The sequence below is a fragment of the Odocoileus virginianus genome, chromosome 10 (assembly GCF_023699985.2).
Source record: "Odocoileus virginianus isolate 20LAN1187 ecotype Illinois chromosome 10, Ovbor_1.2, whole genome shotgun sequence".
NCBI classification, from domain to species: domain Eukaryota; kingdom Metazoa; phylum Chordata; class Mammalia; order Artiodactyla; family Cervidae; genus Odocoileus; species Odocoileus virginianus.
Window position 1 is genome coordinate 31,725,420 of NC_069683.1, and position 72,089 is coordinate 31,797,508.

General features: G+C 38.1%; 5 protein-coding genes across 5 annotated transcripts; 3 read left to right on the forward strand and 2 right to left on the reverse strand.

Moving 5' to 3' along the window:
- Positions 1-548: 548 nt before the first annotated feature.
- Positions 549-1,493, forward strand: LOC110139288 (olfactory receptor 5P4). Its single transcript, XM_020896947.2, has one exon. The coding sequence runs from the start codon at positions 555-557 to the stop codon at positions 1,491-1,493; it is 939 nt and encodes a 312-aa protein (XP_020752606.2). The 5' UTR covers positions 549-554.
- A 14,708-nt stretch (positions 1,494-16,201) lies between these two features.
- LOC139037015 (olfactory receptor 10K1-like) lies at positions 16,202-17,137 on the reverse strand. Its single transcript, XM_070472859.1, has one exon. The coding sequence runs from the start codon at positions 17,135-17,137 to the stop codon at positions 16,202-16,204; it is 936 nt and encodes a 311-aa protein (XP_070328960.1).
- Positions 17,138-29,741: 12,604 nt separating this feature from the next.
- Positions 29,742-30,686, forward strand: LOC110124608 (olfactory receptor 5P76-like). The gene has a single exon (XM_020873219.2). The coding sequence runs from the start codon at positions 29,742-29,744 to the stop codon at positions 30,684-30,686; it is 945 nt and encodes a 314-aa protein (XP_020728878.2).
- A 26,926-nt stretch (positions 30,687-57,612) lies between these two features.
- Positions 57,613-59,858, forward strand: LOC110121722 (olfactory receptor 5P6-like). Its single transcript, XM_070472860.1, has 2 exons — positions 57,613-57,623; positions 58,937-59,858. The coding sequence occupies exons 1-2, from the start codon at positions 57,613-57,615 to the stop codon at positions 59,856-59,858; spliced, it is 933 nt and encodes a 310-aa protein (XP_070328961.1).
- A 6,419-nt stretch (positions 59,859-66,277) lies between these two features.
- LOC110121724 (olfactory receptor 5P1-like) lies at positions 66,278-67,210 on the reverse strand. The gene has a single exon (XM_020868969.2). The coding sequence runs from the start codon at positions 67,208-67,210 to the stop codon at positions 66,278-66,280; it is 933 nt and encodes a 310-aa protein (XP_020724628.2).
- Between the last annotated feature and the right edge of the window lie 4,879 nt (positions 67,211-72,089).

Consider the following 72,089-nt stretch of genomic DNA (forward strand, 5'->3'; position numbering starts at 1 on the left):
TGAACATGGACAACTTTTAGCTCTTGCTATCAGATATTTTTTTTTTTTATTCCAGGAAAAAGATCAAGGAAGAAAGAGATGTCAAAGTTAACATCACATTTTTTGGCCTGATCAGTTGGATAAATGGAGATAGCATTTACTACGACAGAGATTACTGACTAGAGGCATATTTAGGATGGGGCTGGAATATCAAGAGCTGCTCTTTCTATGAACATTCATGTTATTTACAGTTCATGTTATTGCAATCAATATTGCCATAAACATTCCTTTGCATATCTCCCTTGCACACAGGTAAGACTTATTCCTTGGTATACACATAGGAATAAAATAGCTGACTCCTAAGGTAACTGAGGCTTCAATTTTAATATTTTCATGGAAACTGAAAAGAAAGCTTATGTGCACAAAATATTCTGTAAATAAGGCAAATTTACCTTTTGAAATATGTATAAGATTATATTTAGGTTATGCTTAGGTATGCATATAAAATGTGGGGTCATTCCAGTCAATTTAATCTCCTCTGGTTCTGATTTCAATAGGCACTGTTAAATGAATAGATGGAGGCTGCAAACCGTACAACAGTGACAGAGTTCATTATTTTGGGATTAACGGATAATGTGACACTACGTGCCATCTTCTTTGTGATTTTTCTAGGAGTTTACGTAGTTACCATAGTGGGAAACATCAGCATAATCATCCTAATCCGAAGTAGCCCACAGCTTCACACGCCTATGTACCTTTTCCTTAGCCATTTGGCCTTTGTGGACATTGGGTATTCCACATCAGTTACACCAATCATGCTGATGAGTTTCTTAAAAGAGAGAACTACCATCCCAATCACTGGCTGTATAGTCCAGCTTGCCTCTGATGTTGCCTTTGGGACTACAGAGTGCTTCTTGCTGGCCACCATGGCCTATGATCGCTATGTGGCCATTTGTTCTCCCCTGATCTACTCCACCCAGATGTCCCCAGTGGTCTGCTTCCTCCTGTTGGGGGCCTCCTACTTGGGTGGTTGCATGAATGCTTCATCATTTACCGGCTGTTTGATGAATCTCTCCTTCTGTGGACCAAATAAAATCAATCATTTTTTCTGTGACCTCTTCCCACTCTTGAAGCTTTCTTGTGGCCATGTTTATATTGCTGAGATATCCCCAGCCATCTCCTCAGCATCAGTCCTCATAAGCACACTGTTTACCATAATTGTGTCCTACAGCTACATCCTCCACTCAATCCTGAAGATGCGCTCCACTGAGGGGAGGAAGAAGGCCTTTTCGACCTGCACCTCCCACCTCACTGCAGTCACTTTGTTTTATGGGACAGTTTTATTTGTTTATGTTATGCCCAAGTCGAGCTACTCAGCTGATCAGGTCAAAGTGGCATCTGTAATCTACACGGTGGTGGTCCCCATGTTGAACCCACTCATCTACAGTCTGAGGAACAAGGAGGTGAAAGAGGCTATGAGAAAACTAGTGGCTAGAATACACTGGTTTTTCTGAATTAAATCAGATATAAATCTATAGATAACAAACTATTCATTTGGGGGATTTTTTGCTGGATATTTTGATTGATATTTCTCACGACTGAGTGACTAACATACATACACATACATACATCACTAACTTTTTTGCTTTTATAGTGATAAGCTTCTGTAAATATAAAAGACCAATGTTTCCATGTATAAAGTTAAGTGTATCACTAAAATGGGTGTCTGCTTGGTTAAAACTAAATACGGATTCTTCAAGTTGAGAACACCTTTGAAAATAATTTTTTTTTGAAAAATAATTTCTATTTAAAATCCCACTTGCCAATTATAGAATCCTATTTAAATTGAGAGAGGCCTCAATGATCAAATTTAATTGTATACCATCTTGTAAGATAACATTCGGGAAAGAAACTTCTCATCAACACCATGTAATAGGCTATAGTGTTGACAAGTCAGCAGTTGAGGGTACACCCTTAAAGGTACTGCTCTACCTCGGTAAAGGAATAATTCAACTTTTGGAATATTGATGATAGTGTCTCAGAAAAGCTTTTTTTAATTTTTACTTTACTTGAGCCAGAGCAAAGATCATGAATCCTCTGTTTGACAATTAAGAAAACTAACCCGGATAGCACAGAAGAAACTCTGTATAAATTTCAGCTGGCTCCTCTCACAGCTCGTCTTAGCAGATGGCTACTAGAGTAAGATTTTGGACACTGTCATTTCTTTTCTTTTTTTTTTTTTTTTAAGTTAATGGTCTTTTTATTGGAAAAAAAAAAAAGACTAGCATTTACAACTTGGAATGGACGTAAATTGTAAATTTCTTGAACAGCAATGTTGATGGTTGTGCTGAAGTCCACAGCCACAGCCTACTCTGCCGGCTCCAAGTCATGGTTCAGAAGGTTTTAAAAACAGAGAGTCCAAAGATGCTCCCTTGGTAAAAGTTTCTTTTTAAAAATTTGTATGAATGGTGATAGCCTGACACCCATTCCGCTCTAGCACAATGCAGACAACGCCAGACACACACAGGCGTGCCACCAGGGTGTGTCACGGTCACCAGGGGACGACGAGGCCCATCCTGCGGCAGTGTGGACACTGTCATTTCTATGGAGTGGGAGACTGGGTTTTTGGGACTTTCTTTTAACAACAGTTGATAGCTCAGTTCAGTTCAGTTCAGTCGCTCAGTTGTGTCCGACACTTTGCGACCCCATGAATCGCAACACACCAGGCCTCCCTGTCCATCAGAAACTCCCGGACTTTATTCAAACTCATACCCATTGAGTTGGTGATGTCATCCAGCCATTTCATCCTCTGTCGTCCCCTTCTCCTCCTGCCCCCAATCCCTCCCAGCATTAGGGTCTTTTCCAATGAGTCAACTCTTCACATGAGGTGGCCTAGGAGATATGAAATCATGGTTTAGGCAAAGAATATCTGCCACCTATTTTGTACCATTACTTAAGGAGTTGTCCATTGTCACTACTTCCATTGCCTTTTTCAAAGGTGCTTATGATCTAGTTTGGTTATGGCAGCTGCCTCTGAACCAATGCCCTTCCTCCTATACTCCTTTCACGATGACTTATGATTAATATTTTAGCTAATATATTTTATTTATAGCATAATAATAATGTCAGACAAATTCTGTGTGACAGTATCCCTATCTCCAAATACAACCTTCCTTGGAGGATCAATGAACTTCTTCACTGGCCTATTCTCCAAGACTCTCAAACTCAGTGTTCCCTCACTGACTTCTTCCCAAAACTGTTTCTTCTCCTCTGTTCCTTCCTCAATAAATGACAAATCTTTCTGAAGTTTAGTACTCCAACAAATTTGGGGTGATCCTCACTGCATACCCATCAAAATGGTCAGCTCCCGCTCCATCTCTTCCCTTCTATGCATCACACATTGACCTCTTCCTATCTAAGTCTCTTTGGGTAGACCCTTAAACACTCCCTGATAGATTATGATAAATCCATGCAGAGATTGCTTCCTTCATTTTTCCACTCCAAGGGAATTCAAACACTGCAGTCATCCAGATGTAGGGAGTGAGGTGTGGCACTGCTCCAGTCTTTATTGGGGAGGATATACATTGATTCTCATCTTCTCATCCTAAATTCTAAATCAACTAAGGAAATGACAAAAAGAGAAGATATATGGGGGAGCAAAATATTACCTGTATGGATGAAAGAGTTATATTAGAGAATGGGGTACGTGTGTGTGAACACATATATTTTTGGGTCCTGATTCCCAGAATTTGACCCTCTTTCCTTCTCTGTCACTGGAAGTAATGGAAACAGATCTCCCCAATGAGTTAGGCCTTTACCCATCAGCTTATGGCGTGACCAGGAGTAGCCAAGAACACTGAAGCCAGGCTCAGTCGCAAGAGAAAGGGTGAAGATGGAGGGCTAAGATGGTTATGGGTCGAACTGTGTCCCTCCAAAATTCATATGTTGAATTCTAGCCACCAGTACCTCAGACTGGGAACAGGGTTCTTTCAGACGTAATTAAGATGAAGTCATATTGGAGCAGGCTGGGCTTCTAATCCAATATGATTGTTATCCTTCTTTTTAAAAGAACAATTTGGACACAGACAACAGACAGCAAGAACATCATGTGGAGATAAAGGAAGAAATATGGGTATGCTTCTACAAGTTAAGAAAATTCAGAGATTGCCAGCAAACCACCAGAAGCTAAACATGAAGCATAGAGCAGATCCCCCAGTGTTTGGAAGAAATAAACTCTGCTGGCATAGTCATCTTTGACTTCTAGCTTCCAGAATTGTGAGACAATATGTTTCTGTTGCTTAGTCAGTTCAGTCGCTCAGTCGTGTCCGACTCTTTGTGACCCCATGGACTGCAACGCCAGGTCTCCCTGTCCATCACCAACTCCCGGAGCTTGCTCAAACTCATGTCCATCGAGTTGGTGATGCCATCCAGCCATCTCATCCTCTGTTGTTCCCTTCTCCTGCCTTCAATCTTTCCCAGCATTCTTGTCTTTTCCAATGAGTCTTAATTCTGTTCAGAATTAAACCTTAATTATGTTGCTTAAGATAGCTCATTTGTGGTATTTTGGTACCACTGCCCTCACAAATAAATACAATCGCATATCCAGTTTTCTCTTCAAAATTTACCATCAGCTAATTTATTCCTAGAGGAAGAAGAAGCAAAGGCATAGATAGTAGTGTTACGCTAGTGATGCCTCTCCAAAAGTGGGGGAAATTATATCAGGAATGGTAAAGTGTCTTTCCTAAACTGTATGCCCAAAACTAAGGATCAAGGACACCCCTGTGGGAACAATAAAAAAATCCTCTGCATGATTTTTTGGGGGAAGTTTCCTACTTATTATGGGTTGTAGATTGTTACATGTTAATAAAAGGCAGGATTTGAACTTGGGGAAACTGTAAAAGATCCTGAATTGTTCTGATATTTAAAGACACTTAATCTATTTAAATTTCAGGAAGATGTTCATCTGAAGTGGGTTAGAACTTATGAAATTACTGACATTTCCAAGATTCCATAAGACAGTTATCTGTAGTGGAGTGTTGGAGAAGACTGGAAGCAAAGGGGCAAGAGAGAATTCCTCAGGGGTGAGGAAATCATTGTATACTGTGACTGGGTTGGTGGTTTCAAAAGTGTATACATCTGCCAAAAGTCATCAACCAGTATATCTAAATTGTGCATATGTAAATTATACTTCAACAAAGTTGCTATTTTATGTTCTACAAGAGGGTATTCTTTCTTTTTTCTGTTTTAATCTGAGGCCATAGAAGTGGTAAGACAGTATCATCATCTACCTACAAAGCTATTCCCTCACCTAGGGTACCTCCTCTAGGTTCCTATATATTTATTCTTTTTGGTGTCCTTCACTCCTTTCTTTAAACCTTGCATTAGTTTTACTACTGCTTTAAAAAAAACATTTTTTTCACTTCAAGGCAAGTTTACTGGTGATGAATTTTAGTAGACTTTTTAAATCATAAAATAATCTTTATGATACCCTCATTTTTGAGAGAGATTTCTATTTTAGGTAGAATTCTAGGTCAGTTCAATTCAGTTGCCCAGTCGTGTCCAACTCTTTGTGACCCCATGGGCTGCAACTCACCATGTTTCACTGTCCATCACCAACTTCCAGAGTTTACTCAAACTCATGTCCATCGAGTCAGTGATGCCATCCAACCTTCTCTTCCCACCTTCAATCTTTCCCAGCATCAGGGTCTTTTCTAATGAATCAGTTCTTTGCTTCAGGTGGCCAAAGGATTGGAGTTTCAGCTTCAGCATCAGTCCTTCCAATGAATATTCAGGAATGATTTCCTTTAGGATGGACTGGTTGGATCTCCTTGCTGTCCAAGGGACTCTCAAGAGTCTTCTCCAACACCACAGTTCAAAAGCATCAATTCTTCAGTGCACAGTTTTCTTCATAGTCCAACTCTCACATCCATACATGACCACTGGAAAAACCATAGCTTTGACTAGATGGACATTTGTTGGCAAAGTAATGTCTCTACTTTTTAATGTGCTGTCTATGTTGGTCATAACTTTTCTTCCAAGGAGCAGGCATCTTTCAATTTCATGGCTGCAGTCACCATCTGCAGTGATTTTGGAGCCCCCCAAAATAAACTATCTTACTGTTTCCACTGTTCCTCATCTATTTGGCATGAATTTATGGGAACAGATGCTATGATCTTAGTTTTCTATGTTGAGTTGTAAGCCAACTTTTTCACTCTGCTCTTTCACTTTCATCAAGATGCTCTTTATTTTATTTTATTTTTTTATATCATATCATTTACTTTTAAAATATTGCAGTGTTCAAAAATATAGGTTAAATTATTTTAATAAGTCCATGTTTTTCATCACTAAAGGTTTCCAGATATAAATAATACAGGTAATGGCACCATTTACCACCCAGATGTTAAGAATAACTTTTGATATGTTTTTACTAATATATCATGTATTTCATGGGGTTTCCCAGGTGAGTCAGTGGTAAAGAATCTGCCCGCCAGTGCAGGAGATGCAGGTTGGGTCGGGAAGATCCCCTGGAGGAGGAAATGGCAACCCACTCCAGCATTCTTGCCTGGGAAATCCCATGGACAGAGGAGACTTGAGGGCTACAGTCCATGAAGTCACAAAGAGTTGGACACGACTGATATAAGCATGCACAAGATGCTCTTTAGTTCTTCACTTTCTGCCATAAGGGTGATGTCATCTGCATAACTGAGGTTATTGATATTTCTCCCAGCAATCTTGATTCCAGCTTGTGTTTCATCCAGCTCAGCATTTCTCATGATGTACTCTGCATATAAGTTAAATAAGCAGGGTGACAACATACAGCCTTGACATACTCCTTTCCCGACTTGGAACAAGTCTGTTGGTCCATGTCCAGTTCTAATTGTTGCTTCCTGACCTGCACACAGATTTCTCAGGAGCCATTTCTCAAGGTGGTCTGGTATTTCCATCTCTTTAAGAATTTTCCAGAGTTTGTTGTGATCTACACAGTCAAAGGCTTTGGCATAGTCAATAAAGCAGAAATAGATGTTTTTCTGGAACTCTTGCTTTTTCGATGATCCAATAGATGTTGGCAATTTGATCTCTGGTTCTCTGCCTTTTCTAAATCCAGCTTGAACATCTAGAAGTTCATGGTTCATGTACTGTTGAAGCCTGGCTTGGAGAATTTTGAGGATTACTTTACTAGTGTGTGAGATGAGTGCAATTGTGTGGTAGTTTGAACATTCTTTGGCCTTTCCTTTCTTAGGGATTGGAATGAAAACTGATCTTTCCTGGTCCTTGTGGCCACTGCTGAGTTCTCCAAATTTGCTGGCATATTGAGTGCAGTACTTTCACAGCATCATCTTTTAGGATTTGAAATAGCTGAACTGGAATTCCATCGCCTCCGCTAGCTTTGTTTGTAGTGATGCTTCCTAAGGCCCACTTGACTTTGTGTTCCAGGATGTCTGGCTCTAGGTGAGTGATCACACCATCATGCTTATCTGAGTCATGAAGATCTTTTTTGTATAGTTCTTCTGTGTATTCTTGCCACCTCTTCTTAATATCTTCTGCTTCTGTTAGGTCCATACTATTTCTTTCCTTCATCGAGCCCATCTTTGCATGAAATGTTCCCTTGGTATCTCTAATTTTCTTGAAGAGATCTCTAGTCTTTCCCATTCTATTGTTTTCCTCTATTTCTTTGCACTGATCACTGAGGAAGGCTTTATTATCTCTCCTTGCTATTCTTTGGAACTCTGCATTCAAATGGGTGATTCAAATGGGTGTATCTTTTCTTTTCTCCTTTGCATTTTGGTTCTCTTCATTTCACAGCTATTTGTAAGGCCTCCTCAGACAGCCATTTTGTTTTTTTGCATTTCTTTTTCTTGGGGATGGTCTTGATCCCTGTCTCCTGTACAATGTCATGAACCTCCATCCACAGTTCATCAGGCACTCTACCAGATCTAGTCCCTTAAATCTATTTCTCACTTCTACTGTATAACTGTAAGGGATTTGATATAGGTCATACCTGAATGGTCTAGTGGTTTTCCCAACTTTCTTCAATTTAAGTCTGAATTTGGCAATAAGGAGCTCATTATCTGAGCCACAGTCAGCTCCCAGTCTTGTTTTTGCTGACTGTATAGAGCTTTCCTGTCTTTGGCTGCAAAGAATATAATCAATCTGATTTTGGTATTGACCATCTGGTAATGTCTATGTGTAGAGTCATAGCTTGTGTTGTTGGAAGTGGGTGTTTGCTATGGTCCGTCCGTTCTCTTGGCAAAACCCTATTGGTCTTTGCCCTGCTTCATTCTGTACTCCAAGGCCAAATTTGCCTGTTACTCCAGGTGTTTCTTGACTTCTACTTTTGCATTGCAGTCCCGTATAATGACAAGGACATCTTTTTTGGGTGTTAGTTCTAGAAGGTCTTATAGGTCTTCATAGAACCATTCAACTTCAGCTTCTTCAGCACTACTGGTTGGATTACCGTGATGTTGAATTGTTTGCCTTGGAAATGAACAGAGATCATTCTGTGATTTTTGAGATTGCATCCAAGTACTGCATTTCAGACTCTCTTGTTGACTATGATGGCTACTCCATTTCTTCTAAGGAACTGCAGTTCTTCTCAGAAGAACTCCATTTCTACTTAACACCATATACAAAGATAAACCCTAAATGGATTAAAGATCTAAATCTAAGATGAAAAATTATAAAACTCTTAAAGAAAAACATAGGCAGAACAGTCTATGACATAAATCACAGAAGATTCTCTATGACTTATCTAGAAAGATGGTACTGATAAGATGGTACTGATGAACCTACTTACAGGGCAATAATGGACACACAGACATAGAGAACAGATTTATGGGCATGGTGGAGGAGGGAGGAAGGAGAGGGTGGGATGTATGGTGAGAGTAACATGTAAATGTATACATAGCCATACGTAAAAATAGATAGCCAATGGGAATTTGTTGTATGTCTCAGAGAACTCAGACTGAGGCTCTGTAACAACCTAGAGGGTTAGGATGGGGAGGGAGATGGGGGGTAGGTTCAAAAGGGAGAGAACATAGGTACACCTATGGCTGATTCATGCTGATGTTTTGAAGAAACCAACACAATATTGTAAAGCAATTATCCTTCAATTAAAAATAGATAAGTTTTTTTTCACTGTTGCTAAATTATACTTTAATTTAATTTTTTTTCATTTATTTTTATTAGTTGGAAGCTAATTACTTCACAACATTGCAGTGCATTTTGTCATACATTGGCATGAATCAGCCATGGAGTTACATGTATTCCCCATAAAAATAGATAAGTTTTTTTAAAAAGAAAAAAAAAACACTTTAGAGGTTCTAGATGAGCTAATCTTCTTCCATAATGTATTCAATTTTATTCTAGCAGGAAAATAAAGCACTAGCTTGATCCCTTTCAGGAAATGAAAAAATAATGCCCAACAGGGTCATTCAAATAAATAAAGGACTGATGTCTCCATGTACAGTATAATTCCTAAAGGTGCATCCTAATAGAAACTGGTGGTGTTTCCAATGTAGGTTGGGTGTTGTGCTTTGCCGGGGATGATCTAACTCTGGCTTGACCTTGTTCCTAGGATGTAGCAATTACTCCTAAGGTGTAATATTTCAGGACTCCCAAAATTATACGGTGCTATGGGGAACAACAAACTGGTTCCAAATAGGAAAAGGAATATGTCAAGGCTGTATATTGTCACCCTGCTTATTTAATATATATGCAGAGTACATCATGAGAAATGCTGGGCTGGAAGAAGCACAAGCTGGAATCAAGATTGCTGAGAGAAATATCAATAACCTCAGATATGCAGATGACACCACCCTTATGGCAGAAAGTGAAGATGAACTAAAGCCTCCTGATGAAATTGAAAGAGGAGAGTGAAAAAGTTGGCTTAAAGCTTAACATTCAGAAAACTAAGATCATGGCATCTGGTCCCATCACTTCATGGTAAATAGATGGGGAGACAGTGGAAACAGTGACAGACTTTAATTTGGGGGGCTCCAAAATAACTGCAGATTGTGATTGCAACCATGAAATTAAAAGACACTTACTCCTTGAAAGGAAAGTTGTGACCAACCTAGATAACATATTAAAAAGCAGAGACATCACTTTGCCAACAAAGATCCATCTGGTCAAGGCTATGGTTTTTCCAGTGGTCATGTATGGATGTGAGAGTTGGACTGTGAAGAAAGCTGAGTGCCGAAGAATTGATGCTTTTGAACTATGGTGTTGGAGAAGACTCTTGAGGGTCCCTTGGACTGCAAGGAGATCCGACCAGTCCATCCTAAAGGAGATAAGTCCTGGGTGTTCATTGGAAGGACTGATGCTGAAGCTGAAACTCCAGTACTTTGGCCATCTCATGAGAAGAGTTGACTCATTGGAAAAGACCCTGATGCTGGGACGGATTGGGGGCAGGAGGAGAAGGGGATGACAGAGGATGAGATGGTTGGATGGCATCACTGACTCAATGGACATGGGTTTGAGTAAACTCCAGGAGTTGGTGATGGACAGGGAGGCCTGGCTTGCTGCAATTCATGGGGTCTCGAAGAGTCAGACAAGACTGAGCAACTGAACTAAACTGATGGGTCCCCTCTACCTTAAAAAGCCTATCTACCAAACTCTATCAAACCAACGCTGCAAAATTCCCAAATCTCTGCTAAGATCTTCAAGTTCTCATAAGCTGACTTCCACTTGGTGTTTGATATCTCACCAACCCACGTGTAACTTTTAAGTAGTCAAATTCCATAATGAGAAATTTTACATAGGATATCAGGCTCACTGCCCTATAGTTTTTGTTTTTCTTTGTCCTCTCCAGTATCTTGGCCTCACAAGTATCAGGCATCTTTGACCTCAAAGTTCTATGTACACCCTACCTCACTACCAAAAGCTCCAGGTTGTATCTTTTTGCTCTGTCTCTACTTTACTTAACATCATTTGGCAAATCCATTTATTTGTGAGGCTCAAGAAAAGCTTTACTGGGGAAATGACATTTAAACTGAGATATGAAGGGAAAAAGGAATTAACTGGTCACTGAGAGTTGGAAATGTAGTTGCAGAAACTTTGGTGGGTGGGTAAAAGTAGTAATGTGGGAGGTTGAACTAATTATCCTTAACTCAAAGTACAGTGTCTGGTACAGAGCAAGCATTCAACAAGTATCTGCTGGTTAAACATTAATTCTAATCAATGAATTATTTATTTAGTGTTTCCTTTATTCCTAGCACTAGCTTATGAACTGAGGAAACAAAAGTTGAATATGTTATGTATTTTTCACAACAATCAAAGAAATGTTTCATAAAAACACAATGGTTTCCATTCAAGTGGTATGATATAAAGTGCTAGTTGCCATGTTCTTTTTAGCCTCTAAAACAATTTTAAGACTTTTAAAATAAAAATTGTATGTGTTTAAAGTGTTCAGCCTGATGTCTCGACATACATATACATAGTGAATTGATAAATACAACTAAGCTAACAACTCGATGGACATGAGTTTGAGTAAACTCTGGGAGTTGGTGATGGACAAGGAAGCCAGGCATGCTATGATCTATAGGATTGCAAAGTTGGACACAACTGAGCGACTGAACTGAACTGAACATATTCTTCTCCTCACATCTCCTTATCTTTTTTAGGTGTGATAAGAGTAAACTGACTCTTGGAAAATTTCCAGTATAAAATAGAGTGTTGTGAACTATAGTTGTAATACTGTACATTCAATCTCTAGAATTTATTCATGTTCCATGACTGTAACTTTGTACCCTTTGACCAACATCTTCCCATTCCCCCTACCACACCAACCCTGGGAGGGTATTCTATTCTATTCTCTACTACTATGTATTTAACTTCCTTTGTCTCCAGATACATCCATGTTGTCACAAATGGCAACATTTTCTTAATTTTTTAATGACTGAATAACATTTCATTGTGTGTATATGCCATATCTATTGATCTGATCTTGCGGTTTTAGCTTTCATTCTGTTTCTGTGATATATTATGTTGATTTTTCATATGTTAAACCAAACTTGCACCCCAGGGGTAAATTCAATTTGGTCAAAATTTGGGGACTTAAAATAATTAATGAAATAAAAAGTTTAGATAATTATATGAGGAGTTAGAGATTTTTCACACTAGCAGGGAGATTTGTGAAAATGGAATGATGAAGTTTGTGAAATGGCTGGACAGAGAACCTCTAGCCAAACTTTAATTCAATGTTGAGCAAAGAATGAGAACCACAGACCCAATAGTCTCTGACACTACCTACAATCAATGAAACTGTGATGTGAATCCCAATTGCAAGCCTTTTGGGAGCTCTTTTCACCAGAACTCATTCATACACAACTCCTGCTTTGTCTCTTCAAAATTCTCTTTCCTTGCTAAGCTTTCTCCTATAAATTTAACTTTGATTCTGAAATCTTCTTTCTATTCCACCTATCAACTTCTCACAAAGTACATGATCTACCTCTTCATCTAAACCAAACCTAGCTATCCAAGGAGGGGACTTCTCAGCTCTACTGAAGAGAAGTTGCTCACTTCCCAGTTCTACAGCACCCAGACACCTGCACACAATGTTGACATTCTCCTAGCCCCTCACCACATTGCTAAATCATTTACCAGCAATCTTCATGACATAATATTTCACTTATTGACACCAATACTATCCAGCAATGAAACAATATACCAATTTTTCCTCAGAGTCCTTTATTAACCACCCAGTTTCTTCTTATTTATTAAGGACTTTGCCACCAGCCCCTTGATTCTGTCTCCCATTTCAGTCCCTCAGTCCAGCTACAACATTGGGAATGTACTCAGCATATGGATGTGCTATTAGACAGTGTGGCCTCAGATGCCTAGCCCTCCCCACAGCCTCTCCCTTATTACAAGTGGCCTCAGATTCAGCTATTTACAGCACCTTCCACCTCTGTGGTTTGCATAAATTCAAAGCTATTTATCTTTGTCTATGCTCTAACTCAGCATTTCAATTATTTGCTTTTTGAGGACTTGTGGAAGTCCATTATGGAATCATCTAGCATACTTCTTTGCTGGGGCTGAAAAGAATAGCTCTTTGACAGGTATCTGTATTATTCCTGGAATTTGACATACTAAAAGTGCATATTAGTTTTGAAGTAACTTTCATCACTTTATTTTTTTCAGAAATTCATTCATTCCCACTTAGTTTCCTTATTTCTTTGAATAGAGTTAAACAAATATTTTATTTTTTTCCTTTCACTTTTTAGTTTTTTAAAATTAATTTTCTCTGGGCATATACCCAGAGAAAATCATTATTTTTAATAATTAAATTATTAATTAATATTATAGTTAATATTATAATATTAAGTATAAATGTATTTATATTTATTCTATTCATTTATATTATTTATTTTAATTTTTTAAAATTTATTTTTATTAGTTGGAGGCTAATTACTTTACAATATTGTAGTGGGTTTTGTCATACATTGACATGAATCAGCCATGGATTTACATGTATTCCCCATCCCGATCCCCCCTCCCACCTCCCTCTCTACCCGATCCCTCTGGGTCTTCCCAGTGCACCAGGCCCGAGCACTTGTCTCATGAACCCAACCTGGGCTGGTGATCTGTTTTACTCTAGATAATATACATGTTTTGATGCTATTTATTTTATTTTTAAATTTTATTTTATTATTTTATTTATTTTAAAATTTATTTTTTAATTTATTTAAAAATTTATTTTAAATATTAAATATTGAATATTATAAATATATAAAATATTATAAATATATAAAATGTTTATAATGTAATATTAAATATTATATTTAATATTAATTAAATAATTAAACCATAATTCAAAAGGACACATGCACCCGATGTTCATTACAGCATGATTTACAGTAGCCAAGACATGGAAGCAAACTGAATATCCAACAACAGAGAAATAAAGAAAGAAGATGTGGTATACATACATAATAGAATATTAGCTATAAAAAGGAACAAAATTGGGTCATTGGTAAGGACATGGATAGACCTAGAGACTGTCATACAGAGTTGAAGTAAGTCAGAAAAAGAAAAGCAAATATCGTACATTAACACATATATGTAGAATCTGGAAAAAAAATGGTATACACAATCTTATCTACAAAACAGAAATAGAGAGACAGACAGAGAGACAAATGTATGGATACCAAGGAGGAAAAGGTGATGGGTGAATTGGGAGACTGGGACTGACATATATATACTACTGATGCATAGAAAATAGGTAACCAATGAGAACCTACTGTACTCGGTGCTCTGTGGTGACCTAAATGGGAAAGAAATCTAAAAGAAAGGGAGATATATGTACAGCTGTTTTACTTTGCTGTACAGTGGAAACTAACAACATTGTGAAGCGACTATACTCCAAACTTTTCATTTTTATTGAAGTACAGTTGTTTTACAAATTTGTGTTAGTTTCTACTGTACAGGTAATGAATCAGCCTATATATACATATATCTTCTCCCTTTTGGGGTATTAAAGTGTTTTAAAATTTCTCTGTACTGTGGTCTTTCACTCATTTCAACACTAAATTTTTGTGCTTGTGCTTTCTCCTTTTTTGATTATGTAAATTACTGATCTTCCTTTCCTCTCTTTCTCTCTTGCTCTCTCTCTCCCCCTCTTTCATTCTCTCTTATCCTTTTTAATATAATTTTCTTCCTTCTCCAAAGGAACCAAAATTATGAAAAATATAGTATTCCCAAATCATCTATACCTAAATAAAAAAAGAAAATAAAATATTCTAAAACATTTTGATACACTTACTACATTCATATATGTTTGTGTATATGCATATAACTGGGCTTCTGTGATGGCTCAGATGATAAAGACTTCACCTGCATTGCAGAAGATCTGGGTTTGACCCCTGGGCCAGGAAGATACCTTGGAGAATGGAATGACTACCCACTCCATTATTCTTGCCTAGAGAATCCCATGGACAGAGAAGCCTGGTGGGCTACAGTCCATGGTTTTGTAAAGAGTTGAGAGGGTAACAGGCAGGAAGGCCAGGGGTCTCCAAATGGAGGAAATAGGCTGCAAGTGTCAGACATTTTTCTCTCTTAAGGGGCAGGAGGAAACAAACTAGCTATATTTTTTTCCTTCTCTATACAAATTTAAAAGGAGATTTCTCTTAAAATACTGTGTTGCCATAATGACACCTGGTTTCACCTGAAGTTAAATATTCTCAAATCTTGAGTTAACCAATGCATTTTTCCTATGGAAATGTTTGTCTTAAGATATGTTAATATACTATACATTTACCCCAGACTCTGTCTTCAAGTCGTTTCCGCCTAATGGCTCAGAACCTACTTGACAAACCAGTATGTTATACTCAGATATTGTTTCCCTAATCTATGTAAATGAAACTATTTGTATGGTACTCTGCCCTTCTACAAGATTCAGTCAATCATTTTATGGTCCGAGATGAATCATCTGGTGCCAAGATTATCCCAAAATGCATCTTATTGATGAGGGGCCTGGTGCCATTCTGAGTTTTAAGACATTCCTTTCTTTCATTAACAGACTGCTAGTGACTATATAACACCCAGCTGAAGACTAGCAGGAAGTTACTCTTTCTGCCCCCTTCTGATGCTTATGTCAGAAGCTTTCTCTATCTCCTTTATACTTTAGTAAAACTTTATTACACAAAAGCTCTGAGCAATCAAGCCTCGTCTCTGGCCCTGGATTGAATTCTTCTCCTCCGGAGGCCAAGAATCCCAGCGTCTTTTCATTCAGCAACAACCTTTCAGAGTCAGACCAACTGAGTGACTAAGCACACATGCACACACGTGCAGATATATGTATGTATACCTATGTATGTAATAAAAATTTTAAATATTTTGTTTAAAAATATTTTAAAACTACGTCTAGTTTTATGGCAGAAAAGGAGTAAGACCAGAGCATATTAGTCATTAGAACACATTTTAATTGCTCTGTATAACAAAGTGGTGATTTGCATTGGAAATACTCCAATTGAAGGTGAAAGGAGAAGAGGGTGGCAGAGAATGAGATGGTTAGACAGCATCATCGACTCAATAGACATGAATTTGAACCAACTCTGGGAGACAGTGAGGACAGAGGATCCTGGTGTGCCACAGTCCATGGAGTCGCAAAGAATTAGACACAACTTATCGACTGAACAAAAAGAACTTCACTTTCTCTACTTTTATTTATCAATGCTTGCACTATACAAATTTTAGAAGTGTTCAGGGCTCTTTTATTTACTATCTAAGGGGGAAACCTACATATATTGTCTAGTACTTTCTTTAGGGCTGTTTGCATTGCTTTGTTTTTTAGACTGTAAACAATGGGATTAAGCAGAGGTGTCAGCACTGTATATGTCACAGCCATCAGCATATCTTCACGGAATGAGTCACTGTTCTTGGGCCTCAAATAGACAAAGCCAGCAAAACCATAGTGTATGCACACCACAATGAGGTGGGAGGAGCAAGTTGAGAAGGCCTTATACCTCCCCTTAGCAGAATTCATCTTCATAACTATGGACCCAATGAATACATAGGAAATCATAATTAAAATAAAGCTGCCCACCAACACAAAGACAGTGAAGGCAAGAAGAACCATTTTCTGAAAAATGGTGTAATCACAGGCAAGGGAGACTACAGGTGTAATGTCACAAAAAAAATGTTGGATGATGCTAGAGTCACAAAAAGACAAGTTGAATACTATGAGGACAATGCACAGTGACACCACAACCCCAGTAATGCAAGAAGCCATCATCATCTGAAAGCAGATCTTAGGGGTCATAAGGATGGAGTAGTGCAGTGGGTTGTGAATAGCAGTGTAACGGTCATAGGACATGGCGGCCAAGATGAAGCAGTTGTTGGTTCCTAAGCCAAAGAAGAAAAACATCTGTGTGGCACACTCAGGAATAGAAATGGACTTACTGTCTGATAGCAAGTCCACCAACATGCGAGGGATGACTACCACAGTGGTACAGGTTTCCGAAAAGGAGAGGCCACAGAGGAAAAAGTACATGGGGATGTGAAGGCCGTGATTGAGCTTGACGGCCACCATTACGGCTGTGTTTGCAGCTAGAATGGTCACATGGGAGAAGAAAACCATCACAAAAAGGAGATCCTGCAGGTCTGAGAAACTGGAAAACCCCCACAGAAGGAATGCGCTCACTGTAGTATGATTGCCCATTCTCTCGGTGTATGTAGCAACTCTCCTCCAAAGGTATAGAGGTTCTTGGGGCTGAGACTCTGATAAGTCTGCTGAAAGTACTGATGTACTGATGCCTTTAATCATAGACACTGACAAGACAACTCTTAACAAAAAAGCCTGAGAAATGGAAGTTAAATGTAGTTGGCTTAATTCTACATCAGGACTCAGAGTGATGACAAAAAGATTCTCATAGGGGAGTATATATAAATTCCATAGAGTAGGCACAAATACATATTCTAGGAGCTCCCTAATTTCTCACCCCTTTCCAGCTTCTACAATCAGAATCTTCAAGAATGAGAGAAATATGGAAAATGTTTATTTTCTCACTTACAAGAGTATGAGGAGTAAAGGATATAAAATGTTTTATGTGTGGTCTAATCATAACTTGGCATAGAGAAGTACTTAACAATGTTGACTGAATCAATATTAAAGAGATGTAAGGAAAAACTTTTGAATAGCTTCCAAACACTCTTGGAAAACAATTCTATCCTTAGAGGTGCTCTGCAGGAGGCAGTGGCTGCTTGGCTGACAATTATGTCAGTGAATGGACTTAAGAATGAGTGGATTTCAGGCTTAACACCAGTTTGAAATGTATACTAATTTTCTGTACATAACTATGAGCTGAAGCAGAAGTGTTCAATAATGATCTGTCATTCAGGCAGATCATGGAGGCAAAATGGTTATGGAGACTATTCTAATCCTGGATGGCTCATCTGGTTCATGATGTTCTGATCAATTCTTGAGCTTTCAGGAAAACTTCCAGCATAAAGCTAACTGGTATACCGGTGGACAGGGCTTCTTTGCAGCATAGCTCTTGTAAGAGCTCAACTACCTCAGGTTGTCTCCAGTTGTTAAAATATCTACTCTGTGTTTGAGATGACAGCATGAAAGTAACATACAGATGTTCCAAATAATACGGAGCTTGGTTTCAGGCATTGTTGTTAGGGAATGAAAGAAAAACAGTGAGAAGACATTGGTGTGGAGTTGTAGATTGGAGACAGACTGGTAGAAACACACTGGAAAGTATTTTTGCAGGATCCACAAAGCTTGAAGAAAACAGAAAATATACCATTATCTGCAAAGTTTGTGCATTGTTTAAGTACTGAATTACTGGGCAAAAAATATACAAGGCAATGATGTAGGTAACCAGTATTTACTCATAATTTCAAATACACTGGACAAAATTCTGTGTGTTTTTCTCACTAGATTTCTCCCGACAATTATGTGTGGCAGTATTTCAGTCCTGATGTTACAAAAATTGAAACCAAGGTATGGGTTGCTTAATTGACTATCTAAAGTTCAACATACTGATTCCAAAAATATTTAGTTACCGTATACAATGTATTAGTCAATTCTTTGTATGGGAAATATAGGATAAGACACATATGACCTTTCCTATCTCAGAAAGAGAAAAATGCCATGAAGAGAATTAAAGGAAAGTGATATGGAAGTGAGGGACTGGGTGGCTACATTGGACTATAGAGTCAGGAAAGCCCTTTCTGTGGAACTGACATTTTGCTAATTAGAATGTGGTAAGCATGCTCCATATAAGATCTAGGGGTAAAACATGATACAGGCAGGAAACAGCTACTGCGAGGATCCCATGGTGAGAATGAGCTTGACATGCTTAAAAAATATCTAGATAGCCAATGTATCCAGAGGGGTTTTCCTGGTGGCTCAGACGGTAAAGAAACTGCCTGCAGTGCAGGAAACCTGGGTTCAGCCCCGAGGTCTGGAAGATCCCCTGGAGAAGGGAATAGCAACCCACTCCAGTATTCCTGTCTGGAGAATTACATGGACAGAGGAGACTGGAGGGCTAGAGTCCACGGGGTTGCAAAGAGCGACTGAGCGACTAACACACCCACACCCACCCCGGTACGCCTGGAGAATTCCAGGCAGGCTACAGTCCATGGGGTCACGAAGAGTCAGGCATGATTGAGTGACTAACACTTTCTAATGTACCCAGAACACCTCTCTCACATAGCCTCTTAAATACCTCACAGGATAAAAAGTAGTATTGTGTCCATGCTTGAGATAAGGAAACTATAGTCTAGAGGGTTAATTGTGAAGGTGATAAAGTTTGCTAAAGGAGGAGTTGGCATTTATACCCAGACAGTTACTCGGGTGTAGATCTTCTTAACTAGTAGGTTAAAAATTGTTCTGCAAATGCCAATGCCCTCGCATGGCATTCAAGGTTTACCTGTCCATCTCATCTTCTGCCACTAAATTCCTCTATGTGATAAGCATCCCACTGTCCCCCAAGCATGGAGTGCCCCTTGGTGGCTCTCCTACTGTATACACAGATACACGTTGTTGCTCTAATTGCAATGTTCTCCCTCTGCGCTTCTTAAACCACAGCCTTTGTTCCAAACCAGCTTAAACGTCACCTCCTTAAATGTAAATTGGTGCAACCATGTGGAAAACAGTATAGAAGTTTCTCAAAAAACTAAAAATAGAACTGCCATATGACCCAACAACTCCACTCCTAGGTATATACTCCAAAAAAACAAAAATGCTAATTTGAAAAGACATATGCACCCCAGTGTTCATAGCAGCACCATTTACAATAGCCAAGATATGGGAGCAACCTAAATGTCCATCAACAGATGAATGGATACAGAAGATGTGCTATGTGTGTATACACACACACACACACACACACACACACACACAATGGAATACTATTCAGTCATAAAAAAGAATGAAATAATGTCATTCACAGCAACGTGGATGGACCTTCAGAATATTATGTGCTAAGTGAAGTAAGTGAGAAAGAGAAAGATAAAGGACCTCCTTGATGCAATGAATAAGAATCGCCTGCCAATATAGGAAGCATGGGTTTGATCCCTGGGCAGGGAAGATTCCACGTGCCTCAGAGCAACTAAGCCCATGTGCCACAACTACTGAGCCTGTGCTCTAGAGCTTGTGCACTGCAACTGCTGAGCCCATGTACCACGACTGCTTAAGCCTGCACACACTAGGGCCTGTGAACCACAACTCATGAGCCCCTGGGCCACAGCTACGGAAGCCATGCACCCTGGAGCCAGCAATCACAACTACGGAGCCCTGTGCTCTACAAGAGAAGCCACTGCATTGAGAAACCGCAACTAGAGAGTAGCTCCTCTCTCCACAACTAGAGAAATCCTGCATACAGCAACAAAGACCCAGTGCAGCCATAAGTAAAGCATGTCCCAAAAAAGAGATGATATCATATGGTACCACTTACAGGTAGAATATTTTAAAAGATACAGATGAACTATTTACAAAAAAGAAATAGACTCACAGATATAGGCACAGAAAACAAACTTACGGTAACCAAAAAGGGAGGCATAAATTAGGAGTTTGGGATTAACAAATACATACTATTATAAATAGATAAACACAAAGACCTACTGTATAGCACAGAGAATTATATTCAATATCTTGCAGTAACCCATAATGGGAAAGAATCTGAAGCTGTATGCCTCAAACTAACTCAATATTTTAAATAAGCTATAGTTTAATTTTTAAAAAGACAAGCAAAATAATAGGGAACTAGAAATGAAATTAGTTAAAATAAATAAATGCAAGACTCAGCAAATTAAAAAAAGTGCATACAAAACTATTTAATATATGCCTGTTTAATGAATAAAGTGTACTTCATATTCTACCCAGGCCTCATTCCCCCAAAATCCCTCTAAATTCTAGGAATGGTTTGCTTGGAACAAAGCAAAAAGTATTATTGCTTTCTGACCTGGACAATATACTTCACTTTCTGTGGCATCAAATAAGACACAGTTGCCATAACTGCTCCTGGTGGCATGAGTGGTAAAGAACCCACCTGCCAATGCAGGAGACATAGAGTAGCAGGTTTGATTCCTGGGTCGGGAAGATCCCCTGGAGGAGGGCATGGCAACCCACTCCAGTGTTCTTGCCTGGAGAATCCCATGGACAGAGGAGCCTGGTGGGCTACAGTCCACTGGGTCGCAAAGAGTCTGACACAACTGAAGCAACTTAGCACACACACGCATGCTCCTATTGTAGGGAGCGTATCAAAATCACTAAAGGAGCCTTCTTGAAAGTTATATGACCTCACTCACGTCCATCCCAAGTTTCTGTTAGGTCTTTCCAAGAAGAGAAAAAAAAAAAAACCAAACTAGAAAAAAGTTGGCATGTCTAGGATTTCATAAACTACCACTGTGACTCTGTTACTTCCTTTTCCCATTTATACTCATAAAACCTATTTTTCTCATAACACTCAAGGGAGCTAGTGATTGAAAACATGTCAATATGACAATATTCCCATTACTTCTGGTCACTCTCCAAGGGACAGAATTTGAGGGAGTTCTTTTCTGGCCCAGCATTTTGTGATAAATTCATCCTCCTTGGGCTAGACCACTTCTATAGACTAAAAGGGACATAATCGATTTATTTACCTGAAAAACCAATTTCCCAGTTTGGCCATTACCCATCCTTGCAGAGAGATCTAGCAGATTTAGTAAGCCTAATTTCTTTGAGATGGCAGTGAGACTTGCAGAAATTTTAAGGTTCTTTCTTAAGTCACCTTTCAGACTCTCTTGTTTCCTCACCATATCAAAATCCTGGACAACGGACCCTGTAAACCAATATAAATCTCAAGAGGTACATCAAAACCATGGCCAGCCTAGGGGCTACTGGAACCACTATGTCACTCATCATTCCCTTCCAGGCTGAACAAGAGGAATTTTCTGGCAGTTCCACTTAATTTCTGTTCATGGGGTAGCATTTAAAGCTGGAGAAACAGTAAATATTTACCACCAAGTCTTTAAAAAAAATGCATTTAACTTTCTTCCAACTCAACTAAAATGAAAATCAACTTTGAGTCAGTTTTCCTGTATTTTTTAGGAAAGATACCAATATTTTAAATGAGAAGATCAAGGAGTATGCTTTACTGAGTAATAGATATGAATTTTGATAGAAAATTTAACAAAATTTACACAATTCAAGTTTCACGATGCTTATGCTTCTTCTAGTTAAAAATGACTTTTGTAGATGGATGAAAATTTATTTCCTTACTTCTTTCAATGAGCCTATATATTAGACCCACCAAAGGAATGCTTGTTGTGTTACATAAATCACAACTACTTAATTATGAAACCAAATGGCCACACTGAATAGTCAAAGGAAAAATGGAGATGGGGGAGGAAAACGCAAAAAATTCAATTGCCAATTGTTTACTTACAGTAAAATTTACAATTAAATAATGGAAATGACATAGGAATTTTATACATGTTTTTCTTTACTCTTTCCTGTTTAACTGTATCTATTAGAATGAAGTCACGTAATTAGCCTTGAGATTAGATCTAGGATTATACAGGAGTGTATTTTTGTAATTGGATAGTTGATAGAGGAGAGTTAGAAAGGCCTGTGATCAAATTCAACCTCTGCTTCTATTACTTACAAAAGTGCATAGTTCAAAATCCCTGATGAGCATTTCTCTCCTCTGTAAATGTCCTTAAACATACCTCCTTGCATAGTGACAATGTTGTGCATATAGACCGATCAGATGACAAGTACCCAGTTCCTGCTAGTTCATTTATTAAAACATCACAAACAGGTCAGCAATACTGACCTGTTCACACACAGCCTTGTAACGTGGTACCTACTCTTCTGCTGAGTTAGCTTTGTGAAGTCAGTCTTTCTCCACACACTTCACTTTGGTCTGAAGTTTGTAAGCTGTTCTCAGTTTGCAGCTTTCTAAACTTCTCTCATTGCTGTTGTCCATGTGGAATAGCAGAACAACAGTATTTATCTCCAGTCCAATTTGACTCTTATTATTTTCAGTATCTTCTATTAACACATACATCTATTTGTTTATTATTAGTGGACTGAGCACAATGTTTATGGAAAATAAAAATATAAAATAAAATCCTATCTCAATGCCAAAGAGGAATCACTGCCAATCTGTTAAAAAGAAGAAAACATTAACTTGAATGAGGAAGTCACGGCTCATTCACATTTGTCTACAGTTTTTTTTTCTAACGTCACTTGGTGTAAATTTTTAGGCCACTTTGCCCTTTGAATGTCTGTGATGCATTAACTCTATACCTGAAATTACAAAGTGTCTTATAATAATACTGTAGAGTCTTCTCTATTCCTCATGGCTGGAGCTAAGTTTCACGCACATTTTAATAAGAATTTTATGGTCACCTGAGACCATTGCCCCTAGACACTACTTGGGAGTTTCTTCCTTTCCATTAAATACCAGGAAGATTGTTCTCTGTGGACCCAGAACTCACTGTGACATTCACAAAACATTGTTTTTATTCTGAGGTAGCATCTTGACTATTCAATAAAGTTTGTTCTTATTTGTTTGAAAAAAAATCAAGTAATTGAAATTCAACTTCTTCAAATATATTTTGGAATGTGGATGATTGTATATTTTTTTAAAAAGTCCTACTTAATACCAAGTCCCACAGGTATTCTGTCCTATACACAAGGCTAGGGAGAGGCCAGTCATACAGGGTATTGCCTAGGGAATCAGTCAGAAGAAAGATGGAAAAGAAAAAGAACACATAGAATGATTCTGATGACAGCATTCTCATGAAGTAAATATTCTACAGAAGACCTTGCTGAAGAGGAAAATCCATTGTAATTGAAATCTCCATTTGCTGCAGTGCCGCTCAAAATTTTTTCCAGTACTTCATGAAATTTTGAAGACATAAAGTCATTCTGAAGCAATTATACCATTAGTATCTGCATACACACTACCTAGAGAGTTTGTAGTATCTACTGTTGTATAAGAAAATGTTGCAGGGAAGAGCCAATTCTGACCCCATGATGGGTCTGTTTCACTGACTTTAACCTTTGTTTTTTGCTGGTTTTGTTACTATAATCATACATAACGGTCTACTTCAGGGAATACTGCACTTCTACCTGATTGATTTTTAATTATAATTTTAAAAATTTTTAATTGGAGGAAAATTTCTTTAAAGTGTTGTGATGGTTTCTGCCATACAACAATGCAAATTAGCCATAATTATTTCCCTCTTGAGCCTCTTTCCCCTCTTGCTACTCCACTCCTCTAAGTCATAATAGAGCGCCTGACCGGACTCCCCGTGTTATACAGTAACATATCACCAGCTATCTATTTTACACATGTAGTATATATATATGTTTATGCTACTTTCTCCATTCATCCCATTCTCTCCTCCCCCCCACTGGGTCCATAAGACTGTTCTCTATAGTTGCCTCTCCATTCCTTCCCAGCAAATAGGCTCATCAGTTCTATTTTTGTAGATTCCATATACATATGCTAATATGAAATAACTTGTTTTTCTCTTTCTGACTTACTTCACTCTATGAAACAGGTTCTAGGTTCATCCACTTCACTAGAAATGACTCAAATTTGTTCTTCTTCTTTTTTTTTTAATGGCTGAGCATTAGAGAAAAACATAGGCAGTACACTCTTTAACATAAATCACAGCAAGATCCTCTTTGCATGATTGTTAAACTAAAAGTGCTTTTGTTTGGCTCACAGGGAGATAATCTGACCCTGCCCACCTGTGAATGTCTATAAGAATCAGTTCAGAGGGAGGTGGGAGGGGGGATCAGTTCAGTTCAGTTCAGTCATGTCTGACTCTTTGTGACCCCATGGACTGCAACACACCAGGCCTCCCTGTCCATCACCAACTCCTGGAGCTTGCTCAAACTCATGTCCATTGAGTTGGTGACGCCATCCAACCATCTCATCCTCTGTGTCCCCTTCTCCTTCCACCTTCAATCTTTCCTAGCATCAGGGTCTTTACAAATGAGTCAGTTCTTGGCATCAGGTGGCCAAAGTATTGGAGTTTCAGCTTCAGCATCAGTCCTTCCAATGAATACCCAGGACTGATCTCTTTAGGATAGACTGGGGGATCTCCTTGCAGTCTAAGGGACTCTCAAGAGTCTTCTCCAACACCACAGTTCAAAAGCATCAATTCTTCAGCACTCAGCTTTTTTTATAGTCCAACTCTCACATCCATACATGACTACTGGAAAATCATAGCTTTGACTAGATTATAAGAATAAAGAGATTAATACATCCCCACCCCAAGGTTGGCCATTCCAGGAGATATTTGCAAGATACTTTCCTCAACTCTTCCTACTCTCTCTGGCTCTAGATCCCCTACAAGATGGTTATTTTGAGACATTATTCTGCCATCTTCTTGGTCAGCCAGCTTTCCAAATAAAGTCATATTCCTTGCCTCAACACTTTGTCTCTTTATTGACATGTCATACAGATTTATTAGCCTGTCATGCAGTGAACATAGCGAGCTTGAACTTGGTAATAAACATACCACAAAACTTAATGGACTTAACTAAATTCATATAGACATGGCTCAACAGGGATAATAGAAACATTGGCTATCTTGATCATTATCAGATCTGGCTGCTTATGCTGGCTGTTGTCTGAGATCTTAAATGTGGATTCAGCCTTTCTGCATGTGCATGGTGATGGATTCTGTAGGTGAGCATTTCATGAGAGCCAAGTAGACACCATACCACTTTTTATTCTCTATTGCACTTGCACTGCATTCTTTTCACTGAGACATCTTTGAAGGACTACGTAGTTTTAGGGCCGTTAAATAGATTCCAACTCTTGATGGGACAGTGACAAAGTTCTGGAAGAGCATCTCAAACTGGAATTACTGCTATCTTTATTTTGGAAAACACATTATGCCATCCATTCATATTTTATTATCTTTGGTTTGTCTCATCTTCTTGTACTTTGTCCATCTATTAGTTCATCTGATTTTATAACACATGTCAAAGGAAATTACAGGTATCAGTACATTTCCTCATAAGTACTGTTTTACTCATATCAATAACTAGAGTTCAATACTTTTTACAAGTTATACTTTATGCAATTTTACAGAAGTTTACATAAAGTGAAATATGCTAATCTTAAGTATATAACCAATATATATTGGTGAATACAATAAGCTGTGTAACTCAAACACCTCTCATCATATAGAACACTACATTAGCCCAGAAATTTCCCCATACCCCTCTCAGTTAGTCGGAGATTCCCCCATATAGAGGTATTCATTATTCTGATGATTTTTTTTTTCACCCAGGCTTAGTTTTGCAGGTTTTAGAACTTCATACAAATGGAATCATACAGTATGCCCTGTTGTTTTGTAAGCTTTCACAGGTTGCTTTTTTTCCCCAGTATATACAAAGGCAGCTGATTTTTTTTTTCATATTTGGTGGTATTTATTGGTTCTCTCTCCAAAATGGAACAATAAACTTGACAAAACTGTCACACAGTCATCAGAAACCAGCCACCAATCTCAGCCAAGCTCTCCTGACGTCTCTATGTAACTAATTAGTACTCGACAGCTAGTGGCTAAAGGGAAGGACCACTTTCACGTGGATGGAAGGACAAGCAAAGACAAGACCACTAGTGTCTATGAGGCATGGAAGACAGCTGATTTTTGTATTTTGATTTTATATCCTGAAACTTTACTAAACTTATTAATTCTAACAATTTTTTTGTGGAGTCTCTAGTATTTTCCGCATATAAAGTCACGTCACCTGAAAATAGAGACAATTTGACATTTTCTTTTTCAATTTGGATGCCTTTTAAAATTTATATTTTAAATTTTGTCTAATTTCTCTTGATAGAACTTAAAGGATTTTAAGTTGAATGGGATTGGTATGAATAGGCATCCTTGACTTTTTTCTGATGTTAGAGGAAAAACTTTCAGTTTTTCACTGGTGAGTATGATTTTAGCTGTGGGCTTGTCACGTGTAACCTCTTATTATGTTGAGGTATGTTGCCTCCATACATAATTTGTTGAGAGTTTTAGATCATGAAAGGATGTTGAATTTTGTTGAATGCTTTTTCTGCATCTATTGAGATGATACAATTTTTATCCTGCATTATATTAATATAGTGTATCACATTATCAATCAATAAAATGAAAAGGCAACCTATAGAGTGGGAGAAGTACTTGCTAACCATATATCTGATAATGTACCAAATATATAAGGAAATCATAAATCAGTGGACTTCCCTGATGGCTCAGTTGGTAAGGAATCTGCCTGTAATGTGGGAAACTGGGTTTGATCCCTGGATTGGGAAGAATCTCTGGAGAAGGGCATGGCAACCCACTCCAGTATTCTTGCCTGGAGAATCCCCATGGACAGAGGAACCTGGCAGGCTATAGTCCATGGGATCACAAAAAGTCGGACATGACTGAGCGACTAAGCACATAAATCAGTAGAAAAAGAAAATTAAATAACTTGATTAAAATGTCATTAAAGCAATGAATAGGCATTTCTCCACAGAAGATGTACAAATAGCCAACAGAATTATGAAAAGGTGCTTAATATTGTTAATCATCAGAAAAATGCAAAGTAAAACCATAATGAGATACCACCTCACTCCTTGTGTGGTCAGGGCACTGAAGATAGCTGTTATCTTGTTCTCTGTACATCCTCTGTTGGATCAATGTCTGCCTCACCTACACCCTACTCATAAGACTGACCTTCCTGTGTACTTGCCCCAGGCTAAGGTTACTGCTTAATATTTGATGTTTAGTATTACTTGACCTTTAACAGCAAAGTAAACTTATAATCAATATTTAGCTTTAGGATAATTCATTGTTTGTACTTTCAATAACTACCAGTTGAAAGTGCACAGAAATCTGATAAAAAGAAGTGATTAGTTCAGAATTGACAGAAACCTTAAAGATTACTTGTTTTTATTTGAAGTAAATTGTTTCATACTCACTTGAGAATGTAATAATGACCTCTGGTGCTTTTGAATTCACATTTGAATCTCTAAAATCTTCAGAGACTTATCCCTAAAGACAAGCAATAATAAAAGATAGGATGGCTGCTATATAACAATGTCTCTGAATTTATTGCTACAAATGAACAAATTCTTATTTCAAGAGGTAAGGCTTTGCTTTGTGAATTAATCTGTTGTACTGAGTTTCATTTACTGTTTGAGAATATTTTACCCTAAAGTTGTATCTGTACTCACAACCTTGGGCAGAGGTAATCTAGCAGTCGGCTAGCAAGTAACATTAGCTGAATTAACCAAAGTTTCTACAGTCTAGTGTGTATAAACAGGCATAATTCAAGGTACTAGGATTCATCATTTTCCACCCATAGGATCAGAAGCTCACACGGTCTTTTGACACTGTCTACACTTGGCATTCAGTCATCAAACTAATAGATTCACTAGCTTTGAGATGCTTTGCAGATTTACTGTTTGTAAATATTTTGTGGAAAGATTTCCTTTGTTTATTGCTCTGTAGACTTTAACTGACAGGCAACCAGAGACTTTGGACAATATCAACTATATGAATCCAGAAAATCTGGAGGTGATTTTCAACCTGGCCACTCACGATGAAGCTGGGTAAACTTTTTTTCAGGCTGTAATTGTATTCGGCTGTATATCATGTTGAAACTAACATTATTTTGTTTCACAGTACTCCATGGGCAAAGGAGCCTGGTGGGTTACAGTCCACAGGGCTGCAAAGAGTTGGACATGGCTGAGTGACTGAGCACAACAAAGATCTCATCCATAACTTCAATTTGAAATTTCTCTCTTTTTCTTCTATTGTATTTCCCCTTTCAAAAACATGGTCTTGTTTTATTGATAGAAAATGTAAATATTGTGACTAACTAGGCACCTTATTTATACATTAGCTGTCAGAAAGTGGAAAGGTAATTTGTTATCCATCCTTATCCAAGAGATATGACTTCATCTTAAGTGTTGTTTAATTTCATTTAGAGTGTAGTTTCTAAAGGAATGTACTGGTTTCAAACTACCTAAGCTCCACATCTTGATTTTACCACTTGCTGTATAAATTTAGGTAAGTTTCTTAACATTATCAAAGTCAGTTTCTTCTAAAAATAAAAGTACTTAATATTATTTCATGGAAACTAAAAATAGAACTTAATATATAAAACTCTTAAAATTGTGCCCATCATTTATTAAGCATTTCATAAATATTAGCTATTGAGTCCCCTTAACATAATCCTATATGTATTTATACATTTTAATCTTTGTTATACTGATCAGTTCTTTTTGCTCTTCTCATAAATCTTAATTTTTTAAATCTTTAGCTTTAAAGTCTCTTTATGGCTCAGATGGTAAAGCATCTGCCCACAGCATGGGATACCCAGGTTCAATTCCTGGGTTGGGAAGATCCCATGGAGAAGGAAATGGCAACCCACTCCAGTACTCTTGCCTGGAAAATTCCATGGACTGAGGAGCCTCATAGGCTACAGTCCATGGGGTCGCAAAGAGTCGGACACGACTGAGCGACTTCACTTTCACTTTCTTCTAAGTACATTTTATCAATATATAATATAGAGGGAAAGAATCTACATTATTTAAGCAGGCTTTTTTTTAGTGTTTTTGCTAAAAACAATTTTTTAAATACAGAAGACACACATGTATAAAATGTAGAATCTAAAGTTAAAAAATCCAAGCTTAGCTTGAATAATTTTTTTCTTATAATAACTTCTATATGTATTCATGAAAATAGAACCATTGAATTTAAAATTTTTTTTAATGCAGTGTTTCATCATAGGTTCATTTTGATAGCAGCTACCTCATCTCATGGATTCCCTGTGGCAGAGGAACGATACTACAATGACAGGGTTCATTTTACTGGGCTTAACAAATGATCCAGTCCTTCGAATCATCCTCTTCATGATCATCCTCTGTATCTACCTGGTGACCATATGTGGGAATCTCAGCACAATCATCCTTATCAGAATCTCGTCTCAGCTCCATCATCCTATGTATTTTTTCCTGAGCCACTTGGCCATTGCTGATGTGGGCTATTCATCTTCTGTTACACCCAATATGCTTGTAAACTTCCTGGCGGAGGAAAATACCATCTCCTACCCTGGCTGTGCCATCCAGCTTGGTTCAGCTGTTTTCTTCGGGTCAACTGAATGCATTCTTCTGGCTGCCATGGCATATGATCGCTTCATAGCAATCTGCAACCCACTGCTTTATTCCACCAAAATGTCCACACAAGTCTGTGTCCAGTTACTCATAGTGGCTTACATAGGTGGTTTTTTCGATGCTTCCTCCTTTACTATTTCCTTCCATTTTTTACTTTTCTGTGGACCAAATCGAGTCAATCATTTTCTCTGTGATTTTGCTCCTTTGGTTGAACTCTCCTGTTCTGACACCAGTATCCCTGCAGTTGTCACCTCATTTACAGCTGGCTCCATTATCGTGGTCACAGCAGTTGTTATAGCTGTATCCTACATCTACATCCTCATCACCATCCTCAGGATGCACTCCACTGAGGGGCGCCACAGAGCCTTCTCCACCTGCACATCCCACCTCACAGCAGTCACTCTGTTCTATGGGACCATCACATTCATTTACGTGATGCCCAAGTCCAGCTACTCAACTGACCAAAACAAGGTTGTGTCTGTGTTCTACATGGTGGTGATCCCCATGTTGAATCCCCTCATCTACAGTCTCAGGAACAATGAGATTAAGGGGGCTCTGAAGAGAGAGCTTGCCAGAAAAATATTTTCTTAGTGAAGTCTGTTGTTTTGTAGGAATTGATATAATAAAATACCATAAATATAATAATAAAAAGAAATTGAGTAGTTGTGCTCTAAACATAATGGTCCATATGTAATTAGCCAATGTGGAGCTTCTTGGTAAAGGTAGGTGGTGGATTTTCTGGAACCAAATTGTTAATCAGAGGCTAATAGTAAGTTATCTTTAATAAAGGAAAATTGAAGTTATCATAACAAACATATTTGTTCCTATGTAAAAAACACTTGATCTGCTAAAAATTCTTTCAAAATTGTATTCATACCTTTTCAAAAGACATTCTCTGCTGTAAGTTAGGGGTTTTGTACTTTCAAACATTGCAGACTGTGTCCATATTCAATAGCAGCTTACCCTGAAATAAGCATGATAATTTCAGTTATTACTAAATACATTCTGTGGGGAGATGACCAAGTAGAACCAGACAGTAAAACTTCTGAAGACTTTCTTCTTGCAGGAAGTTTGTCTCCCAGCAGTGGGGTTTTTGGACCCATAAATTCTGATCTGTGTTCTTCATCTCTGGTGCCAGCCTAGTTATAGAGGACCCATTAAAGAATAGGATGAGATGCCCCTGTCCAAACCAACTGTGAATTCTTCTTTCAGGTTAAAACAGGTGAATTCTTTGTATAAGATAAGCAGGGCTTCTGAATTCCTAGGGAGTAAGTAGGCAAACTCTTTAATTCCTAGGGAGTGTTCATAGTCAGATTCACATCCTACTAAGAAAGCTAAGCGAACTAGATTATGTTTCCCCTGTGAAATTTATCTGTATATACTGATGACTATCATATTTATTTCTCTTTCCCTGTCTTCTATTTAATGCTTCAGAGAGAAATATATTTGTTTGTTGACTCTCAAGCACAAATTATCTGAAACTAAACTAATTATATCCTTATACCTCCGACTTGCTCCCCTCCAATGTTCCATACCTCAATAAGGAGCACCATCATTCAATCAACATATTGATTGATTCATAAACCTGAATTGATTTCTTTTTCACCTTCAAACACCTACATTTAACTACCAAGTCTTTATATTCTGAGTCCCAGACTTTTCTATTTCTCTTTACTTTCACTGTCAGCAGTTCTATTTCCAGCAATCAATTTATACATTTTACAATAATACAATCCCGAGATAGCTAATTTTACATGTTAATTTGAGTGACCAGCTGTTTGGTCAAACAGCAGTCCAGACGTTGCCATGAAGGTATTTGTAGAGGGAGGAGCTAAGATGGCAGAGGAATAGGACGGGGAGACCACTTTCTCCCCTACAAATTCATAGAAAGAACATTTGAACGCTGAGCAAACTCCACAAAACAACTTCTGATCGCTAGCAGAAGACATCAGGTGCCCACAAAAACAGCCCATTGCCTTCAAAAGGAGGTAGGACAAAATATAAAAGAAAAGAAGAGAGACAAAAGAATTAGGGATGGAGACCCGACCTGGGGAGGGAGTTATAATAGAGGAAGTTTCCAAACACCAGGAAACCCTCTCACTGGCGGGTATGTGGGAAGTTTTCGAATCTTGGACGGCAACCTAACTGGGAGGAAAAATAAATAAAACCCACAGATTACATGCCTAAAAGCAACTCCCAGCAGAAAAATACCCCAGACACTCGCATCCGCCACCAGCAAGTGGGGGCTGAACAGACAGGAGCGGGTGGCATTGCTTAGGGTAAGAACCGGGCCTGAATGCCCTGAGGGCAATCGGAGGGAGCTAAAGTGAGATAGCAACTTAAACTGTGGGATAGCAAGAGAGAGAGAGAGAAAATTAAACTGCGAAAAGCGCTAACCAATCACACTGCCGGCCCGTTCGCAGAGCGAAGGAAGGACGGAGCATTTCCAGAGAAGAGCTAGCTAGCTGCGGACCGGCCCATCCCCCACTGGAGGCAGGAGGCAGGGGGGAGGGGAAAGGGGCAAACTTGGCCCCAGAGATGGCATGCCCTACCGAACTGCAAACAGGCTCCCAGTTTCTAGCCAAAGACTTCCTGAGATTCTGGATGGTTGACATCCGCCGGGAGGGTCTCAGCTAGAGACCAGCTCTGGACCGGGCGCGCAGAAACTGAGACTGGGACTGCGGAGGGGAGAAGGCGCACCGCACCCGGGGAGAGTGCGCTCGTCAAGCGCCTGGCTGCCTGAGCTGCTCGGGCCAGGGAAGGCACAAAACGCAGGCCCAACCAGTCTGAGCTTTTGTGGAGTACCTGAAAACTGAAATTGCATGCAACTCAGGGCCCGCTTGCTATAGAGCAGCCTGGAGCCTGAGCAGTGTAGACGGGGAAAGCACACATGCCGCAAGTGGGGGCAAACCCAGTGTGGCTGGAACACTGTGAGTGCTCCCCACACAGGCCAGTGACATTTGTCTGCAGCGCCCCTCTCTCCCCACAGCACAACTGAACCAGCGAACTTAAACAAGAGACCATCTCTGCCCGCTTGTGTCAGGGTGGAAATTAGACACTGAAGAGACCTGCAAACAGAAGCCAAATAAACAAAGGGAACTGCTTCAGAAGTGACCGGTGCAACAGATTAAAATCCCTGTAGTTAACACTGACTACACCGGAAGGGGCCTATAGATATTGAGAAGTGTAAGCTGGAACAAGGAGCTATTTGAAACTGAACTGAACCCACACTGCCTGCAACAGCTCCAGAGAATTTCCTAGATATATTTTTACTTTTTTTTTTAATTAAAATTTTTTTCTTTTTTTCTTTTATTTTCTTTTAAAATTCCCTATTTTTTCCATTGTATATCCTTGCCTCCTTTGTCAACCTCTTTAACAAGTGGTGCTGGGAAAACTGGTCAACCACCTGTAAAAGAATGAAACTAGAACACTTTCTAACACCATACACAAAAATAAACTCAAAATGGATTAAAGATCTAAATGTAAGACCAGAAACTATAAAACTCCTAGAGGAGAACATAGGCAAAACACTCTCCGACATAAATCACAGCAGGATCCTCTATGACCCACATCCCAGAATTTTAGAAACAAAAGCAAAAATAAACAAATGGGACCTAATGAAACTTAAAAGCTTTTGCACAACAAAGGAAACTATAAGCAAGGTGAAAAGACAGCCCTCAGATTGGGAGAAAATAATAGCAAATGAAGCAACAGACAAAGGATTAATCTCAAAAATATACAAGCAACTCCTGCAGCTCAACTTCAGAAAAATAAATGACCCAATCAAAAAATGGGCCAAAGAACTCAACAGACATTTCTCCAAGGAAGACATACGGATGGCTAAAAAAACACATGAAAAGATGCTCAACATCACTCATTATCAGAGAAATGCAAATCAAAACCACAATGAGGTACCATTACATGCCAGTCAGGATGGCTGCTATCCAAAAGTCTACAAGCAATAAATGCTGGAGAGGGTGTGGAGAAAAGGGAACCCTCTTACACTGTTGGTGGGAATGCAAACTAGTAGAGCCACTATGGAGAACAGTGTGGAGATTTCTTAAAAAACTGGAAATAGAACTGCCATATGACCCAGCAATACCACTTCTAGGCATACACACTGAGGAAACCAGATCCGAAAGAGACACGTGCACCCCAATGTTCATCGCAGCACTGTTTATAATTGCCAGGACATGGAAGCAACCTAGATGCCCATCAGCAGACGAATGGATGAGGAAGCTGTGGTACATATACACCATGGAATATTACTCAGCCATTAAAAAGCATTCATTTGAATCAGTTCTAATGAGATGGGTGAAACTGGAACCCATTATACAGAGCGAAGTAAGCCAGAAAGATAAAGACCATTACAGTATACTAACACATATATATGGAATTTAGAAAGATGGTAACGATAACCCTATATGCAAAAAAAGAAAAAGAGACTCAGATGTATAGAGCAGACTTGTGGACTCTGTGGGAGAAGGCGAGGGTGGGATGTTTCAAGAGAACAGCATCGAAACATGTATATCTAGGGTGAAACAGATCACCAGCCCAGGTTGGATGCATGAGACAAGTGCTCAGGCCTGGTGCACTGGGAAGACCCAGAGGGATGGGGTGGAGAGGGAGGTGGGAGGGGGGACCAGGATGGGGAATACATGTAAATCCATGGCTAATTCATTTCAATGTATGACAAAAACACTGCAATGCTGTAAAGTAATTAGCCTCCAACTAATAAAAGTAAATGGAAAAAAAAAAAAAGAGGCAACAAGAAATAGAAAAGTAAATCAAACAAAAAAAAATTTGGACACAATATATATCTGTATCTACCGGATCTCAGAGTCAAAAAAGACTTTGTTAGAGGCAGAACCAATGAAAGGAATAATAAAAGAAAAAAACATATACTGGAAAAAAAAATAAAAAAAATAAAATTCCCTATTACTCTCTATTACTCCTTAATTTTCATTTTCTTTCATTTTCTTTTAAAGTCCTCTATTACTCCTTAATTTTCATTTTCATTTCACCATAACCTTGCAAAAAAAAAAGATCCTATTTTTAAAGCAAACTTCATATATAGTTCTTAAATTTTTTGTGTTTTTGTTTTTAATATTGTATTTTTAAGAGTCTAACCTCTACTCTAGATTTTTAATCTTTGTTTTTCAGTATTTGATATCAATTTTGGACATTTAAGAATCCAATATTCAGTACCCATTTTTACTCAGGAGCGTGATGATGACTCTCTTCCCCTTTTGACTCTCCTTTTTCTCCCACAGATCACCTCTATTTCCTCCCTCCCCCTTCTCTTCTCAATCCAATTCTGTGAATCTCTGTGGGTGTCTGGGCTACAGAGAACACTTAGGGAACAGAGTACTGCGTAGGTCTGTCTCTCTCCTCTTGAGTCCCCCTTTTTCTCTTCTTGCTCATCTCTATCTCTTTCCTCCCTCTCCTCTTCTTCATGTAACTCTGTGAACCTCTCTGGGTGTCCCTCACTGTGGAGAATCTTTTCACCATTAACCTAGAAGTTTTATTATCAGTGCTGTATAGTTGGAGAAGTCTTGAGGCTACTGGAAGAATAAGACTGAAATCCAGAGGCAGGAGACTTAAGCCCCAAACCTGAGAACACCAGTGAACTCCTGACTACATGGAACATTAAGTAATAAGAGATCATCAAAAAGCCTACCTACACTGAACCAACCACCACTCAAGAGTCAGTAAGTTCCAGAGCAAGACATACCATGCAAATTCTCCAACAACACAGGAACATAGCCCTGAGCGTCAACATACAGGCTGCCCAAAGTCACACCAAACACATAGACCCATCTCAAAACTCACTACTGGACACTCCATTGCACTCCAGAGAGAAGAAATCCAGTTCCATGCACCAGAACACCAATGCAAGCTTCCCTAACCAGGAAACCTTGACAAGCCAATTGTCCAGCCCCACCCACTGGGAGAAACCTCCACAATAAAAAGGAACCACAGATCACCAGAATATAGAAGGGCCACTCCAAACACAGCAATCTAAACAAGATGAAAAGGCAGAGAAATACCCAACAGCTAAAGGAATATGAAAAATGCCCACCAAGCCAAACAAAAGAGGAGGAGATAGGGAATCTACCTGAAAAAGAATTTAGAATAATGATAATAAAAATTACCCAAAATATTGAAAACAAAATGGAGTTACAGATAAATAGCCTGGAGACAAAGATTGAGAAGATGCAATAAATGTTTAACAAGGACCTACAATAAATAAAAAAGAGTCAATTAAAAATGAATAATGCAATAAATGAGATCAAAAACACTCTGGAGGGAACCAACAGTGGAATAACGGAGACCGAAGATAGGATAAGTGAGGTAGAAGATAAAATGGTGGAAATAAATGAAGCAGAGAGGAAAAAGGAAAAAAGAATCAAAAGAAATGAGGACAACCTCAGGGACCTCTGGGACAATGTGAAATGCCCCAACATTTGAATCATAGGAGTCCCAGAAGAAGAAGACAAAAAGAAAGGCCATGAGAAGATACTCGAGGAGATAATAGCTGAAAGCTTCCCTAAAATGGGGAAGGAAATAGTCACACAAATCCAACAAACCCAGAGAGTCCCAAACAGGATAAACCCAAGGCAAAACACCCCAAGACACATATTAATCAAATTAAGAAAGATCAAACACAAAGAACAAATATTAAAAGCAGCAAGGGAGAAACAACAAATAACACACAAAGGGATTCCCATAAGGATAACAGCTGATCTATCAATAGAAACTCTTCAGGCCAGAAGGGAATGACAGGATATACTTAGAGTAATGAAAGAGAATAACCTACAACCCAGATTACTGTACCCAGCAAGGATCTCATTCAGATATGAAGGAGAATTCAAAAGCTTTACAGACAAGCAAAAGCTGAAAGAATTCAACACCACTAGACCAGCTCTTCAACAAATGCTAAAGGATCCTCTCTAGACAGGAAACACAGAAAGGTTGTATAAACGCAAAGCCAAAACAACAAAGTAAATGGCAATGGGACCATACCTATCAATAATACCTTAAATGTAAATGGGTTGAATGCCCCAACCAAAAGACAAAGACTGGCTGAATGGATACAAAAACAAGACCCCTATATATGCTGTCTACAAGAGACCCACCTCAAAACAAGGGACACATACAGACTAAAAGTGAAGGGCTGGAAAAAAATATTTCATGCAAACGGAGACCAAAAGAAAGCAGGAGTCGCAATACTCATATTAGATAAAATAGGCTTTAAAATGAAGGCTGTGAAAAGAGACAAAGAAGGACACTACATAATGATCAAAGGATAAATCCAAGAAGAAGATATAACAATTATAAATATATATGCACCCAACATAGGAGCACTGTAATATGGAAGGCAAATGCTAACGAGTATGAAAGGGGAAATTAACAATAACACAATAATAGTGAGAGACTTTAATACCCCGCTCACAACTATGGATAGATCAACTAAACAGAAAATTAACAAGGAAACACAAACTTTAAATGACACAATGGACCAGCTAGACCTAATTGATATCTATAGGACATTTCACCCCAAAACAATTTCACCTTTTTCTAAAGTGCACACAGAACCTTCTCCCAAATAGATCACATCCTGGGCCATAAATCTAGCCTTGGTAAATTCAAAAAATTGAAATCATTCCAGTAATCTTTTTTGACCACAATGCAGTAAGACTAGATCTCAATTACAGGAAAAAAAAATTATTAAAAATTCAAACATATGGAGGGTAAATAACACGTTTCTGAATAAACAACAAATCATAGAAGAAATAAAAAAAGAAATCAAAATATGCATAGAAATGAGTGAAAATGAAAACACAACAACCCAAAACCTATGGGACACTGTAAAAAGCAGTGCTAAGGGGGAAAGTTCATAGCATTACAGCCTTACCTCAAGAAACAAGAAAAAAAGCCAAATAAAGAACCTAACTCTACACATAAAGCAACTGAAGAAGGAAGAAATGAAGAACCTCAGGGTTAGTAGAAGGAAAGAAATCTTAAAAATTAGGGCAGAAATAAATGCAAAAGAAACGAAAAAGACCATAGCAAAAATCAACAAAGCTAAAAGCTGGGTTTTTGAAAGGATAAACAAAATTGACAAACCGTTAGCAAGACTCATTAAGAAACAAAGGGAGAAGAACCAAATCAACAAAATTAGAAATGAAAATGGAGAGATCACAACAGACAACACTGAAATACAAAGGATCATAAGAGACTACTACCAGCAGCTATACGCCAATAAAATGGACAACTTGGAAGAAATGGACAAACTCTTAGAAAAGTATAACTTTCCAAAACTGAACCAGGAAGAAATAGAAGATCTTAACAGACCCATCACAAGCACAGAAATCGAAACTGTAATCAGAAATCTTCCAGCAAACAAAAGCCCAGGACCAGATGGCTTCACAGATGAATTCTACCAAAAATTTAGAGAAGAGTTAGCACCTATCTTACTCAAACTCTTCCAGAAAATTGCAGAAGAAGGTGAACTTCAAAACTCATTCTATGACGTCACCATCACCCTAATTCCAAAACCAGACAAAGATGCCAGAAAAAAAGAAAACTACAAGCCAATATCACTGAAAAACATAGATGCAAAAATCCTTAACAAAATTTTGCAAACAGAATCCAACAATATATTAAAAAGATCATACATCATGACCAAGTGGGCTTTATCCCAGGGGTGCAAGGAGTCTTTAACATCTGCAAATCAATCAATGTAATACACCACATTAACAAATTGAAAGATAAAAACCATATGATTATCTCAATAGATGCAAAAAAGCCTTTGACAAAATTCAACATCCATTTATGATAAAAACTCTCCAGAAAGCAGGAATAGAGGGAGCATACCTCAACATAATAAAAGCTATATATGACAAACCCACAGCAAACATTATCGTCAATTGTGAAAAATTGAAAGCATTTCCCCTAAAATCAGGAACAAGACAAGGGTGCCCACTCTCACCACTACTATTCAACATAGTTTTGGAAGTGTTGGCCACAGCAATCAGAGCAGAAAAAGAAATAAAAGGAATCCAGATAGGAAAAGAAGAAGTGAAACTCTCACTGTTTGCAGATGACATGATCCTCTACATAGAAAACCCTAAAGACTCTACCAGAAAATTACTAGAGCTAATCAATGAATATAGTAAAGTTGCAGGATATAAAATTAACACACAGAAATTCCTTGCATCATCACACTAACAATGAGAAAACAGAAAGAGAAATTAAGGAAACAATACCATTCACTATTGCAACAAAAAGAATAAAATACTTAGGAGTATATCTAAAGAAACAAAAGACCTATAAATAGAAAACTATAAAACACTGATGAAAGAAATCAAAGAGGACACAAACAGATGGAGAAATATACCGTGTTCATGGATTGGAAGAATCAATATTGTCAAAATGAGTATACTACTGAAAGCAATCTATAGATTCAATGCACTCCCTATCAAGCTACCAATGGTATTCTTCACAGAACTAGAACAAATAATTTCACAATTTGTATGGAAATACAAAAAACCTTGAATAGCCAAAGCAATCTTAAGAAAGAAGAATGGAACTGGAGGAATCAACCTGCCTGACTTCAGGCTCTACTACAAAGCCACAGTCATCAAGACAGTATGGTACTGGCACAAAGACAGAAAAATAGATCAATGGAACAAAATAGAAAGCCCAGAGACAAATCCACATACCTATGGACACCTTATCTTCGACAAAAGAGGCAAGAATATACAATTGAAAAAAGATAACCTCTTTAACAAGTGGTGCTGGGAAAACTGGTCAACCACTTATAAAGGAATGAAACTAGAACACTTTCCAACACCATACACAAAAATAAACTCAAAATGGATTAAAGATCTAAATGTAAGACCAGAAACTATAAAACTCCTAGAGGAGAACATAGGCAAAACACTCTCCGACATAAATCACAGCAAGATCCTCTATGGCCCACATCCCAGAATATTGGAAATAAAAGCAAAAATAAACGAATGGGACCTAATGAAACTTAAAAGCTTTTGCACAACAAAGGAAACTATAAGCAAGGTGAAAAGACAGCCTTCAGAATGGGAGAAAATAATAGCAAATGAAGAAACAGACAAAGGATTAATCTAAAAAATATACAAGCAACTCCTGCAGCTCAATTCCAGAAAAATAAATGACCCAATCAAAAAATGGGCCAAAGACCTAAACAGACTTTTTTCCAAAGAAGACATACAGATGGCTAACAAACACATGAAAAGATGCTCAACATCACTCATTATCAGAGAAATGCAAATCGAAACCTCAATGAGGTACTATTACACGCCAGTCAGAATGGCTGCTATCCAAAAGTCTACAAGCAATAAATGCTGGAGAGGGTGTGGAGAAAAGGGAACCCTCTTACACTGTTGGTGGGAATGCAAACTAGTACAGCCACTATGGAGAACAGTGTGGAGATTCCTTAAAAAAACTGGAAATAGAACTGCCATATGACCCAGCAATCCCACTCCTGGTCATACACACTGAGGAAACCAGATCTGAAAGAGACACGTGTACCCCAATGTTCATTGCAGCACTGTTTATAATAGCCAGGACATGGAAGCAACTTAGGTGCCCATCAGCAGACGAATGGATAAGGAAGCTGTGGTACATATACACCATGGAATATTACTCAGCCATTAAAAAGAATACATTTGAATCAGTTCTAATGAGATGGATAAAACTGGAACCCATTATACAGAGTGAAGTAAGCCAGAAAGAAAAACACCAATACAGTATACTAATGCATATATATGGAATTTAGAAAGATGGTAATGATAACCCTATATGCAAGACAGAAAAAGAGACTCAGATGTATAGAACAGATGGACTCTATGGGAGAAGACAAGGGTGGGATGATCTGAGAGAACTGCATCAAAACATGTATATTATCAAGTGTGAAACAGATTGCCAGTCCGGGTTGGATGCATGAGACAAGTGCTTGGGGCTGGTGCACTGGGATGTCCCAGAGGGATGGAATGGGGAGGGAGGTCAGAGGGGGGTTCAGGATGGGGCACACATGTAAATCCATGGCTGATTCATGTCAATGTATGACAAAAACCACTACAATATTGTAAAGTAGTTAGCCTCCAACTAATAAAAATAAATGGAAAAAATAAGTAAATAAATAAAATTTTTTAAAAAGAAGGTATTTGTATATACGGTTGATATTTATATCAGTAGACTCTAGTAAAGTAGATTATCCTCCATTATGTGGATGTCCTTTGTTTAATCAGTTGAAAGCCTTAAGAGGGAAAAACCTGAGCTCTCTTGGAAAAGAGGGATTCTGTTTTCAGTCTGCCTTTGGCTTCAAGACTATGCCTTCGACTCTTACCAGAATTTCCAGTCTGTTGGACTGCCTGTTGATTTTGGAATTGACAGTTCCCACAATCATGTAAGCTAACTCCTTAAAAGAAATCATTTGTATCTATCTGTCTACCTATCTATCATCTATCTACTAAAGGCAAAAAAAAAAAAAATCTTGAACGTGGCCCTTCTTATTTTTCTTTCTTATTACTCTTCTCTTGGTCCTCAAACACTCAAACCCTAGAAATAAATAAATTGGTCTTTTAAGTCTTTTTTTTTTTTTGGTCTTTTAAGTCTTTAAGCAAGTCCATATTCTTTTCTGCCTCAGGACCCTCTCACATGCAGTAACTCTACCTGAATGCATTTTTCCCCCTCATCAGGGTAATACCCACTTAAACCGTAGGCACCAACCTAAGTGTTTTTCTCATCCTTTTTGGAAATCTTGAGACTTCAGACCAAATAAGTACACCTGTTATCTCCCCATAGAAACCTGCATATTTTCTTCAGAATGCTCAGTGCACTTGCAGTTACAGATTAAGTATATGTTTTCTCCAAAATATTGGAAGTTGTGCATAGGCATTCCAATGCCTTTCTCCTTTCTCCATGCATCTAATTTCCACACTATTCTTGGAACGTAACAAGCATAAATGCACAATCCAAATGAAAAAATAAAAATGAACAGATGGTTGAATAAAGCTTTTGCCCTAGCATGAACCACTATGTTGCCTTTTAATCTGTTGAATTTCAGCCTGGTTCATGTGACTGAATGCTTGTGTCTGATCCTGTTAAAACTCTGGCAGGTTTTTATACAACCCCTTGCTCATCACAATCATGTCACTGCCTTGACAATGTTTAACTCATTTTGGCAACTAGAATTCCAGGCTAGTTTAGTGAAATTTTTGTAGCCAATCTCTGCTGAATAATGTCTCCCTTATGTCTCCTCATGGTAGGAGAGTTAGAAAATGTAGAAGTCAAATGTTAGCAATAGTAGCAGTGGCAAGAGTATTAGCAAAGGAACTAACAGTATGAGACTATTTACTACCTTCCAGTTACTGTTCCCAGTGATTTACAAGCATTGACCCAATTAATCCTCAGAATAACAAACTTTTTTACCCAATGTGTATTTTACAGAGGATGTTGCTGATGCATATAAAGATTAAGCAAAAGCTCAAGGTCATGAATATCCTCTTGTTAATCTGATTTCTCTTAATTTCTCCCTGGAGGGGCAGAATGAGTGGCTCTTTGAGAATATTTCATCATTAGGAGACTCTCACTTGACTCTGACACATTTCATTCTAGCCAACTCTCTGTTCAAAGTAAGTGTGCAAGCTTCTGTAGCTGGATATGTCAAGCTAACTTGTATTAGACCAAATTTCTGGCACAAAATAAGAAGGTATATATGGCTGCACCATGCAGCATGTGGGACCTTAGCCCCCCACCCAGGGATTGAACACATGCTCCCTGCATTGGAAGCATGGACTCTTAACCACTGGACTGTTAGGAAAGTCCCAGAAGGTGGATAAATATCGATAAATGTTTGAAGGCATAGGCTTCTGGTTGAAGATGAAGCTCTATTCCCCTTAGGTCCTCCCTCTTATTGCTAAAAATAATCCTGGATGCAACTCAACAAACAAGCATAGAGAGACTCTAAAAAGGACAAATAAGAAGGAAGACTCTAGGACTTTGAGACTTGAGGAACAACACAGTTTGAGTCCTCATGTTTCCCGTATTGCTTCTGTATACCCTGGAGAGGGTGCTGCCTTCCCAAACTGCCAAGAGACACAGATGAAAAAAGCACCAAGAAGATCCTATTCCTTTTAGTCAGAGAACAAGGAGAAGAGTGGCCTTAAGAGAACAGAAAACCTTCTGGTAATACTGCCCACTCTAGATAAACACTAGTGGAAAAATCATACCTGCCTCCCTACCCTCAGTGTTGGGGGTGCCAAGAAGGGAACTCGCCTTTATCCTACCCACTGTGTGATTCCCTTGCCAGGGCATGGTCAATGGGGCACAGGGGAGAAATGAGCCTCCCGTCATTTGGCAGCAATGAGACTTAGGGAGGGAGTGTGAGGTGGAGCTAATGGTCCTCTGCTCACCTATATCCAATCCTACTTGTAAGTGGGAACCCAGTGAGGGGATGGGCTTCTATCCTGCTGCAACTACAAAGCAGTGTGAACCAGCTCTCCACTTCCCTGGGGACAATAGGGCTCAACAAGGTGCTGGCCTTACTTATATAGTCAGCATCAGATCACTACTGGGGAAAAGACAGCAGGGCAGTGGGAGGAGCTGAGCCTTCACCTTACTCATTTGCAAGGAGGCAGGGGAAGTCAGCACTCCATTTTTGCCAGAGCTGTGTCAGCAGTGCTCAGCAGGAAGCTGAACGCACACACACACCCCTAGTAGTTGCAGTGACGCCTCAACAGGGGAACATCCTCCTAAAAAGAATTGAATATGATCCAGAGTCTCATAATACAATATCCTAAATGTTTATGATACAATAAAAAAAAATCCTTGTTATACCAGTTGTTTAATTTCTGAATACAGGATATACTAAGTCACTGATTATGTCAAAAACAGTGAATAGCTACACACTACTTGTGGGAGGAAATTCAAGCACCCCAACAGGACATTTGATGCTCATCACAAACAGATCCCTAGACATTTCTCCTGGCTCTGTTTCCACCGCAGATAATAACCCTCTCTTTCTCTAAACACATGGTGATCCTTCATGCAACTGTGCCTTTGCAAGTGGTGTTTTCTCTGTAGCCCCTCCTCTTACTCTATTAGACTTTTACTCAGTTTTCAGGCCCTAGCTTGAATGACTTGATTCCTCATCCTCTCTTTCACCCACATTTTCCTTCTTTCTTTTTTTTTTTATTAGTTGGAGGCTAATTACTTCACAACATTGCAGTGGGTTTTGTCATACATTGACATGAATCAGCCATGGATTTACATGTATTCCCCATCCCAGTCCCCCCTCCCACCTCCCTCTCCACCCCATCCCTCTGGGTCTTCCCAGTGCACCAGGCCCGAGCACTTGTCTCATGCATCCCACTTGGGCTGATCACCCACATTTTCTAGATTTCAGAATTCTAACTAAACTGTCTCCTGCATTCTACTCTGTCATGTATTTGGATTTTTGCCACTGCCTCTTCCAGACCTGTCCTTCACATCCTACCACTTTTTCTATATCAAATTTATAATCAAGCTACATCTTTTCATTTTCAACATGCTTTAGCTAGCCTTTGCTTATACACTAGATAATTGTAATAGCTTCTAAAACTCATTGCATGCTTCAGTTATACCATCTCATATATCCTCATGGCTATCCTAAGAGATAAGTGCCATTTTTCAAGGGGTGAATTTAATCAGACAAGTAAGAAAATGCAGAAACAAAACAGTTAAGCAAGACAAAATAATAACAGTTTAGCCAGAAGACAGAGTCAAGGACTTTTAGTTCCTCCTCAGGAGCTACAGATATTATTCTGAGCTTCATCCTTGAGTTGTTTTGCAAATACTAAAGCTTCCACCAGAGGGAAGAAGTTAACTGCATACTAAGAAGCAGCACACGGACACAGGTTGGAATCAGAAGGCTGATTAAACATCACCTTATTACCTCACCTCCTCCAATCAGAAGGTTGTGCACAAGCCGATCACACACTCTGTGATCGTCTCCCTTGCCTTGCCTTCAAAGAATTTTCCCAGAAAACTCTCAGAGAGTTCAGATCTTTTGAGCATGAGCTGCCCATTCTTATTCCTTGATCCCACACTGGACACTTTGCAATCAACACCATACTTTCCTTCACCTGGTGTCAGTAGGTTGGCTTTACTGCTGGCAGACTAGGAGACCCAAGTTCAGTATCACCAATCTCTCATATATTGGGAACATTCCCCATTTCCCAAACATCATACATCCTTCATAGTTTCTACTTTCCACAAATTATTTTCTCTCATCTGCAATGCCCTTCCTTTTTGTCAGCTACAAGTCTCCCATTTCTAGTGAATCATTAAATGGCACTTTCCTACTAACCCTAACCCCTCCTCACCCCAAAAAAGGAAAAACTTTGGAATGCTTCCCACAGAAGTCTACTTAAATTCCCTTACTTGGTTAGTGATTTCTCCTAAAGTCACATTCCATTTTACTGAGACAGGGTTCCCCTACCTTTCTTCTTCTCCTTCTGCTCCTTCTTCTGTTTCCTTTTTTAAAGTTTAACTCATATACTAGACAGGTGGAGACCAGTTTCAAAATTTTGCATCCCCCATTATGCAGCCTAAGTTTAGTGAATGTAGGCTTTCGAGTAAGGTTATTTCAGTCACTGTAGGAAAAAATGGAATTCCTTCTTCACCAGAAAGCCTCTCATGTTTATTATTTGGGGGCATTTACTAATTCCTCCACAATTTATTTTTGGTTTATTTAAAATTTATTATATTTATACTAAAGTAATTGGCTGCTCTCTAAATAGGTTTTAAGAATCTTGTCACCTAGCAATGTGAATGCTGTATGGAAGTTTTTTGCATACTCTAATTGAAATAAGGATGGTGAAAAATTCAACAAATGTCTGAAAATGCCAGCAGATAAGAGTCTAAGAGGATGAGACTAGCATATTCTCATGTTAGACAATTTACTGTAGAATCAAATCACACTTGAACTACAAGAGTGATCACCTATTAAGAGGCATATTAGACTCTCTAGGGGAGCTATGTAAAAACAAAAAAAAACAAAACAGTACATCTCTATCTATACGTACAACAAGTTCTTGGCAGATCTCTCCCAAAAGGGAAATCTCCAGCATATGAGGGTACATGTATCCTGCATAGTTTTTCTCATTAATTTTGGTTGAGAACTTTTGACTTATATGATAATTTTCATGCATTTTGATGTGAAGTTCCTGTCTTAAAAAAAAATACTATTCTAGTAGTACAGTAACGATGGAAGATGATGTCAAGATGACATTTTCTGAATTCTTCTTGATCACCCTTGCAGGCACTGGAGACAAGATGCCTATGCCATCTTTTTAGCCCTTTATTTTTTTTTTTTTTGCAAGCATTACTCTCTTTACTGTGATGGCTTCTGCCCTGAGTTTGCCATCCTAGTCTCTGTTTGAAGTTCTCAAAGCTTTTCCAATACTGTTTTCTGGGTTCCAGCTCTACCAAGAATAGGAAAATTTTAATTCCTAGATTATCTGTGCTTGTATTTTCTTTAATATTTCCCAACATGTTATTTACATCTACAGGTATGTGATCATTAAAAGACAGAATATTACTTTGTATAGAGGAATAAAACTAAAATTCCCACATTCTACAGAAGGAAAATAATTTTCTAGTCTCATAAATCATACCAATGTTTTCTTAGGTCAGTCTCCCAACGCAATAACTATAAAAGCAAAAATAAACAAATGGGACCTAGTTAAATTCAAAAACTTTTGCATGGCAAAGGGAACCATAGGCAAAATGAAAAGACAACCCCTAGAATGGGAGAAAATATTTGCAAATGATACAATCGACAAAGGCTTAGTTTCCAAAATATACAAACAGCTAATACATGTCAATAACAAAAAATAAAAACCTAATTAAAAATGGGTAGAAGACCTAAATAGACATTTCTCCAAAGAAGAAATACAGATGACCAATAGATACATGAAAATATGCTCACCATTACTAATTACTAAAGAAATGAAAATCAAGACTATAATGAGGTACCACCTCACACCGGTCAGAATGGCTATCATTAAAAAGTCTACAAATAACAACTGCTGGAGAGGTTGTGGAGAAAAGGGTACCCTCCTTCAGTGTTGGTGGGAATGTAAATTGGTGCTGCTACTATGGAAAATAGTATGGAGGTTCCTCAAAAACCAAAAATAGAGTTGTCATGTGATCCAGCAATCCCATTCCTGGGCATATACCCAGACAGAACTATAATATGAAAAGATACTTGCACGCTTATATTCATAGCAGAACTATTTACAATAGCCAAAACATGGAAATAACCTAAATGTCCACTAACAGATGAATGGATAAAGAAGATGTGTATACACACACACACACACACACACAATGAAATATAACTGAGCCATCAAAAAGAATGAATAATGCCATTTGCAGCAACATGGATGAACCTAGAGATTATCACACTAAGCAAAGTAAGTCAGAGAGAGACAAATACCGTATGATATCACTCACTTGTGGAATCTAAAATATGATGCAAATGAATATATCTATGGAACAGAAAAAACTCACAGACATAGAGAACAAACTTGTAGTTGTCAAGGGGGAAGGATCTGGAGGAGGGAAGAACTGGTGGTTTGAGATTAGCAGATGCAAACTAGTATATACAGAATATGTAAACAACAAGGTCCTACTGTACAGCACAGGGAATTATATCCAATATCCTAGGATAAACCATAATGGAAAAGAGTATGTATATGTAGAACTGAATCACTTTGCTATATAGCAGAAATTAGCACAATATTGCAAATTGACTACAATAAAAATTTTAAAAATCACTTTCTAGTCTCTTAAATTCATGAGGTATTAAGCTGGAGGAAGAACAGTCTGTATTAGAGTCTTACAACTCAGGTGTGGCTTTCTGCACTACTTCCTATGATTTCATATATCTCATAATTCAGGAATAAATTTTAAAGCAATTTTTCTGTTTGAATGCCTATGATGAGTCCCTCTGACATTAGTCTCCTTAACATAAAAGGTTGTGTCTTCCCCATTCCTTAAGGATGGAGCTCAGTACCATAAAGATTTTAATGAGAGTCCTCTGGCCACAGGAGACCATTATCTTGAGACTACTGCTTTAGATACCAGGAGTCTTTCTGTGAATCTAACACCCAATGCAATGTTCTCAAAAATGGTTTTAAATCCTGACCTACCATAGGAAAGTTTTAGTGATGTTAGCACTTATAATTCTGAATAACAACTGAAGTAATGGGAAACAATTAATTAAAAATAAATCTTGTGACTGTGTTTTGTATTACTGTGAAGATATGAAAATGTATGGCTTTGAGTATCCACCACTTGTCCTACCTTCTACCTAACATGCTACCATGTCTTTTCTATAACATCTGCTTTCAGAACCTCAACACTTGATGTAAACCAGTCAAAACACTACCTTCTGATTAATATCTACACCTTCTTCATTCTATACATTATTCTATCTGTCTGAAAATTCCTTCTCCTGACTTTACTCATCCAAACTCTTCCCCATTTTTTAAACGTTCAGCATAAATCCTATCTCATCCAAGAAGCCCTTAATTAAATAATGCATGTGGACATAGAACATCAAGGCTAGCAGATGTGGTGTATCAGTTTAGGTAATTGTACAGAAAACAAATTGGGGTTTATGGGGTAGATAATTTGTGTCTTTCCTCAGTCTCCGTTATCAGACCAGTGAATATTTCATCAACTTGAGACCCAGCTGCTAATGTATTCTTTCAAGAACCACTCTTTGATAAAAGGAATGTAACTGACTGCAAATGTCTGAGAGTTATATACTCCCAGTATATATTCCCAGGGCATCCCATAGTCAACAACTTAATGATATGGTACTAAAAAATAATGGACAAAAACACCCTATTGTCACATGGTAGGAGAACTCTGCAATGCCGTTCATGCTCCACTTCTCCTGGTGGTTTCAGACTAAAGCTACATTTCAGGAGAGCCTGCATGTTTATCTGGCTTCTCCTCATGGCTGTCCTGCTTCTCTCTCTCTCCTTACAGTTTTTCCCTAAGATCACTCCTCACTAAATCACTCACATACAAATTGCAGTTTAAGGTCCAGCTCTTGGAGAATTTGTGATAAGACAAGTCTCAAAGCATACACAGGAATGAGGACTATATATACTTAAATAAGCACCCTTGAAATAAAAAAAATTTTATAGGTAACAACATCAGTTTCTGATTATTGACTCAGAGTCCTCCTCACTGAGGAACTATTATAGTTATAACCCTTCAACATCGTTGACAGTCATCTAGTCATACAGACTGGATTTCTGTCTCTAGATCTTATTGCACTGGCACCTTCTAGTGCTGGGACTTCTGCTTCCCCCTAAATAGCTCTGATTACTAGAGACTGATTTTTTTTTCTTATGCATCTATTCAGAGGACAGTTAGTGAATTCTAAGTTCATACTATTGATTTTTCTATGGATGCCTGCAATACAGTCTGCCAAAGACAGATGGGACTGCTTGATGCTGCTGCTCTGGGTCTCTCTACCCTGAATCATCAGTCTATCTTTCCTATTATCTCATCTACTATACTTTCAAATGCAGCATAAGTCAGCTACAGAAATGTTAATAGGAATCACAGTGTCATTTCCTGCCTGAAAGCAAAGTTACAGATACTACCACCACCCCCTACTCCTCAAATTTGAAAAAGCATTTGCTTGTTACATTTTCTTTATAATACTATTAACGATCTTTCTAGGGATACTAATATAGAGCATTAATTGTTTCATCCATTCTTTGATTCAACATTTATATCAACTGCCTCATATTTCAGGCATTGTCCTAGACTAAAGGAAATACAAATAACAATCAATCAAAGATGCCTGCCCTCATGGAATTTATTGTCCTTCATCTCTGAGGCAGAAAGAGAAAAAACTGTGGCATAGCATTAAGCAAATATGCCAAAAAATTAAAATAGGAAAGGATAATTCTATAACTCTTTCAAGCAGAGTAGTCACCAATTAACTTCAAATCTTTTAAACATCCTATACTGGCTTCTAGAAAGGAACAGAGAGAGAAAGATCAATAGTGAACATGTAGAAAGAGGAAGCAGAGATCTAGCATATGCAAATATGGTCAGAGTGAGAATTACTTCTTTGGCCATAAAACCCATATTCTTGGATGCAGAAATATTCTATATGGATCATGAAATTGTCCCGGAATAGAAACAAAATTATTTGACAGTAATATTCTATGCTATTCATTTCAATAACTAGTTTTGAAAGCTAGAACACTTTCATGACCTTCTAAAGATTTCTTATGTCTGTGTGCAGTCCTTGCTTCCCTTTGCCCCTTCTCCAGGTAACTGTTGATCAGCTTTTTAAAATTTATTTACTTTTAATTGGAGGATAATTGCTATAAAAGTTTGTATTGATTTCTTCTATACATCAACATAAATCAGCCATAGTTACACATATGTTCCCTCCCTCCTGAACCTCCTTCCCACCTCCCACCATATCCCAACCCTCTAGGTTGTCACAGAACACTGGATTTGAGCTCCCTGTGTCACATAGCAAATTCCCATTGGCTATCCATTTTTATATATGGTAGTCTATATGTTTCCATGCTGCTCTCTCAATTCATCCCACCCTCTACTTCCCCTGCTGTCCACAGTCTGTTCTCTATGTTTGTGTCTCTATTCCTGCCCTGCAAATAAGTTCATCAGTACCATTTTTCTAGATTCCATATATATGAATTAATATACAATATTTGTTGTTCTCTTTCTGACTTCACTCTGTTCCTCCACCTCACCAGGACTCAAATTTTTTTTTATGGCTGAGTAATATTTCATTGTATATATGTACCACAACTTCTTTATCTATTCATCTGTCAGTGGACATCTAGATTGCTTCCATGTCTTGGCTATTGTAAATAGTGTTGTAATGAACACTGAGGTACATGTGTCTTTTTCCATTGTGGTTTCCTCAGGGTATATGCCCAGCAGTGGGATTGTTGGGTGATATGGTAGTTTTATTTCTAGTTTTTTAAGGAATCTCCATACAGTCTTCTATAGTGGCTGTATCAATTTACCAACAGTACAACAGGGTTTCCTTTTCTCCACACCCTCTGTAGCATTTACTGTTTGTAGATTTCTTGATGATGGCCACTCTGACTGGTGTGTGATGACATTTCATTGTCGTTTTGATTTTTATTTCTCTAATAATGAGTGATGTTGAGCTTCTTTTCATGTGTTTATTAGCCATCTGTAAGTCTTCTTTGGAGAAATGTCTGTTTAGCTCTTCTGCCCACTTTTTGATTGCATGGTGTGTTTTCCTGGTATTGAGTTGCATGAACTGCTTGTATATTTTGGAAATTAATCCTTTGTCAGTTGTTTCATTTAATATTATTTTCTCCCATTCTGAGAGCTGCATTTCACCTTGTTTGTAGTCTCCTTTGTTGTGCAAAAGCTTTTAAGTTTAATTAGGTCCCACCTGTTTATTTTTGTTTTTTTCTCTCCATTACTCTAGGAGGTGGCTCATAGAGAATCTTGCTGTGATTTATGTCATATTGAGTTTTGCTATGTTTTTCTTTAAGAGTTTTCCAGTTTCTGGTCTTACATTTAGGTCTCTAACCCATTTTGAGTTTATCTTTGTATATGTTGTTAGGAAGAATTCTAATTTCATTCCTTTACAGTATCTGTCCAGGTTTCCCAGCATCACTTATTGAAGAGACTATCTTTTTTTCCATTGTATATTCTTGCCTCGTTTGTCAAAAATAAGGTGCACATAGGTGCTTATCTGAAATTTACCCATTTTACTTTGTAGTTCTCTACATGATTTTCAAGGCTCTTACTTTCTTAGTCTTCACATATTTGTTGTTGTTCAGTCACTCAGTCGTGTCCGACTCTTTGCAACCCCATGGACCGCAGCATGCCAAGCTTCCCTGTCCTTCACCATCTCCCAGAGCTTGATCAAACTCATGTCCATTGAGTCAGTGATGCCACTCAACCATCTCATTCTCTGTCATCCCCTTCTACTCTTGCCTTCTATCTTTCCCAGCATCAGGGTCTTTTCCATTGAGTCAGCTCTTCACATCAGGTGGCCAGAGTTTCAGCCTCAGCATCAGTCCCTCCAATGAATATTTCAGGATTGATTTCCTTTAGGATTGACTGGCTTGATCTCCTTGCAGTCCAAGGGACTCTCAAGAGTCTTCTCCAATGCCACAGTTCAAAAGCATCAATTCTTTGGTGCTCAGCTTTCTTCATGGATTGGAGGTCCAATTCTCACATCCATATATGACCACTGGAAAAACCAGTGGTTTTGACTATAGCTTTGACTATATGGACCTTTGTCAGCAAAGTAATGTCTCTGCTTTTTAATGTGCTGTCTGTACTGTGCTTAGTCACTCAGTCATGTCCGACTCTTTATGACCCCATGGACTACATGTAGCCCGCCAGGCTCCACTTTCCATGGGGATTCTCCAGGTAAGAATACTGGAGTGGATTGCCATGCCCTCCTTCAGGGCACCTTCCCAACCCAGGGATTTAACCCAGGTCTCCCACATTGCAGGCAGATTCTTTCTGACTGAGCCACCTGAGAAGCCCAAGAATACTAGAATGGGTAGCCTGTCCCTTCTCCAGGGGATCTTCCCGAGCCAGGAATCAAACCAGGTCTCCTGCATTACAGATGGATTTGTCACCAGCTCAGCTACAAGGGAAGCCCCTTGTAGCCATCTAGGTTTGCCATAGCTTTTCTCCTAAGTAGTAAGTGTCTTTTAATTTCATGGCTGCAGTCACCATCTGCAGTGATTTTGGAGCCCAAGAAAATAGAGCCGTTGCTGTTTCCTTTGCTTCCCCATCTATTTGCCATGAAGCTATGGGACCAGATGGCATGATCTTAGTTTTTTGAATGTTGAGTTTTAAGCCAGTTTTTTCACTCTCTTCTTTCACTTTCATCAAGAGGCTCTTTAATTCCTCTTCGTATTCTGCCATAGCAGTGGTGTCATCTGCATATCTGAGGTTATCGATATTTCTTCAGCAATGCTGATTCCAGCTTGTGATTCATCCAGCCCAGTATTTCACAAGATGTACTCTCCATATAAGATAAATGAACAGGCTGACCATATATAGCCTTGACACACTCCTTTCCCAATTTGGAAACAGTCCATTATTCCATGTCTGGTTCTAACTGTTGCTTCTTGACCTGCATACAGGTTTTGCAGGAGGCAGGTAAGGTGGTCTGGTATTTCCACATCTTTAAGAATTTTCCAGTTTGTTGTTATCCACACAGTCAAAGGCTTTGGCGTAGTCAGTGAAGCAGAAGGAGATTTTTTTTGGACTTCTCTTGCTTTTTCTATGATGCAACAGATGTTGGTAATTTGATCTCTGGTACCTCTGCCTTTTCTAAATCCAGCGTGAACATCTGGAAGTTCTCAGTTTACGTACTGTTGAAGCCTCACTTGGAGAATTTTGAGCATTACTTTGCTAGCATGTGAGATGAGTGCAATTGTACGGTAGTTTGAACATTCTTTGGCATTGCCCTTCTTTGCAGTTGGAGTGAAATCTGACCTTTTCCAGTCTTGTGGCCATTGCTGAGTTTTCCAAATTTGCTGACATATTGAGTGCAGCACTTTAACAGCATCATCTTTTTAAATTCAACTTTATATCAAATTCCACCACATATACCCCCAAAGTAGTTAATAGCATATCTTATAGATACACAAAATACTTACCAAAAACACATATTGAGGGCTTCCCTGGTGACTCAGTGCTGAAGAATCTGCCTGTCAATGCAGGAGACACAGTTTTGATCCCTGATCCTGAAAGCTCCCACATGCAGCAGAACAGCTAAGCCCATGTGCCACAACCATTGAGCCTGTGCGCTAGAGCCTGGGAGCCGCAACTACCGGGCCCACATTCTGCAACTACTGAAGCCTGCCCACCCTAGAGCCCATGCTCTGCAATAAGAGAAGCCACTGCAATGAGGCCTGTACACCACAACTACAGAGTAGCTTCCACTAGCCACAACTAGAGAAAAGCCTGCAACAATGAGACCCAGCACAGCCAATAAATAAATAAATAAATAAACAAACAAAAATTTTTTGGGAAAAAGCACATATTGAATGGATAAATCTTTTTTAACCTCAAGTTTAGTATCAAGTATTTCTTAATCAGAAATGTCAAAGAAAATTTGATTATACATGTGTATTTAAAATGGAATTCTTTTTCCTTTTGGCCACACTGTACATCTTGCAGGATCTTAATTCCCCAATCAGGGATTGAACCCAGGCCCCAGCAGTGAAAGTTGGGAGTCCTAACCCCTGAACCACGAGGGAATTCCCTAAAATTGTATTCTGCATGGAAACCTACTCAGAGTGTTAGGGACTATAACATAATTTGTTTCCTAATAGCTTTTGAGTAGAAAATAGTTGGAATGCTTGTCTTGTCAGTTGCCCTAAGCCTAGTGTGACAGTGCTGGAAGTATTTCTAGTGGCTGCTTTGAAATTTGCAAAATCACTTTTAAAATATCTCATATCTGAATGTATATCTAACTTGAAATTGTTTCCTATTAATTTGATTGGAGGAAAATGAAATACCTCAATTGGACATGGAACAACAGACTGGTTCCAAATAGGAAAAGGAGTACACCAAGGCTGTATATTGTCACCCTGCTTATTTAACTTACATGCATAGTACATCATGAGAAACGCTGGGCTGGAGGAAGCACAAGTTGGAATGAAGATTGCCAGGAGAAATATCAATAACCTCAGATATGCAGATGATACCACCCTTATGGCAGAAAGTGAAGAACTAAAGAGCCTCTTGATGAAAGTGAAAGAGGAGAGTGAAAAAGTTGGCTTAAGGCTCATCATTCAGAAAACTAAGATCATGGCATCCGGTCCCATCACTTCATGGCAAATAGATGGGGAAACAGTGGAAACAGTGTCAGACTTTATTTTTTGGGGCTCCAAAATCACTGCAGATGGAGACTGCAGCCATGAAATTAAAAGACGCTTACTCCTTGGAAGGGAGGTTATGACCAACCTAGATAGCATATTAAAAAGCAGAGACATTCCTTTTCCAACAAAGGTCCGTCTAGTCAAGGCTATGGTTTTTCCAGTGGTCAGGTATGAATGTGAGAGTTGGACTGTGAAGAAAGCTGAGCTCCAAAAAATTGATGCTTTTGAACTGTGGTGTTGGAGAAGACTCTTGAGAGTCACTTGGACAGAAAGGAGATCCAACCAGTCCCTCCTAAAGGAGATCAGTCCTGGATGTTCATTGGAAGGACTGATGCTGAGGCTGAAACTCCAATACTTTGGCCACCTCATGCAAAGAGTTGACTCATTGGAAAAGACTCTGATGCTGGGAGGGATTGGGGGCAGGAGGAGAAGGGGAAAACAGAGGATGAGATGGCTAGATGGCATCACCGACTCAATGGACATGAGTTTGAGTAAACTCCGGGAGTTGGTGATGGACAGGGAGGCCTGGCGTGCTGCAATTCGTGGGGTCGCAGAGTTGGATACGACTGAGTGACTAAAGTGACTGACTGATAACTTAGTTTTATAAAATAACAATATATTCCATTTTAGGGCAAAGGTTACATTAAAAAAGTATAAAATCATATCTAAACTGTTCTTTGTTTGGTCAGAGACCATGTCTCAAAGGTTTTTATATCTCCTCAAGTGCCTGCTTGACATTGGGGAATCAAATATAATTATCACATATAGTGTAATGGTGAAGTCGCTCGATCATCTCTGACTCTTTGCGACCCCATGGACTGTAGCCCACCAGGCTCCTCCGTCCATGGGATTTTCCCAGGCAACAGTACTGGAATGGGTTGACATTTCCTTCTCCAATAAAAGTAGTCATAAATAAAAAAAAAATTTGAAACCAATATTATCTCTAGGAAAAGCTGTTATACTTTCTGAAAGAAGGCTATAGAAAAGTGTATAACCACCTAAATAGAAGCAAAAGAATAAATTAACCACTTGAGAATTGACAACACTTAAAAGATTAGCTGTCTTTGTGTGTGAAATGAGATGTTCAATATCCACTAGAGAACGTAATGATGTTCCACATGTTTTTAAATTCACATTTGAATCTCTAGAATCTCCAGAGATTTATCCCCAAAGGCAAGCAAAAATTAAAGACAGCTTTATAACCACAATTATGATTTGTTACAAATGAATGAGCTCTTATTCTAAGAGGTAAGATTTTGGCTTTTGTTAGTGAATCTGATATATTTATTTTCATCTATCATTTGACAACATTCTGCTTGTGTGCTAAGTCACTATGGTCATGTCTGACTCTGCGACCCTGTGGACTATAGCCTACCAGGCTTCTGTGTCCATGGGATTCTCCAGACAACAATACTGGAGTGGGTTGCCATTTTCTTCTCCATGAGAATATTCTACTCCTTGGTTATTAATATTAATATACTCACAAGTTTGGTCGAGGAACAGGGCAGATATAATCAAGCAATTATTAACAGCAAGCAACTTTGGCTGAATTGATGTTTCCACCATCAATTTTATGTGAATTAACAGGCATAGTCCAAGACAAGGATCCCTTGTTTATCAATCCATAAGATGCAAAGTGATATGGTCTTTCAACATTCACCAAATTCAGCACTCCAACATAATGCTAATATATTTATTACCAGAGATGCTTTAGCATTTATTCATGTTTAAAGACTTAAATTTAAGATTTAAATTTGAAAAGATACTGTGAATATATCTGATGCTTTAGCCTCAAGATTATCATATCGTGGGTAAGATGAAGGGTCTTTCATTCAAGATACAAGTCGGAAAATTTGGACATGAGGATCATTATCTGGGTGATAATTCTCAAGTTTTCAAGCACACTTTATTTATCTTCATATTATGTTGAAAATATTTCATTCTACAAAAGTTCAAATACTGTTATAGAGGAAGTGATTTGATCTGTTTGAATAAATATTTCTGAATAAATTATGTGCTAAATAGCAATCATGATTTTTGCATAGTGATTGATTACATTGAAACTTCAAGCTAGTTGTTAAAACAATATTATTTTTAATTTAAAAATACCCAATAAATTTACAGTAGTAACTTTATTCAAATTTGAAATTTGTTTCTGTTACAGTGTCAAGAACACTTCTATTTCTCCTTTCAAAAAATTTTAAGTGATAGATATCATAAAATATATAGCTAACTAGGTATCTCTTTTATAAATAACTGCCAAAAGGCTTAAAGGATAATCTGTTGTTCACTCATTGTCAGGTGTATTGGATTTTATGATCAGTAATTATTTACTGCATAGTTACTAAATGAATCACTGTAGATGGTGACTGCAGCCAGGAAATTAAGACTCTTGTTCCTTGAAAGAAAAGCTATGATAAACCTAGACAGCATATTAAAAAGCAAAAACATCACTGCCAACAAAGGTCTGTATAGTCAGAGGTATGGTTTTTCCAATATTCATGTACAGATGTGAGAGCTGGACCATAATGAAGACTGAGTGCCAAAAAAGTGATGCTTTTGAATTGTGCTGGAGAAGACTCTTGAGAGTCCCTTGGACAGCAAAGAGATCAAACCAGTCAATCCTAAAAGAAATCAGCTCTGAATATTGATTAGAAGGACTGATACTGAAGCTGAAACTCCAATATCTTGGCCACCTGATGTGAAGAGCTGACTCATTGGAAAGGTTCCTGATGCTGGGAAAGATTGAGGGCAGGAGGAGATGGGGGCAACAGAGGATGAGACGGTTGGATAGCATTACCAACTCATTGAACAGGAGTTTGAGCAAACTCCAGGAGATAGTGAAGGGCAGGGAAGCCTGGCATGCTGCAATCCATGGGGTCACAAAGAGTTGAACATGACTTAGTGACTAAGCAACAACAACTAAAGGAATGGGTAGTCAGGCATTCCTGGACTTCATATTCTGACTTTATCTATTAAACAACATAGTGCAACTTATAGAGCCTTCTCAGACTCAATTTTCTCATAAAATAATGAAAGTCATTAATAACATTTTGTGAAAACATAGACTATATATTGGGCTTCCCAGGTGGCTCAGAATCCATCTGCAGGAGATACTAGAGATGCGAGTTCTATCCCTAGGTCGGGAAGATCCTCTGGAGAAGGAAATGGTTACCCACTCCAGTATTCTTGTCCCGGAAATCCCATGGACAGAGGAGCCTGGCAGGCTATGGTCCATGGGGTCTCAAAGAGTTGAACACTATGTAGTGACTAAACAACAAACAATAACAGACTACATCACACACTAAATATGTATATACACTAATTATACTATAAATATAGACTAAAATATAAGCATAGGCTATATATGATAAATGATAAACATATAAATATTAAAAATTTAACCCTATCTTTCACTTTAGTAAGCATGTAATAATTGTTAGCTTTTAAATTACTTGTCTTTATTATAAAACCTTACACATTTGTTTCCTATTTTATGTAACACTCACCGATCTGTTTTGCTATTTTCATCTATCATATATTATTTGTTCTTTGACTCAAAGTTTACTTTAAGTACACTTTTGGAAAAATATAATACAAAAGGTAAAAGCCATTATTTAAATGAAGCTTTTGGGAACTTCTGCTGAAAACAGTTTTAAAAATAAAGTAGACTCATGATTGCATGTAAATATACTTTGATTCTTGAATATCTTTATCTGTAGTCAATTTCCATATATGTATTATATTAATAGAAAATGAAATAATTAAATTTATAGCTTATTTAATGTATTGTTCCATCACAGGTTCATTTTGGTAGCAGCTACATTACCTGATGTATTCCCTGATGCATAGGAACCACACTGCAGAGACAGAGTTCATTTTATTGGGTTTAACAAATGATCCAGTCCTTCGAATCATCCTCTTCATAATCATCCTCTTTATCTACCTGATGACCATATGTGGGAATCTCGGCACAAATCTTCTTATCAGAATCTCATCTCAGCTCCATCATCCTATGTATTTTTTCCTGAGCCACTTAGCCATTGTTGACGTGGGCTATTCATCTTCTGTTACACCCAATATGCTTGCAAACTTCCTAGTGGAAAGAAATACCATCTCCTATCCTGGATGTGCCACACAGCTGGGTTCAGCTGTGTTCTTTGGGTCAACTGAGTGCTTCCTTCTGGCTGCCATGGCATATGATCGCTTCATAGCAATCTGCGATCCACTGCTTTATTCCACCAAAATGTCCACACGAGTCTGTATTCAGTTACTCATAATGTCTTACACTGGTGGTTTTCTCAATGCTTGCTCTTTTACTATTTCCTTCTATTCTTTACACTTCTGTGGACCAAATCGAGTCAATCATTTTTTCTGTGATTTTGCTCCATTGGTTGAACTCTCCTGTTCTGACATCAGTATCCCTACAGTTGTCCCCTCATTTACATCTGGCTCCATCATCGTGGTTACAGTATCTGTCATAGCTATATCCTACCTCTATATCCTCATCACCATTCTGAGGATGCACTCCACCGAGGGGCGCCACAAGGCCTTCTCCACCTGCACGTCCCACCTCACAGCAGTCACTCTGTTCTATGGGACCATCACATTCATTTATGTGATGCCCAAGTCCAGCTACTCAACTGACCAGAACAAGGTGGTGTCTGTATTCTACATAGTGGTGATCCCCATGTTGAATCCCCTCATTTACAGCCTCAGGAACAATGAGATTAAGGGGGCTCTAAGAGAGCTTGGCAGAAAAATACTTTCTTAGTGAAGCCTGTTATTTCATAGGATTTGATATGATAATATGCCATGAAGATAATAAGAAGAGGAAATTGAGAGTCTGTGGTTTAAATATATCCATTCCATGTCATTAGCCAGGGAGCAGTTTTTTAGTAAAGGTAGGGAATAAATTTTCGGATATCTAATTTTAAGTCAGAGACCTATAGTGAGTTACCTTTAGTGGAATAAAATCAAATTTTAATTAAAAAAAACCACATCAGTCCCATGAAAAAATACTTCATCTTCTGAAAATAGTTTTAAAATGTTATTCACATAATTTTTCCAAAATTGTACCTCCAAACCTTTAAGCCTGAGTCCATTTTCAACTGCAGTTTTTTCTGTAATGAGCGAGATCAGTATACTTTTGCCTGTGTACATTCTGAGAGGAAATGACAAAGCGGAGTCAGAAAGCTTTTGGAAACACTCTCTTGGGAAGCTTATATGATAAGGATGGACTTTATGGATCCATAAATTCTGGCCTATGTTCCTGGTCTCTGGCTCCAGTCACCATATAAAAGGTCCCCAAGGAAGAACATGAGAAGTCCCTGACTTGTGAATTCAGTCAGGTTCAAAGATGACTTCTCTCTGGGAATAAGTAGGGTCTCTAAACTCTTCAAGGACTGAGTGGAACAAACTGTTGGAGTGACTTTTTCATTGCTAGGTTTACATCCTACTCAGTAAGCAGGAAGGAACTGGATTGTCTCCCCCTTAATTTTGTAACTGTCCCTTGGAGAGGTTTAATTGACCTCCATGTGCTCTTGAAAGAGCCTCTTGATGAAAGTGAAAGAGAGTGAAAAAGTTGGCTTAAAACTCAACATTTAAAAAACTAAGTTCATGGCATCTGGTCCCATCACTTCACAGCAAATAGATGAGAAAACAATGCAAACAGAGAGAGACTTTATTTTGTGGGGCTCCAAAATCACTGCAGATGGTGACTGCACCACGAAATTAAAAGAGGCTTGCTCCTTGGAAGAAAAGCTATGACAAACCTAGACAGGGTATTAAAAAGCAGAAACATAACTGACAAAGCTATGTTTGTTTTTTTTTCCCTAGTCAAAGCTATGGTTTTTCCAGTAGTCATGTATGGATGTGAGAGTTGGACTACAAAGAAAGCTGAGCACCAAAGAACTGATGCTTTTGAATTATGGTGTTGGAGAAGACTCAAGAGTCCCTTGGACTGCAAGGAGATCAAACTAGTCAATCCTAAAGGAAATCAGTCCTGAATATTCACTGAAAGGACTCATGCTGAAGCTCCAATACTTTGGCCACCTGATGCAAAGAACTGACTCATTGGAAAAGACCCTGATGCTGGGAAAGATTGAAGGCAGAAGGAGAAGGGGATGACAGAAGATGAGATGGTTGGATGGCATCACAAACCAATGGACATGAGTTTGAGCAAGCTCTAGGAGTTGGTGATGGATAGGGAAACCTGGTGTGCTGCAGTCCATGGGGTCACAAAGAGTCAGACACAACTGAGCAACTGAACTGAACAGAACCAATATGCTAACAACAACTGCATTTATTGACCTTTCCTGTCTCTTCTTTCATGTTTTAGACACAGATTCTATATATTTGCTAACAGACTCATGGGGCATTTGTCATCTCTTTCAGTTATTTATCCTTTCATACATTCAAAAATTATTCTGAACTATTCTTCTATTCCAGAGATAGTCATGGGCTATTGGAAATATGAGTGACAAGCATCTAACATGTTTGCCCTAATAGAATTTATCTCATAGCATGAGAGACAATAAAACTAACAAGTTAGTGATTCAGACTATTTGAAGTCTGTGCTGTGGAGAAAGAAAAAGCAGACATAGTAATGGAGCTTAACATGCCAGGGCACGAAGTGTCAGTGCAGACCTCATTGGGAAGATAACATCTGAGCAAGGATGAGGACATTCACTGCCTGTTTTATATAGTGTTACCTGTGTACATTTGCGCAAGTCTAATCATCCACTAACATGCATATAATTTACTTTGGGGACTTCTGTTCCAATTATGGCAGGGTCAGTAATTTGAATCAATCTCATGATGAGCATAACCAAAACAAAGGATCGGATGTTTAAGATATCTTAAATATCACAGTAGAAGTTACAGGATAAGAAGGAATTGCTTCCCCAGGAACTGTGAGAACCCAGAGAAGTAAACCTAACACTCACATATGCTTTAGCAGTTGAAGAATTTGACAAGTCAGAAGGAAGCACAAACCAATCCAGGTTTGCATTTAGTGATGTTTTGGGATGGGGGGAACATACATCAATGCCTAGGACAAAATCAGATGAGAATTATGATTACAACCTCCCATATATCCTCAGGATGAACAGAAATGCTCAGAGACCAGGTTTTACACAGATCTCTCAGATTTCTGGAGATCTAGAAAGCCTCAAGCCTTGAACTTGGATATAAGTGATCAAGGACAGGTGGTACCTCAGGGTGAATTGAATAAGCAAACAAACAATTTGAGCCTCAATTATTTCTATCAAACACTAAAATACAGTAACCAGCGCACATCGAAACATAATGACCAGCATAAAGGAAACAAGATACCAAACATATAGTAGGAGCCAGTGGAAACAACCAACAACAGAAGCAGAACAATTAAGTATTAAGAGAATCAATAGACACATATTATAACATTATTTTATTAAAAAAAATAAAAGACTATTTAAAAACATATAATCACAGAACCAAAAGTAATGACTTAGCATTATACAAAACAACCACATGGAATACTATAAGTGAATAATTCACCATGCCAGCATATGTACCAGGTTTTTCTCTCTGGTGAGCATAATCCTCACAGGTGTTCACAGAAGATCCCAAGAGAGACCTGGCAGAGGAGCCATCTTCCTTGAAAAGCCTCATGATCATAATTAAGACCATTATATCTCATAATGCTTCCAGATATAGTTTCAGGGTCCGTACATGCACTGTGTCAAGTTAGCAGAATCACTCCACTCAGAGAAGCATAAAAGCATACAGAATATGTTTCATTTATTGTCCTCCCAGTCCAGATGTATTTTACAATTAAAGAATCTTTTTTTTAAACAAAACATTGTTGCATGTATGGCATGCACAGATGGCACTGAATTTTTCTCTCAAGATTTATGTGGAAAACAGTATGGAGTTTCCTGAAAAACCTAAAAATAGAAATACAATATGATCTAGTAATTCCACTGCTGAGTATATATCTAAGGAAAACAAAAATACTACTTTGAAAAGATATAGACACCCTAATGTTCATAGAAGCATTATTTACAATAGCCAAGATATGGAAGCAACCTAAGTACTCATGAAAAAATGAAAAAAGAAGATGTGGGATATGTATACACAGCAGAATATTACTCATCCATAAAAAGGAATGAAATTTGCCACTTGCAGCAATGTAGATGGACATAGAGAATATTATATTTAGTTAAATAAGTCAAACAGAGAAAGACCTATACTCTATGTTATCACTTATATGTGAAACAAATCAAGTGAAAGTATATAGCAAAACAGGAACACACAGATATAGATAATGAACTGGTGGTTATCAGTGGGGAGAAGGGAGGGAGGAGTGGAAAGAGAGGGGTATGGAAAGAGACACACACTATTATGTATAAAATGAATAAGCAATAATAATATAACGTACAGGCTTCCCTGGTGGCTCAGATGGTAAAGAATCTGCCTGCAATACAGAAGACCCAGGTTTGATCCCTGGCTCAGGAAGATCCCCTGGAAAGGGAATGGCTACCCACTCCAGTATTTTTGCTGGGAGAATTTCATGGACAGAGGAGCCTGGTGAGCTACGGTCCATGGGAGGGAGGAGTGGAGAGATAGGGGTATGGAATAGAGACACAAACTACTATGTATAAAATGAATAAGCATCAAGAATATATTGTACTGAACAGAGAAATATAGCCATTGTTTTGCAATAACTTTAACTGGAGTATGAGTTATAAAAATACTGAATGCCTCAAATGAATATAATACTCTAAATCAACTAAACTCCAATTAAGAAATAAATTTTAAAAACTGAAAATCCCAAGTCCTCCCTATGACAAATGGGAAAGTGAAATGAGATCAAACCCACAAAGAGATATTATCTTACATCTGTTAGGGTGGCTGTCAAGAAGATAAGAGATAATAAGTGTTGTAGGAATATAGAGATAAGGAAATATTTGTACACTGTTGTGGCAATGTAAACCAGTTTAGCCACTATGGACAAAAGTATGGCGATTTTTCAAAAAATCAATAATAGAACTACAATGTAATCCATTAATTCCACCTCTGGTTATACATATCTAAAGGAGAGAAAAACAGGACTTCAAAGAAATACCTACATTCCCACTCTTATTGCAATATTATTCTACAGTAGATATGAAAACAAAGTGCCAGTCAACAGATGAATGGATAAAGAAGTTGTGATAAATCTGTATACCACAATGGAATATCATTCAGCCTTGAGAAAGAAGAAAATCCTGCTATTTGTAACAACATGAATACAACTTGAGGGCATTATGCTAAGTGAAATAAGTCAGACAGGAAAAGAACAAAACTATACAGACTATGACTTCCCAGGTGGCACAGTGGTAAAGAATCCACTTGCCAATATAGTAAATGCAGAAAATGTGGGTCTGATCCCTGGGTGAGGAAGATCCTCTAGAGTAGGAAATGACAACCCTCTCTAATATTCTTTTTTTTTTCTCTTAAAAATTTTATTTAACTGGAGGCTAATAACTTTACAATATTGTAGTGATTTTTGCCATACATTGAAATGAATCAGCCATGGTGTACATGTGTCCCCCATCCTGAACCCCTCTCCCACCTCCCTCCCCATCCAATTCCTCAGAGGACAACCCACTCTAGTATTCTTGCCTGGAAAATTCCATGGACAGAGGAGACTGGTGGGCCACAGTCCATGGGATCACAAAGAGCTGGACACAAGTGAGCAACTGAATAGGCATGCACTCATACAGACTATGCTATCATTTATATGTGGAATCTAAAAAAGCCAAACTGGTAAAAACAGACTAGAATGGTGATAACCAAAGGCTAGAAAATAGGATAACTGGAGATATGTTGTTCAAAGATACAAATTAGAACAGGTAGATAGTACTAAGTCCTGCAGAGCTAATGCACAGTACAATATTGATTGTTAACAATTCTGCATTACAAACTTCAAAGTTGCTAAGACTCTAGATCTTAGGTTTTCCTACCACAGAAAATAAATGATAATTATGTGAGGTGATAGAGGTTTTAGCTATGCTCGGGTAGAAATCACATTGCAATATGTAAATGCAGTAAATCAATGCATTGTACACATAGAATATATGGCCTTATATGCCAATTATATTACAACAAAAATAAAGTAAATAATAAAATTGCAAAAAGACCTAAAATATTTAAGGGAAGAAATAAGTCTTCATTTGCAAATGACCCTAGAAAAAATTTTAAATATTTAACAAAGCAGCAGTATTTAAAAGGTCAATATACAAAAATTAACAGTCTAGTAGGACTAAAAAAGTTGAAAATTAAGGTAAATTAAAATTCAAAATTAGTGTTTACAATAACATCAAATATTAAGATGTCATTTCTCCCTTAAAATTATCTATAGATTCATTGCACAGGCAATAAAAATGTTAATTTCTTTGCAGAAATTGATAAACATTATAAAATTTAATTGGAAAAGAAATGGACTTGGAGTTGTCAAAGTATATTGGAAAAGGAAAACGAATTTGGATGCAAAGTAACAGCTTAGGTTTGATTACCTTGCTCAAGTCTTCTAGATCAGTAACAGTGCTCAAGTCTTTGGACTGACTGTGGCTTATAGTGTAGGTCAAGTGCATGGAGGACTCAAATCCATATGTCTCCAGAACAAACTATTGGATCTCTCTAACACTCAACATTCTCATCTGTAAACTGAAGTATTTATAATACCAGCATCATGAGATTGCTATGAAAATCAAATGTGAAGCATTGTGGGTTTGGACCCAGACTTTCTACAATCAAAGACTAGTCTCACAACTTCCTAGCTGCATGACTTGGGGCATTCTACTCTGTACATGATTCATTTGTAAAATAAAAGTAGTAACTACTACTTCAAATGATTTTTATGAGGAACAAACCAGCTAATATACATAATATGCTTAGAACAGGGTTGGCACATATAAAGTGCAAGTTATTATTGTTTGCTACAAAAATTAAAGGTGCAAAGGCATCTATGGGTGTTAATAACAGTGATAAATATTGCTGTCATTGTTGTTGACTTCAAGGCATCTCCCATTTGGTGTACAAATATATAAAAGTGAGAGAAGTATGACTTTAACTGAAATAATCAGTTAAGCTATATTTGGTAGGTCCTAAGTGTGATATTGGTAAACAAAAATTTTTATAGGTCACCTGAAATGTTAAGAATGGATCCTAAGAATATATTCTGGCCATTGCCTTTCTCAGGGCCTCCTTTACATCTCTGTTCCTCAGACTGTAGATGAGGGGGTTCAACATGGGGATCACCACTGTGTAGAACACAGACAGCACTTTGTTCTGGCCAATTGAGTAGCTGGATTTGGGCATCACATAAATGAAGGTAATCGTTCCATAGTAGAGAGTGACTGCAGTGAGGTGAGAGGTGCAGGTGGAGAAGGCCTTGTGTCTCCCTTCAGTGGAGCGCATCTTCAGGATGGTGTTGAGGATGCAGATGTAAGAGAGAGTTATGACAGACACTGTTAATGCAAGGATAGATCCAGAGGAGATGGAAGGGATAATTTCAATAGTGGAGACATCTGAGCAGGAAAGTTTCAACAGAGGGGAGAAATCACAGAAAAAGTGATCTATCTGATTTGGTCCACAGAAAGACAGAGTCAATAAACAACTACCAAATGTCCAAGCATTGACACACCCACCCACATAGGAAACTCCCACCAAGAGGACACAGACTCTGGGGGATATACGGATGGAATAGAAAAGAGGCAAGCAGATGGCCACATAACGATCATAGGCCATGACAGCCAGTAGGAAGCAATCAGTTGACCCAAACATTACCATAGAACAGAGCTGGGCTTCACAGACAGCAACTGGGAGGGCTAGTCTATGTCTAAGAAATCCTATAATCATCACAGGTGTGACAGATGTAGAACAACCGATGTCAACAAAAGCCAAATGGCCAAGGAAAAGGTACATAGGGGAGTGAAGTTGGGAACAACTTGCTATTAAAATAATTATGGTGATATTGCCCACTAAAATGACAACATATATGCCTAGAAATAGCACAAAGAAGATGACACAAAGTGTAGGATCCTCTGTTAACCCCAAAAGGATGAACTTCATCACACTGGTGTGGTTTCCAACTTCCATGTCCTCTGGGAATTGTTCCTGTTGAGGGAAATGTGAATATTCATTTTTTTAATGCACTCATTCTACACATTATCAGTTTTGTTTGCCTATTCCACAGACTCATTCACAGTGATTTCCTCTTCTGCACTGCCTGTAAACATAGTCTTTACAGGATTTGTGTGTGTGTGTTTCCTCTTTGCATAAAAGGAGAAGGGTTCAACCTCACTTTCCAGGATCTCAATTATGTTCTTTTTTTTTATTAATTATTTTAAAACACCTCTCCAAGCTTGACTCCTACAAGGATCTCTCTCCCAAATTCCAGATCTATAGTTTCAGTTGTTCTTTAGAAGTATCCAGTTGGAAATCCAATTGATACCTAAAACTCAGCCTCCTCCACACCAAACTCATCCTTCTTTGGACCACTCTTCCTATGTTTTATGTCTGTAGAATGACACCACAATCTACCCAATCTTTCCTTCTGTCTCTCTTTGTACCACATCTAATAAAATCCTATGGATTCTATCTATAATTTAGTTCCCAATTTTATTTACTGATCCTCACAATTTCACTGCTAGTCTCCCTACTTTAGTTGAGACCCTGAAATGTAAACAGTTGCCATTATTTATACTAGATTGTGAATTTTGTTGTTGTTTGCATGTTCAAATTGCACTATCCCCAGTTTATACACATTCTCCTCATCAACAGTGTGTATTTTATCTCAGTATCACAAGTAACTAGTGCTTGGGAACAAAATGTCCTGAAGAAAGACTTGTTAAATAAATGAATGTATGATTAGTATAGTGAATGTGCTCTAGGACACCAGAGAAGAATAAAGTTTACCTGTCCAGAGAAACCAGGTCTTGTGGATAAGGTCTTATAGAGATAACAGTCAAGATATTGCTTGTACACTGAAAGTCTGTAATAATGGTGTAAGTCAAGTAATGGCTTGTGTGTTTCTAAATAAAAATTATGTAACCATGTAGGTGAAAAAAACTTGAAAATTCAAAAGAAACAGAGCTTTCAAATATAGCTACTGTCACACAAGTCAATTATTATAAATTTGGTAATTTATTTCCAGGCATTTTCCCCTTTGGATGCATTTTAATTGAGCTTTTATAACATTGTAGATAAACGTTTTTTTTTTTTCTTTTTTTTTTCTCCATTTATTTTTATTAGTTGGAGGCTAATTACTTTACAACATTGCAGTGGTTTTTGTCATACATTGAAATGAATTAGCCATGGATTTACATGTATTCCCCATCCCAGTCCCCCCTCCCATCTCCCTCTCCACCCCATCCCTCTGGGTCTTCCCAGTGCACCAGGCCCGAGCACTTGTCTCATGCATCCAACCTGGGCTGGTGATCTGTTTCACCCTAGATATACATGTTTCGATGCTGTTCTCTTGAAACATCCCACCCTCGCCTTCTCCCACAGAGTCCACATACTGCTATTTTTACTTGGCATTTCAATATAAAATCTGATCACATTATTATTCCTCAAACATAATTTTTGAGATGATAGTGCATTAAGTAACTAGACCTTAATTTAATTAATCATCCACTAAATTTGGACATGTAACTGTTTACAAATTTTTTACTATCAGAACTAGTAATCTTACAAATTAGATATAGAATTGGGAGGACAGCATTACAAACTATGATAAAATTTTAAAAATAATCCCATTCCTAGACATTTTTCTTAATCCATAATTCAAAGGAAATATACACTGCCCGTTAAGATAAGTGCATCCCCATGATTTGTAATAAACCAACGTCCTAAATTGTGTTCACTGTTTTGTTGAGTATTTGGTTGCATTTTCATTAAAGAGCTTAGTACCCTATTCATGTTTTGTTGTTATATTGTGACAAAGGCTAAGTTCCTATGTCTTAAAGCAGTCCTGAGAAAGAGGAGTTAATGATAAATTAAAAGGGAAGATGGAGAAATACTGCAATCCAAGGCAATAGTTTCAGGGCATACTAAAGACTCAGTGAAAGTTGGAAAAGAAAGTTATATTTATCAGAATGGGAAAATAGTATATATTTAAAGTATTACAAAATTTTAAAAGTTACTTGAAATTCATTTTAGTGATCTGAACATTTCACTTATGTACATCTTTTCTTCAGCAAAGTATCAATCTCTTCTGGTAATTTCTACAGTTTTACAAATTTTTTGCTTGCATTTTATTTTTTAATACAATTAGCTAACTGTAGAAAGACTCACCTACAAATCCTTAATTCTAACTGTGCCTCACAATCCATTTTGATTTAATTTTGTAGCATTTGCCAGTAGTATTTACATATTTATAATCATATTATGTATTATATTTTATAATTTACATTTTGGGGTTTCCCTGGTGGTTCAGTGGTAAAGAATCCACCTGCCAATGTAGGAGGCATGAGTTCAGTCCCTGAGTTGGGAAGATCCCTGGATAAGGAAATGGCAATCCACTTCAATAGTCTTGCCTGGGAAATCCCATGGACAGAGAAGCCTGGTGGGTTTCAGTCCATGGGGCTGCGAAAGAGTCAGACATGACCTACCGACTAAACAGCAGCAATTTACATTTTTACTTAGCATTATCAATAATATACTTCTTGGTTTCCCAAGTACTATTCATGACTTAAATACTGGATATACTATATTTCAAACTGTTTAATATGGTATTCATGGAGCTTTATAACCTATTTCTAATCACTTTTCTTTCTTTTTTTTTTCCATTTATTTTTATTAGTTGGAGGCTAATTACTTTACATCATTACAGTAGTTTTTGTCATACATTGAAATGAATTAGCCATGGATTTACATGTATTCCCCATCCCAGTCCCCCCGTCTCTCCATGTATGCTCCTTGCTTTTAATAGTCACGCTAACATGACACTGAAATTTTCCACTATTTTTGGTTCTAATTTTCAAAGAAAGACAATTTTCTGCTAATGACATTATTTCAGTTCTTAAGGTTTGGACTATTTGACACAAATCATAATATATGCACCAAAATATCTTTGAGTGTCTTATCTTAAAAATTTTAAATATCTTACTTTAGAATGAGAAAGCATTTAGTCTTTTACAATAGTGGGACTTAGTTCTTTGACAGAATGAATTGTGAAATATAATGAATCAATGGTTGAGAACCTACAGCTCATTAAAGAATGTGTTTTGAATAGTCTTCATTAAGTGCATCTAAATTACTCTATGACAGGAAAGCTTATCGCCACAAGTGTTAGCTCTATTGTGAAAAATATATTTATAATCTTATCATTTAATCCCCCATGACTTTAATGGTATAAACAATCTCCTTTCTATATCAAAACATTGAAATGTTTGAACACAGCCAGCATGTTCCTTTTCAAAAATGAAGCATCCCTAGATCCTTCACTATTCCCTGTGGCGTGCTTTTCAGATCCCTCACAATTCTCCTTGTCACCCTCTGAACATACTCTGGTCTAAGGAATGAGGCAAAGCCCTAAGTAGGATTTGTGCTCCGCCTTCTGACTCAAGCAGAGTTCATGGGGCCAACCCTACATTTACTGTGTGCAGTGCGAGCTTCAAAATGTGTGCTGACAGTAGTCATGAAGACTGGGAACAAAAAAACTTAGATCCCTAGCCTCCCAGTGGTCAGCTGTTTTAACTTACACTTGACACTTATATCTCTTGGACTCCCAGTTTTTTTTGTCTGTTTTTTTAATGGAAATAATTGTCCCTGTAATGCAACTTTGTTGTGAAATTAAAAGAAATTATATCTGCAAAGTATTCAAAAGGATTTGGTTATGCATCAGAGCTAAGGAACTATTTTTGATTAAGCAAACTTTTTGATAAGAATCATAATATAATTTTTTTTTCAACACATGTCAGGAGATTTTTACAGATCCAAAAGAAGTCAGAAGTACATTATGTGATGCCTTCTCTGTTTGGGGCTCTATCATTCACAGTCATATGCATAATATGAAACTAATTCTCCCCCCTCCCCCTTCCATTCCATTGGCTACCTAGGGATGTTTCTAGAGGTCTTAATTTTGGCATTACATTGACGCTTGCTCACTTGAATCAGAGATTCTGACTCTCTCCAATCCTTTCCCTCATTGCATGCATTGTTTTGATGATGAACAGAGGGCGTAAGTCTTTAAGCCTCATACAATGTGAACATCAGGTGATTTCTTCTTGATTTCCTTGTCATAGTTTCAGTTACACAAGCTCAGCAGTGGCTTTGGCTGAGGGGACTCCTGGGCAGACTGGTTTGGGTGCACAGACTGACCATTCCACAGTTTAAATCTTTCTAAGGTCATAGTTTCTGCAAGAGTCAAGGCATAATGCTGGTGAAGGTTTATCTTTAATTTCCCATTTAACAAACAAAAGTTTATTTAAACAAAAGCCATGACTATTGTACTCACCTTTCAGAATCAGAATTGATGTTGCTGAATTCTGAAGAGAACTTTATAAAGTAAATGTTTTCTATTTACTTTTATAGTAGTTGTGCACTGAATATCTGACAATGAAAACCATTGACAGCTCCCCTTGTTTAAGGAGGATAGTTATGTTTCCTTGTTATGAAGATGTTATGAGGATGAAGCTGGGTGTCTTTACATGTGTGTGTGTTGGGAGGAAAAGAAGGGCTCCCATAGAATATGAAAAATCCCCTAGGACTGTTATTGTTTGCCCCTTTGAGGAAAAGATTCTTTGATTTGTTCTCCAGAAATGACTTGTGGAAACATGTGTATCATTAATAGACATAAATAGAAGGTCCAGGTGTAACAAAAGGATCTGAGGACCCAGATGGAAGCCTTGTGCAGAGATTTGGGGAAAAAAAAAAAACAAACCTGCTGAATAGAAAGCTGGTGGGAGATGCAATAAGAGTCAGTACCTCCAAGGCTCTAATTTTCTCTCTGTAGACTGTTGAGTTGAGGGCA

Excerpts from the sequence above, each read along its gene's own strand:
- LOC139037015 (XM_070472859.1), bottom strand. The coding sequence starts at position 17,137 with ATGGGCAATCATACTACAGTGAGCGCATTCCTTCTGTGGGGGTTTTCC.
- LOC110124608 (XM_020873219.2), top strand. The coding sequence starts at position 29,742 with ATGGATTCCCTGTGGCAGAGGAACGATACTACAATGACAGGGTTCATT.
- LOC110139288 (XM_020896947.2), top strand. The coding sequence starts at position 555 with ATGGAGGCTGCAAACCGTACAACAGTGACAGAGTTCATTATTTTGGGA.
- LOC110121724 (XM_020868969.2), bottom strand. The coding sequence starts at position 67,210 with ATGGAAGTTGGAAACCACACCAGTGTGATGAAGTTCATCCTTTTGGGG.